General features: G+C 40.9%; 11 protein-coding genes across 13 annotated transcripts in view; 6 read left to right on the top strand and 5 right to left on the bottom strand.

Annotated features, from left to right (window-relative positions):
• Window positions 1-5962: 5962 nt before the first annotated feature.
• On the bottom strand, window positions 5963-9714 carry LOC126564944 (protein Wnt-2). Its single transcript, XM_050222072.1, has 8 exons — window positions 9653-9714; window positions 8380-8465; window positions 7421-7575; window positions 7293-7355; window positions 7055-7194; window positions 6748-6882; window positions 6404-6594; window positions 5963-6330 (listed from the first exon to the last, which is right to left on the bottom strand). Exons 2-8 carry the CDS (start codon window positions 8430-8432, stop codon window positions 6012-6014), a joined length of 1056 nt encoding a protein of 351 aa, XP_050078029.1. The 5' UTR covers window positions 8433-8465; window positions 9653-9714; the 3' UTR covers window positions 5963-6011.
• Window positions 9715-11359: 1645 nt separating this feature from the next.
• Window positions 11360-14366, bottom strand: LOC126560685 (DNA mismatch repair protein spellchecker 1). Its single transcript, XM_050216642.1, has 5 exons — window positions 14301-14366; window positions 13700-14230; window positions 13363-13634; window positions 11624-13265; window positions 11360-11547 (listed from the first exon to the last, which is right to left on the bottom strand). The coding sequence occupies exons 1-5, from the start codon at window positions 14364-14366 to the stop codon at window positions 11365-11367; spliced, it is 2694 nt and encodes an 897-aa protein (XP_050072599.1). The 3' UTR covers window positions 11360-11364.
• A 1973-nt stretch (window positions 14367-16339) lies between these two features.
• Window positions 16340-20260, top strand: LOC126560686 (gamma-aminobutyric acid type B receptor subunit 1). The gene is made up of 15 exons (XM_050216643.1): window positions 16340-16357; window positions 16415-16654; window positions 16735-16869; window positions 16935-17105; window positions 17316-17532; window positions 17612-17777; window positions 17848-18097; window positions 18177-18326; window positions 18394-18536; window positions 18608-18731; window positions 18814-18930; window positions 19009-19216; window positions 19564-19820; window positions 19892-20029; window positions 20111-20260. The coding sequence occupies exons 1-15, from the start codon at window positions 16340-16342 to the stop codon at window positions 20258-20260; spliced, it is 2484 nt and encodes an 827-aa protein (XP_050072600.1).
• A 2405-nt stretch (window positions 20261-22665) lies between these two features.
• Window positions 22666-24685, top strand: LOC126564736 (protein yellow). The gene is made up of 4 exons (XM_050221833.1): window positions 22666-22904; window positions 23485-23591; window positions 23661-23917; window positions 24008-24685. Exons 1-4 carry the CDS (start codon window positions 22666-22668, stop codon window positions 24683-24685), a joined length of 1281 nt encoding a protein of 426 aa, XP_050077790.1.
• A 10345-nt stretch (window positions 24686-35030) lies between these two features.
• On the top strand, window positions 35031-37137 carry LOC126564932 (segmentation protein even-skipped). Its single transcript, XM_050222059.1, has 3 exons — window positions 35031-35159; window positions 35526-35728; window positions 36392-37137. The coding sequence occupies exons 1-3, from the start codon at window positions 35033-35035 to the stop codon at window positions 37130-37132; spliced, it is 1071 nt and encodes a 356-aa protein (XP_050078016.1). The 5' UTR covers window positions 35031-35032; the 3' UTR covers window positions 37133-37137.
• Window positions 37138-57283: 20146 nt separating this feature from the next.
• LOC126561225 (dihydrofolate reductase) lies at window positions 57284-57962 on the top strand. Its single transcript, XM_050217173.1, has 2 exons — window positions 57284-57415; window positions 57485-57962. The coding sequence occupies exons 1-2, from the start codon at window positions 57333-57335 to the stop codon at window positions 57960-57962; spliced, it is 561 nt and encodes a 186-aa protein (XP_050073130.1). The 5' UTR covers window positions 57284-57332.
• LOC126561226 (succinate dehydrogenase assembly factor 3, mitochondrial) lies at window positions 57779-58541 on the bottom strand. Its single transcript, XM_050217174.1, has 4 exons — window positions 58453-58541; window positions 58270-58379; window positions 57989-58160; window positions 57779-57900 (listed from the first exon to the last, which is right to left on the bottom strand). The coding sequence occupies exons 1-3, from the start codon at window positions 58508-58510 to the stop codon at window positions 58005-58007; spliced, it is 324 nt and encodes a 107-aa protein (XP_050073131.1). The 5' UTR covers window positions 58511-58541; the 3' UTR covers window positions 57779-57900; window positions 57989-58004.
• A 629-nt stretch (window positions 58542-59170) lies between these two features.
• On the top strand, window positions 59171-63170 carry LOC126562361 (pyruvate dehydrogenase (acetyl-transferring) kinase, mitochondrial). 3 transcript variants are annotated; one of them, XM_050218835.1, is made up of 8 exons: window positions 59171-59374; window positions 59976-60183; window positions 60281-60471; window positions 60579-60740; window positions 60816-61112; window positions 61201-61310; window positions 61393-61491; window positions 63096-63170. In XM_050218835.1, exons 1-8 carry the CDS (start codon window positions 59272-59274, stop codon window positions 63168-63170), a joined length of 1245 nt encoding a protein of 414 aa, XP_050074792.1. In that variant the 5' UTR covers window positions 59171-59271. The 3 variants fall into 3 exon arrangements, with proteins under 3 accessions (XP_050074792.1, XP_050074794.1, XP_050074793.1); XM_050218837.1 differs by lacking the exon at window positions 63096-63170 and adding an exon at window positions 62159-62318; XM_050218836.1 differs by lacking the exon at window positions 63096-63170 and having other exon boundaries at window positions 61393-61544.
• Window positions 62208-68751, bottom strand: part of LOC126561313 (protein unc-79 homolog) — a 49395-nt gene continuing 42851 nt past the window's right edge. The window contains exon 20 of the mRNA XM_050217383.1: window positions 62208-62326. Coding sequence (XP_050073340.1) covers window positions 62227-62326 — 100 coding nt within the window. The 3' untranslated portion in view covers window positions 62208-62226. The remainder of the gene's footprint in view (window positions 62327-68751) is intronic.
• On the bottom strand, window positions 64194-67234 carry LOC126563588 (myotubularin-related protein 10-B). Its single transcript, XM_050220234.1, has 9 exons — window positions 67108-67234; window positions 66947-66998; window positions 66734-66882; window positions 66508-66660; window positions 66247-66371; window positions 65936-66170; window positions 65592-65822; window positions 64766-65482; window positions 64194-64618 (listed from the first exon to the last, which is right to left on the bottom strand). The coding sequence occupies exons 1-9, from the start codon at window positions 67168-67170 to the stop codon at window positions 64199-64201; spliced, it is 2145 nt and encodes a 714-aa protein (XP_050076191.1). The 5' UTR covers window positions 67171-67234; the 3' UTR covers window positions 64194-64198.
• The window catches only part of LOC126561814 (PP2C-like domain-containing protein CG9801), a 2425-nt gene continuing 2308 nt past the window's right edge, over window positions 68635-68751 (top strand). The window contains exon 1 of the mRNA XM_050218141.1: window positions 68635-68751. This exon is cut by the window's right edge and continues 102 nt beyond it. Coding sequence (XP_050074098.1) covers window positions 68720-68751 — 32 coding nt within the window. The 5' untranslated portion in view covers window positions 68635-68719.

Consider the following 68751-nt stretch of genomic DNA (forward strand, 5'->3'; position numbering starts at 1 on the left):
GATTGGCGCCGTTATCTCCACATGACCAGACCGCCCCCAACAGTCAACTATTACCGTGGAAAAAAGAAGATATCATTGACATGTGTTGCTTGATAATGTTGTGGGACAAATTATAACTATTTGAAATCATGTGTTTACGTTATTGTATGTCTTCTTTTTCTTGGCTTAACGACCTCTAAGGTCATGCTGGCCATCGAAATGGGTTTCTAGACTGCCGATACCACGTAGTTCGGTTAGTCATTCCTCACACTACGGGGGGACGGACGGTCCGGATGGGATTCGAACCCCGGTCCTGTCGTTTGAAGACCGGCGCCGCTGTCGCCTACACTACTGGGCCGCCCTGTTGTATGTCATGTAGCATGATTACAAAATGCTTAAATTGACTTAAGCTGTCATATGTTAAGCTAACCATACATTTGGGACAAAATTTTCCAAATATCTAATCTCTTGTTTATTTCATCATTTGTTATTTTAACAAGGATACCGTTTGATAGGCAACATACACATAACTACGTGCTTATACAATTGAATATACCAAACCAAAAATATCAAACAAATCCTTCTCTGTACAGTCATTAAAACAATTAGATTGAATTATATCAAACAAGCTCAAAGATTCGATTTTATGGTGCAACCCAATTGATTATCTTCATCAGGTTTCAAATTAGGTAGCCCGATTGATTGTTCAATTGCATCTGTGTCAATTATAAATGAGAATCGAAATGATTGCTCATTAGCGTGCAAACTGGGCACCATGAGTAAGAAATTGTAAGATTTTATTCAGCTGAAAGAAATGTGTTAAGTGCCGTACAACTATCCAACGATTGTTAATCAATTTTGCTAACTTTAGCACTTACATGATGTCAAAAAAATGGATTTTTTAATATCAAAATAGCAAGCATTGCTTAGACTGCCGCAATGATCTGTTTTTAAGAGGAGCTGTACGTAGTATCTCAATGTATGAAGAAAAAAAAAACGTATGTAAGGTAGTGTAAAGAAAAAAAAAGTGTCCTATTAAGGACCTCTTGCTCTCGTTAAATCTATCATACACAGTCTCATACATAAGCACGCAGGCGCCTACACAATTTAGCTCGCAGCAGGTTGTATGAATGGAGCACATAAGACTATCTTGTCCATGCTCTCATTGCTAAGGCAGGTAAAGGCCCAGCAATGAATGAGCCATGAATTTGACGATGGTCCAAAGCCAAACGGCACACTATAAGAATCAGCATAGTATACGCTGAGCATGCTAATGGATGGACCACGGCTCCAACGGTCCGGCACGTTTATTTTTAAAAAATCTTGCAATATTGATCCTCTACTGCCAAGGCGCCTGACGTGCCTTTTATGTGGCGTGTTCAATTGTAGCCTGACATGCTCCAAGGAAGGACTGGTCACGAAACAAGGAGCATAAAATGTAGTGGAAAAGAAGAGAATGCTGAGAAGAGCATAAAACTCAAGATTTAGAAAAACTTAAGCGCTCATAAGGGATTGTGGCGAAGAGCCAGATGAAGCTAGAATGCGACTCCAATACCGGGAGAAAGAGCGAAATAGTTAAAAATATTAGGAGAGAAATTGATGGTGAGTGAGACAGTTCCGGAGAGGAGTTTGTGGAGAATTTATGTTTTCTATACAGTGCCCTCAAATGAACAGAAATAATATCATTGAGCTCGCATTCTAAAAATAACAACCATACCATTTGATAAAATTGGTACATACAAAAGGGGGGAAAGCATGCTTACATATAACTGCAAAGGAAGTTTTTCACACTTTCGGGATGATAGAAAACTTTCTGTCCCTCTTCTGCTCTCGCCTTAAGCGCGTGCGAGATGTGTTATTTTTAATAAAAGCTTTTTTCTTTTCTCTATTGAACCGCAAGGATGTGGCTGGTAAGCTGGTAACCTTGCTCGAAATTATGATGACGACAAGGATGATGGTGATGATGGTACTGACAATTTCGATGACGGAGGTGAGGTGGCGAACTTCGTGTAGTACAAAATGAACACCATTGCAATAGAACACACCTCAAAATTACGTAGAAATAAACCACTTTGTTCGGGGAAAGTTACACCGTAGCGCAGCAGGAAGCAGTATTGGAACACAGCTGAATGCACCCAGCAGTAAGTTGTTGGAAATTAGCACGGCCCTCTATCAACACTTCATCCCATTGAATGGCAGTCGGTAGCCAGTATTATTCACTTCTGCATAACTTTATCTGCTCCGTTTGCTTCATTCAAACACTTGCACCGAAATTGCTTGTCAATTGTGTAGCAAAACGAAAGTATGATATGAGCCAGGGTGATGCTCAGCGATTTGTGGCGAGGAGAGAAGAATTATACCATCCAACGACATGCTTATTCTGCTAACATTTTTGGCCTGTTACGCTCCACAAACACCATCACCGCGTGGCGTATTCGATAGTCGAAAATCATGGATTTTGTATACGCTATATTCAACGCACTGTACTGCACATATCATGAACACCACTAGCACAAGGACCCGCACACAGCTTTTCTCCAAAACGGTAACTTTCTTTCGTCACTGGCTAAACTAATGACCGTATCACTGAGCTTGAGCGTACGTAGAACAAATATGGAGTATTCGCTCGCACATGCCGCAACAGAAAACGTATCATATTTTGCTAGCCCGCAGTTGCTCCAGCACAAACCACTACGATACAGCGAGCTGTGAAACAAAAGGGCTTTTTTAATTTGCCTACACCCGTGAACACAACCCGATATACCGTTGTTCAAGCCCGTTTACTCGACCACCCAAAATCTTTGGCTTCGCGCTACAAAACTGGCAAGAAAAGAATCAATGAAAAAGCGCTGTTCGTTGCAATCTGCGGTGCGCATGCTCTTTTGCTAGTGGCTTGCACAAATATTGGTGCGATGGCCGTTTGGCATCAACGTATATCAAACATATCGGCGAGCTTCTGACACAAACAGCCTGTTACAAGCTTCGCAGCGATAACTATAGATAGACTTTGCTTTGGAGTAGTACTGGTGCATTAGCTTTGCATCGGTTCGCAATATTGGTGAACTTTTCTTTCTTGGTGGCGGTTTAGCAGCAAGAGATCTTTTATCACGTGTGCTAGCTTACGCTCGAAAAAAAAAACGCTTCAACGTCATATTACGCACAAAACACTGTTATTGATTTTTAACGCATTAATTTACCCATCGTATCAATGAAGCGAAGCTCAACTATGAAAATTGTTGCGAACGAACGGTGGTATGGTAAATGCTAATAAAATAATAACCAAGCGCCTCCACCACACTATGGTCTTTGGTTGAATGAATCCATTCCAAGAAGGTTAAATTCTTGAGATAATGTCAAATTAGAATGTTAAAATTACAAAATCAAAGAATAATTTAATGAACAGATTGAATAATGAGTACTGAAACATGTCCCAATATCAAGGGAGTATCGATTTTGTAGCAAATTTCTCTTAGGTCGTTATCATTTAAATTTTTGAAAGCTTGTCAATCGGTAGTTCAACAAATAATTGCCAATTGAAAGGTTAAGTTGGTCGTTACTCGAATTCTGAAGTCTTAAAGTTTAAAAAAAATGGCAGAAACTCGCATTGGATTCGAATACTATGTTAATAATGTAAATTAAAAGTTTATGCATAACGATCATGCCATTTTAAACGTAATTAGTATTCAAATGTCCTAATACCTATGCGAAAGCGGACTCCTTTCTATGCAGCACGTAATCACCAACCGATTTGTCGCAGCTGCAGCTTGGATCCTGGAAATAAATAGACTGTTACCTTGAACGCTCTCTCCGGGGAACTGGTCGTTAGTAGCTTTACCCACTTAATACAGACTAAATATAAAAATTTCCGCCATATCTTTGCAGGCTCCGTTCAACAGGACTCCTAGTGCCATAAAAACTTCTTAATCATATTTCCATCTTCTCTTCTGAAGCAATAGCCATCATACTAGCCGCCGTCGAAGGACTACAGACCATCCAACCGAATTTAATTTTCACCGACAGTGCCAGTGTTCTGGATTCCTGGTCATTCCGGAATCAACGGCAACGAGAAAGCTGACCGCCAACAGAGGTCGACTTCGTCCAGCAGAATCCGCGTCGATCCGCTTTATCAACACCATAACCTTCCAACACTGGAGGTGTTCCTCCTGACACAACCACAGAACTCAGCAAGAAACTCCGCCCCATCAAGCACAACACCGCTTCATGGGAAGTTATCGAATTTAGTCACCATCAACGAGTCCTATTCCGCCTTCGGATAGGACATACACGCTTGACATACACGCTCCTACTACTGTGTTCGAAAAGTAAGGAGACTTTGTATGTCAAATTTCACGCACCAAAAGAAACCCCTTGTTTTTATTTTTCGTTTGTCAATATGTGTGTTTTTGACAGTTCTGCCACGTTTCAAATCACATCAACCCGGCTAGGAGTGACAATTTGTTTTCGGAGCTGCGTTAAATGTTTTTGTCCATATTGATCATGTCCAAGTTTGTGGAGCAGCGCGCATGTATCAAATGTTGTTTGCGCAATGAAATAAACGCTGCGGAAACATTGTGGATGTTACAAAAAGCCTTTGGGGAAGAATCTATGTCGAAGAAAAATGTGTACAAATAGTACAGTGATTTCAAGAATGGCCGTGAGAAGGTCGAAGACGAGGACCGTCCGGGGAGATTATCAACCTCGACCGACGAAGCCCACGTCGTCCAAATCAAGGATTTGGCGGTCAACAATCGTCGGTTGATGATACGAGACCTTTCGGAAAGTGTTGGGATTTCCAAAGCCTCGGTCAACTCCATCCTGAAAGATGTCTTGGGGTTGAAGCGGGTGAAGTCTCGCCTGGTGCCGAAATGCTGGAACCCGGGCTGCAAAACGATGCTGGCAGTCTACGCTGGAATGCTGAAATTGATTATAACTGGCGACGAAACGTGGATTTACGCATATGAACCGGAAACAACGGACCAGTCCAGCGAGTACCGTTCCCCGAACGAGCCGAAGCCCAAGAAGTCGCGCCAAAGCTGGTCGAAAATTAAGGTGATGTTGACGGTATCGTTTGATTCAAAACGTGTGGGGTGGTTCACAAAAAAATCCTTCCGAAGGGCCAAATGGTGGACAAAAAGAAGTATCTAAGCGTAATGCGGCGATTGCAGACCTCCATCCGGCGAAAGCGGCTGGATTTGTGGAAAAACAACAGCTGGTTTTTGCACAACGATAATGCGCCCTCCCTTACGACCATCATTTTGAGGGAGTTTTTTGCCACACCTGGCTTTCATATTGTTCCACAAACGCCGTATTTGCTGGCTATTCAACAAGCTAAAACGGCCGCTTTGGGGACACCATTTTGAAACTATCGAGGAGATAGAAGCCGCAGCGACGGTGGAACTAAAGGACATCCCAGCATCCGCGTTTTCCACCTGCTTCGAAGAGTGGGGATTACTTCGAAGGGTATGACCTTCATTTGGCCTTATAAAAAAAAAAACATTTTATCTTTAACAAATCCAGCCCTCCACTCTTCAGCTTCTGTGGCGTTTACATCACTATTCGCCACACCCTCACCGGATACATGGATACACGACCCACCGTTTACGTGGCAATCCTATCAGCCGACAAACTGCATCAGGATCTTCTTATTAAATTTTTACGCATCAGCAATTTATATAGAGAAATTTGAGCAAAAGTTTTAATAATTTTAACTAGCCATAATCGTTTATGGCTATAGTTTTAATAATAGCCACTTAGTATTAACCACTTTTACTTTACTCACTATATACAGTAAAGAGGCAAATGTAGCCTCAAGGACTAAAATGCTCTATAAATAAACCACAAAAAAAGCTATAATATCTGAAAGTACCAGTCTATGGTACAAATTGTGCAATTTGCACAATTAATTAATTTAAAAAAATCGCTAAAATTACAGACTCTTTTTACTTCTCCATGTTTTCGGATTTCTGTACACATAGGTATGGGATTTCAGTATTGGAAAACTGTAATTTTATTTCATCTTTGCTAATACTAAATTATTTACAAGTGTACTCTTCCTTTCGCTCGGAGCAAACATCGCACGTAACAGTGCAACACCATTTGAATTTACAGTTGCACTGCCATGTCCGGTCGATCTGATGCGTATTATAGCCTCGACCACAGCACAGTAGGTCACAGCGATCCATGGAAGTGGAAGTACGGTTGCAATTTCTGTCTGTTGTGCCCAGAACACCGATACTGATATTACGCTCACAATAATTTGGCGATGGCTCCAGATAGACTAATTCCGTTCTCTTTGGAATTTGATTATCATTCAGAATTTTTCCACTGTTTTGTTGCAGTTTGTTGCCCTTCCTGTCAAAGATATGCGAACATAAGAGGACATACTATGAGCACAGTTCCGGCGGGTGGAAAAGCAACTGCTTACCGTTTCAGCACGAGTTGAAGTTGATTATTGCGTAGGTTGATTCCGTGTACTAACTTGGCTTTACGATATTTTTTCATCATAGTGCTACCAACAACATGAAAGGAAGGCAGACTTTTCCAGCATGTTTTCATGGCACAGGATCCACTTACGCCGTGGCATTTGCATTCAGTTCGTAAAAGAAGCTTCACTATCTTAAAAAAAAAGAAGAAAACAAAAGCAAATTGGAAAATATTACAGCCCTTGCTCACACCTGTTTCACACTGGTTCACACTAATCCAAAATGCACTGGCATATGGACATGAAATGTAATGTGCATAATCGAACCATTGCAAGATGCTGTTTACCTTTCTTCCGACACGGTTGTTGTGCAGGTTCATGAGACTGCGATTATCGTTTTCTATTTCACGGGCATCGAGAAACTTTTTTGCAAACCGCATACCATAGCCAATGTCCACGGAACAACCTCCCCATTTCCAGTTCTACTAAAAGAATATGTAAACATGAAAGGGAGAAAATACAAAATAAGAGTGATAAAATCTATGAGCAACGATAAATAAGATGGAATAATGAAAAATATGATTGTGATTGCTTTATTATTTAAATTTAACATAAAAAAAACGTAAAAAGAGGTAAACTGCGAGTTGCACTCACTTCAGACTCGCTGGAAGAAAAACTTTTTTGCTTCGTGTCACAACCACACGTTGTTATGTTTCCTTTAGCGCATGCTGCAGTTATGGAGTATACTGCCCCAGCGCTTGTTATACCATAAGTGTATGCAGCCTCTTTTGAACCTAGCAGGTAAAAGAAAGCAAATTTTACATTTAAGCAATTAGTTTTATTATTTAGTTTTTTTTATTTCACAACAAATTGAACAAAATTCATGGCTTACCTATCACTATTATCTGTCCGAGCATATCATTATTCCATACGTGAGTGCAGTTCCATCGATGACCTGACAATGAGCAATGTATAAACAGTGAAAATAGTTGAACAGTGTATTATTAAGAAAATCCTTACCGTAAAACTGTTTTTGACATTCATTTGCCCCTAACAATTGACCCGATGCTAAAGATACAACAGCATCGGAGGATTCTGTGCATATTTGACGCTGGGTTTGTGTGAGTCCTGGTATACGCGAGCAAAGCACCGACGACACGAAACATTTAGCAGCCCTGTACAAACAAACATACGTAGTGATCAAATTATGTTTAATGTATTTTAATGTGGTTCAAAGCGCAAGTTACATCGAGGTTACGAATGGGTTGACACATATTCCAAACAGTTTACATTTTATCTTCTTAATGTTTTTTTATTAATTTTGGTCAAAGTTAACGCTATAGAGTGTTGAAGACACTTTAAGATGGCAAGAGCCTCGCTTACTATCAAGGGACACAACGATTGTTTATTCCTGTTCCGTTCTGATGCATGTGTATCGGATAAAGTCGGCTTCATCGCTGCGGCATGGCCATATTCCGACAGTGATGCCAATATTTATAGTCAATAATGCGGTGGTAGTGTGTACTTCACTAGGGAGGTTTTGAAAAACAGAAATGAAGTCTCTTATTCATACTAAGATGCTCCCAGCTACGTATCTTCTTTCGTATTGGCCTATCGTTTAGTAAACGCGACTTAACCAAGCGTGAGTTTCTCTCGCACCTGAAAGCGCTTGAACGATAGCTGATTAATTAATAACGAAAACATTTTTTTTTTCAAGTCGTATTATATCGATCACCGATTATGTCCACAAGAAGATAGTAATGTAGTAAGAAAATGATCGAAAATGGAGTCTTATGCTCTGCAAAATTTCGCTCACAGAAATGTCGCGTATCATCACACAGAACTCAATCCTGCGATCAGGTTAATGTACAGGCTGTATTTATCGGTCTCTTGTTCCGTAGCTAGTGATGAACAAACCGAAAAGGCTGTACCAAATCATAGCTTAACTATGCATTAACTTTATACAAAGATTAACTTACCTTAATTTGAAGATGGTGAGAATAACAAACAGCGCCGCTGCAACGTTTCTCATTTTATCCTATTGTTTGTAATAACATTTTATGGCCTTGCTAAAAGTAAGGCAGAAGAACAGCGATCTTTACAGTTTAACGATGTTCAAATCCTACTTCACAAGCTTCATTGGCACCGCTTTAGTATAAGGAACTAAAAAATTTCACTCAATCATTTATAGCACCTTCACATCACTGCGATAACATATTTTATATAACACATTTACCAGTCACCAGCCAAGCACTGAGATAGCACAACAAGATCACCGCACTGTTATAGCAAAACAAAAGTTAGCAACCATGCTACTTATGTATGCGCTGCACATATTACACACAAAGTAATATCACGTATTAGACCAAGTTATTCACCATACTGTTTGCCGATAATTGCCAAATAGCAAACGAATTAACACACACGGACTCACGCACACAACTATAGACTGCACCAGCAGCTAGTCAAAGCGACGAACCCTTTTTTGGGATCAGGAAGCAAAAGAAAAAGATTGATTAGCAACAGTCGTAGCCCTCCACATGGCATTGAAATATTTGTATACTATACAGCCGTATGCCGGTAACTCATCGTTTACAACCAATTCGTCGGTTTTCAGTTCCCGCTGTTAATTAGCTTGTTTTCATCACCTAAAGCCAACTTCTGTCTGCTGACGAACGATTTCAAGCTTAACCTGCACATCTTGCAAACAACTACAACACTTGCAAATTGATCGTTGTATTCTAAAAGATCTGCTCACTTGTTCACAAATATCACTTGCATCAACGGTGTTATTTGATGGTCACTTTCATCATGATATTAGTAATGTTTCGGGCGACGAAAACAAGCTCTTCAGATTTAATAAAAAAAAAACAAAAGAAACTGGAACTTGGAACAATATCTCGTACGTGGAGCTAATATAGCGAGGGTTCACAGCGATTGACCAGTAACATTACACTAACACTTGGCTCACCACTACTGCACGACACTGTTGTAAAGCAGACTGGTTGCAAAAGATTGCCATACAACCCACCGTGTTCGCCTTTATTCGCAGCATCTAACATTCCCACAAAGAAAACGTACCAAATTATACACATATGCACGTTTACAAATGGCTTGACATATTTTTAGCACAACAACCTATTTGTATTAAAGTTGTTCCTATTGTATCGATCACACCCATCCAATAACTTGCTTTAATACGACTTATTATGTTTTATTCTCTCTATTTTTTAACACTTGTGTCCCATACACATCGGTTATCTGCTTCATACGTTTTCGAAATTGCTGCTCCGGACGGCTTCGCGTACGCCGAATGACTGAAAACGACGAAAACTTTGCCGATGATCGCTGCAATGACGATAGCGACGAAAGCCAACCAATGAGTGCCTGCTTTAGCGTAAAGATGAATCTTGTTCGTTCGTAGGATTTCCGAAGGCAAAGAAAAAACTTGTTCTGCGACTGATTCAGCTCTCTCTATGCACGCGCAAGCATTAGCGCAGAAGGCACAGAGAATTGAACATAGCAAATCATCGAAGAAACGTGGAGCGGTATCGTGAGACGCGCCAGTACTGTTGTGTTGGACCGGGATAAAAATTAAGATATTTCGATCCACCCAAAAGGCTGACCGAATGCATGATGATGTGTTGTAAAATCATTTGGAGGTAATAAATTAAACTCTCACTTATGTTTCTTGTTAACCTAGACTAATGAGATATGTATTTTTTTTTACAAATAATTAATTGTAAAAAAAACTCTAATTACTGCATCTCCTACTAATGTTTCATCTAAAACGACGAGTAATTATAGGATATTTTTATGTATTTTTTAATTTTCCTTTTCATGAAATATTTTCTCAATATGAGATGTCCGGATGGATTCAATCTGTTTTTATTTACCGGATCGTCCCAACAGTTATTTAATATGGCAATCCTAAGAATTGCCATCTTAAATAACTTCTGCCTCTTTACTTAACGACCTACCAGGCCACCATCGTCATCGTCCATCGAAATACTTTCTAGATTTGTTGATACCACGTAGTTAAATAGTCAGTCCTCACTACGGACGAACGGCCTCTGCATGAGAGTTGAACCCCGGTCCTGCCGTGTAAAGACCGGCGCCGCTCTTACATTACTAATCACACTACTCATGATTGATACAATATCCCAAACTACCTTAACTTATGGATTGTTTTAATCACAAAGAACGGCACGGCACGGTTTTGCGACATGTCCATATTTTAGAACATGAAATTGTTTTCGTTCCTTATCATGATTATCGAAACATAATTGTTTTTGTTTTAGCAGCACAACCAGGCCATTGTCACTAAATAAAACAACTTTCTTCTTACTCTGTTTAAGCTGTAACCAGAGAAACTAGACGCACTTATGGTTTTTATCTGGGAGGTACGATGGATGCAACTAATAACATTTAAACTAACTACAAAAATTAGCAGTTCATGAGTAAATTTTCGGTATCGAAAAATTTGTGGTGGATCCATCTCTTCTTACTAATCATGTGATGTTTGTATGTCAAAATCTACATGCTAGTCTCTCTTTCATTTACTACTTGACCGCTCCCTGTGCCGTTTGTATGCATGGTTTTATCCATCCAAGAGATTGATCACATCTGCACATATTTCTTTGTTTTTGTATAACTTAAAAGGTGTGATACACCATCTAGCCAAATAGCATATTTAATTGTCTTTTAATTGCATACCTAACTTCCTTCACATCCTTTAACCATCTCACCAAAAACCTCCATTAGCTACACCATAAAGCAGCGATGTAAAATTACTTCGACTAAATTTGATAAAATGCTAAATTTATTCATGCATTGCGTCGTGTTTTTTTTATGTAATGACATGACAATTATTTACACTGTCTATGTCTGGTTTTCAATTATTCGTTTATTTTTATTCATATCGAGCATACACGCCATTCAACATCAAGTAATATTACATATATTTAATTCAACAAAGATCGCAGACTTTGCAAAGCATCCGAAGACAAAGAAAAAGTTTCACCGTCACAATCAAAGTTGTCGATCTGATCAAAGCAGGATTGTAGCACCTTCAACCCATCAGCATCGTTTTTATCCCTAAGTGATCCTCGATGGTCTTCGCATTCGTTGTAAAATTTTTGAGCAAGCTGTAAATAAATCATGGAAAACGAGACAATGAGTGCAAAAGATTTATGAAATTAGTAATTAGTTATTATTACTGACCTCAATGACACCGGGAGGAAAGTTGGCCAATTTGGCGACCTGTATTCCGAAGCTTTTCTCCATCACACCTGGCTTAACCTGGTACAATAATGTCATTCGCTCTCCGTCGACGATAGCTTCCATGTGACAGTTTTTAACATTCGGTACGTAGGTGGCAAGATCAGTTATTTCTTGGAAGTGTGTGGCAAAGAGGGTGAAACATTTGCTTTCTTTCGCTAACCACTCTGCAATAGACCATGCGATGCCGCAGCCCTCATACGTTGATGTTCCGCGCCCGAGCTCGTCAATGATAACAAGAGATTTTTCTGATGCTTTACGTATGATTCCGGCAGTTTCGGTCATTTCCACCATAAATGTGCTAAGCCCTTTCGTAAAATTATCATCCGCGCCGACACGGCCCAAGATGCAATCCACGATGGACATTTCTGCACTTTCGCACGCTACAAATGCACCGACGTGCGCCATCAATACTGCCACACCAACCGATCTTATGTAGGTGCTTTTACCACCCATATTAGGCCCAGTGATAATGTACATGGATACATCTTCGCCATCGAACAGAGCATCATTGGCAATAAAATTTACATCTGGCTGAAGTTCCAGGCAAGGGTGTCGAACTTGGGAAAGTTTCAACACACTTGGCCCATCCTTTTGCATTTTAGGTCGCACATAGGAGATTGGTGCAGTAGAAGCACTGACAGCAAAGCTTACCAAGCAATCCAGCTGCGCTATCTGGTTATTGAGCATCGCCCAAGGTTCTATGTAACCGATGGCCACACGTATCACCTCTGCAACTATTGTTTGCTGTTGTTCTTCATAAGCACTTTTCACTGTGGCAAACGATTCGCTGTAGTCATGCAGCTTAGTGGTTGTAAACCGTACACCTCCCTTGATGGCATCCAAAATGCGATAAGAATTGTTCTTCCGTATCAGCGTTTCATCTTTGAGCGTGATCCGGAAATGATATCCATGCTGGCTCACAGATTCCAACTTGATAGACGAGCCAGCCTCCAACCCGATATCCTTTGCCACCGAGGCAAGATGGCGTTTCATTTTCGAATGGATTTCATCCATTTCTCGTTGGCGTTCCTGCAGTTGACTGTCGAAATCAGATTTCACGAGATATTCACCTTGCTCGACCGCTTCCAAGTCTATAATTTGTTCAACCATTGCTTTGAACAACTTCAGATCAGCTAAGCTGTCCTTGATCGGGTTATATATGTTATTGAGCATGGCTACGTTCCCTGTATTATTCATATCCAGCATTTGGAGCATCCTAGGGATACGTAGTATCACCTGGTACAAACGGAAAATATCATGCAGTGAAGCTTTTCGACGCAACAGCCGCTTCAGCACGAACATTATGTCGGGCAACTTCTTCAGGTGATTGTCATGGAGTTCCGTGCGCACCATCGCATTATTGACAAAATACTCGACAATGTCGTGACGATCTTTAATCAGTTCATAATCCCGCAGTGGTTGTTTGATCCACTGTGCCATCAAACGATGGCCTTGCGGCGTACGACACCGATCAAGCACTCCAAGCACACTTTGCCAGCAGTATGTGCTTGATTTAATTGATGTGCCAGGTTTGGGAAACAGATTTAGAGCAGATACTGCTGCCGCATCCAGGTGAACGAAGCTATAGTAAATGGTTAGGTGGTAGAAAATACATCATTACTTTCTTCAGTAATGCACAACTAGATGAAATTGTGGCCGTATTGTTGCAGTTATCTTACCGGTTAGAATCAAGCGAACTCAGCTGAAATTGTCCGTGATTTGCAATTTCACTGGTAAGTTCAAGATAATTTACAGCCACAGCAAGCGCACTGATCGCCACAGCCTTTGACACCTCCGGAATGGTGTTTGCATTATGTTGCTGTCCTTCTCGGAAGCGAAGCAATTTGTTCAAACTCTCTATGATTTCAACTTTACCCATCATAAATTCCTTCGCCTTTCGAGGTGTGATGATTACATTATTTCTTTTCATTATTTGTTCGATGCGTTCATGCTATAGAGTGAGAAAAGAAAACAATTCAACTAAGGTTCGATCTCATGGCTTGTAAATTCTTTTACCTCTCCCGCAACGATGGAAAGCAGACACTCTTTGGGACTCAGCAGCACTACTAGAGCCTCCAGCTCAGTGTAGAAATCATCGTCGACGAATTCAATCACACCCATCCGCCTTTCATTCACGTCCACGAATCCTAATCCAATCATTCGTTGCTTCAACTCTTGGCGAACTTGTACAGCAATCAGTGCTGATCCGTTGACCATTTCGTTGTTGTTATTGAACAAGACATCTTCGAAGTGAGCCAGATTCCCTGGAGAACCTTTGTACTGGACTACCCACTCGTTCTCAAGTTTCTTTTTCGATGGTTTTGTATATACCTCTACACGATAGTTGCGCACAAGCAGCAGCTCTCGTATGAGCCCTTCGAAATTATTTTTACTTAGCGAAAGATATGGTAGCTGGTGATCATCAATCTCCATTATTTTTATCACGTTCGTAGACTTGAAAACTAGCTTTGCAACAAAGGTTGCATCTTCACCATGGCAGCTGTAATAATCCGACCGGTCAAATATTCGCACTGTTGTAGCTGGTTTCTGTAAGTGGTTACAAGAGACGCATCATTAATCGGTACAGTACAATTAAACTACGAAGCGGTTCACATACTTCTTGCAATGATTTGAAGAATTCGATGAATGCCCGCTGCTGTGGTTTGTCTGCAACGAAACACATTGTTAAACAAATGTACTATTATAACAGCGTTAAATTACAAACCTAAATTTAGACACTGTAAAGGCTTCAAATTCGACATGGTTCTACACTTGGAAATCACTATTTTTGCAATGAAGCTAGAACGAAACTAGAAACGAAAGCTTTGCGTTCCTTGATGCTTGCCAGGATTGCGGAAAACGCGCGAACGTTTTGTTTATGTGTGAGCTTGACAGTACCGTTCGTAGGTTATGCTGCTTAGTTCAAAAGTTTACAGAGCTGAAAGCATGGGGCATAATCTAAAACATCGAATTATAGTTACGAAATAGGCTCAGGTGCATAATGATTTTGAATATAGTTTGAGTATGTGTCCGGCAGTGTGGTAAAATTACACTGCACGCATAACGCTTTTTTATTGTTAAAGTTTTGCATTGAAATTATAATTAAAAGCTTAATATATTGTTAGCTTAACCGAGCATGCCCGGTATAAGACAAAAAAAAACAAATAATCACGACAAGAATTGGAAAGGGCTTAAGCAGTAGGTAGAAGGTAGAAAACAAACGCCAAAAACATTATAAAACATATGTTGAAGCGCGATTATCTTGCGAAAAAAGTAGGAACCATCGAAATAGAACATCGGGTAATAGAACAGATAATGGACCATTTTAAGGGACAGATTTCCCAAATTTTAATTTAAAGTTTGTACAGTGTTGGCACACGCTCAAAATTTATTAAAATCAACTAACATTCATATAACGAACTGTTTGTCCAACAATACTAGAACGTTAGTATGATTTTCGATTAGATTCTAAAAAACTTTTGCAATTACGCATACAGATACAAGGGGATCAACAGCGCATGCGTAACAATATGACATAAAAAATCGTCCAGAAACATTCTCCAAGAGTGTTCTGCTTGTAAAAAAGCCATAAGGATATTTGTGAAGCTTTTACCCAAGGTATATTTTTGGTTGAGTTCTAGGTTTTTGGTGAACAGCGTACAAAAGTGAGAAATGTTGGGGGGCCGCCCATATTGAAACATATTGTTCATACAAAAAGTTGCTGCTCCTACTGTTGTATGTAAAGACAATCATGTTAACAAGTGTATGGCGTACGGTTTTATTTTCCAAAGTGTATTGAAAGGCGTGTACCTAATGGAAATTACCATTGATACGGAAACATTGTAATGCAAATTCACATTACAAACACAAGATAGATAAATGCTCATTTAACGTTTGTTGTGAATGATGAGGAACCATCGAAAATACAAACAGTTCTGTCAAAGTAAAGTGTTTCTTGAAACATATTTTCCATGGAAGGGTTATGTAAAATGAATTGAAAGCTATCGTAGAGGCTACGCTCTGTAGTACAATCACTACAAAAAAATTTTAAGTACAAGCGATTCAACAGATTGTCGGTGCTGATTTGCAGCTGTCATAAACAAGTTTAACTTTAACTAAACCTGAGACTTTTGTAACATTATCACCTTGGATTGATCATATTTATCCTATACGCAAAAGTAAGACTTTGGAATACGGCCTGGTCGTGATTACGAAATTAAAATAAAAAAGTAAGACTTGAGAATATATCTTCCATGTATCTGGAGGTGAAGTATCTGATTATGCAGATTGAATAATTACATCACTGCCTGCGATAAGTGTTATGTACATTCTACACATGGTAGAGCAGTATAGAACATGAACAGAACAGAAGTGCAAATTGAGCTGGTGAAACCAACAAAAAAAAAAAGTATTTTGTTACTTGATTTCTTTCAAAAAAACACGATACATGCTATCAAATCCCGAATAGGCTTGAATAAGTATATAATTTAAATTTTACTTTTCAGGTACAAATTGGTATTAAATTCATTCGCCATATCATTTAAAATCATAGTCTACCGTCACTTAGCACCACAGTTAGTAAAATTTTTAAAATGAAAAACAACACTATAAAGCCTCACTTAGGATGGTTTAGCGAAATTTATAACGGTGTAAGTAATGTTGTACATAAAAGCAGTAAATTTTGTACAGCGTTAAAATAAAAGTAAAATCATTTATTATTATACTTTGCAGTTGGCCTGCTTCCTGCAATACCAAACAGTGTTCTACCTGGCGCTAACAGTCCTATTTATTGGCAGCGTGAATGGCGCAAACCAACTGCATATTGGTGGAATCTTTCCCATAGCAGGAAAGGGAGGTTGGCAGGGTGGACAAGCGTGCATGCCAGCCGCAAAGCTTGCACTTCAGGATGTGAATGAAAATCAGGACCTGTTACCAGGATTTAATCTTACTCTCCACAGTAATGATAGCGAGGTAAATCCATATCCATGTCAAATGTTTAATGTTAGTGTTGTTTAACTTTTGCTATTCTCTTGTTTTTTTTTTATGTGTAGTGTGAACCGGGTCTTGGAGCAAGCGTTATGTATAATTTATTGTACAATTCACCACAAAAGCTGATGCTATTAGCAGGATGTAGTACAGTATGTACGACGGTGGCAGAAGCTGCAAAAATGTGGAATTTAGTTGTGGTAAATAATTCCGTTATTGCTGTAATACCGGACACTAATTTATACCTGTTGCTGGTATATTTAAGCTATGCTACGGAGCTTCTAGTCCAGCTCTATCCGATCGCAGTCGTTTTCCCACTCTGTTCAGAACACATCCGTCTGCCACCGTACATAATCCTACGAGGATTAAGCTGATGCAAAAGTTTGGCTGGTCAAGGGTTGCAATCCTGCAACAGGCAGAGGAAGTTTTTATATCGGTATGTGAATAGTGTTTTACAAACTGAAAATATATTCACCTGCAATATCACTTATCACTGACGTACTATCTTGGAACATTAGTTCTTACAAGTACTCACATCTACTGATAGTACTAATACCGGATTTCATCTGGGAGAAATAGCAAAGTGGGGTCCACCTGTAAGGAGAGCATCTGATATGAGCTTTTTTATCATTTATTTTTTCTACAGACAGTAGAGGATTTAGAAACAAGATGTAAAGATGCGGGCATCGAAATAGTGACAAGACAATCATTTCTATCCGATCCTACGGATGCAGTGCGAAATTTACGACGGCAGGACGCTCGCATCATAGTGGGACTGTTTTATGTGGTGGCAGCACGCCGTGTACTATGTGAGATGTACAAACAGCAACTTTACGGAAGGGCTTATGTGTGGTTCTTCATCGGTGAGTTTCCGTTAATGTTTGAATGTCTGCAATCTGTTGCTGGTATCATCATCGTGAACCGAGTATTCTCCTCTCTTAGGATGGTACGAGGATAATTGGTACGAAGTGAACTTGAAGAACGAAAATATTTCATGCACAAAAGAACAAATGAAGATGGCTGCTGAAGGCCACCTAACAACTGAGGCGCTAATGTGGAATCAGAACAATCAGAAAACGATATCAGGGATGTCATCGGAGGATTTTCGGTAAAATGACAATGTGCATAAATCGCGAAACAAATTATAATTTTATCGTTTTTTTTTTGGGGTGTTTCAGGAAACGATTGAATGCTGCCTTGATGGACGAGGGATACGATATTACTCACAACCGCTATCCAGAAGGATACCAAGAAGCTCCACTCGCCTACGATGCAGTCTGGAGTGTGGCGTTAGCATTTAATAAGACGATGCAGAGACTAACGGAACAAAACTCGGGCAAAAATCTAAAAGACTTTACCTACACGGACAAGGAAATAGCGAACGCTATTTATGCCGCCATGAACTCGACCCAATTTCTGGGTGTATCGGTAAACAAATGCTACAGATATTGTAATAAGTATATGCTCGCCAGATAACATTTACAACAAAATTTCTACTTTTCAACAGGGCGTAGTTGCTTTCAGCTCGCAGGGCGATCGTATCGCATTAACTCAGATTGAACAAATGATTGATGGACAGTACTATAAGTTGGGATACTACGACACACAGGCCGATAATCTCACTTGGTTCAACAAGGAGAAGTGGGATGGAGAGAAGGTTAGTTAGAGCGCTTAAACAATCGCTCGCTTACGATCCTTATTGCTAACGTCTTTTTGCTTTGTAGGTCCCCCAAGATCGTACGATCGTGAGAAGAGTTTTGAGAACCGTTTCCTTGCCGCTGTTTATCTGTATGAGCACAATATCGAGTTTTGGCATATTAGTAGCAATAACGCTCATCATATTTAACATTTGGCATAGACATCGAAGGTAATATTGAACATTCAATCGTGAGTATAGAAAAAAAACGAACAAATTCACAAATTCGCTTCAACTTTCAGGGTTATTCAGTCGTCACATCCCGTTTGCAACACCATCATGCTTTTTGGAGTTATCATATGTCTCGTGTCCGTGATTTTGCTGGGTATTGATGGACAGTTCATAACAGCCGACAACTATCCAAAAGTATGCTTCAGATTCACTGATTAAGTGACGCAAAGCCATGATGTGATATTCATAACCATTACCATTTTTTCTTCGCCAACAGGTATGTCAGGCAAGGGCTTGGATTCTTTCAACTGGTTTTACCTTAGCCTATGGAGCCATGTTTAGCAAAGTATGGCGTGTGCATCGCTTTACAACGAAAACTAAAACGGATCCCAAGGTGTGTAGGCGTTACATATGTTTTACTGTGCGCATACGATTTACCCTCCCCTCTCATTTAACACTTTTTAATCTACAGAAAAAAGTGGAACCCTGGAAGTTGTACACAATGGTATCTGGTCTTTTGACGATTGACTTAGTAATACTGCTCACGTGGCAAATGCAGGATCCGCTACAACGAAGACTTGAAACATTTCCATTAGAGGATCCGATATCGTCTAACGATGATGTAAAAATACGACCAGAATTGGAGCACTGCGAAAGCCACAACAATTCCGTTTGGTTAGGTACAAGAAGAAATTATTAAACATGAATAACAATTACCAGATTTTTTGGTTGAACTTAAAACAACAGGGTACACTAAATTGTGCGGTTTATACGTCTTCACACGAAAGTGGTACAGCACCCACCATATTAGCTAAAAAAAAGGTTTTACTTATTTCATAGCATCTTTTGAATATTATTCCATTCGTTAGACCTTTTCATATTCATATTTTGCCTAGTAAGAGGTAACATTTACCCATACAGTTAATCATATGTTTACGTTTTGATAGCTGTTTTTTTTTTCGGTTTATAACTAAGGCAAGCTTCTAATTAACTTATCTTTCAAATATCTTCACATTCTTCCTTGTAGGAGTAATCTACGGCTTCAAGGGATTGATATTAGTGTTTGGACTTTTCTTGGCGTACGAGACACGCTCCATCAAAGTGAAGCAAATCAACGACTCCCGCTACGTTGGAATGAGTATTTACAATGTTGTCGTCCTATGCCTCATCACTGCTCCCGTTGCTATGGTGATAGCGTCGCAACAAGATGCGTCCTTTGCGTTTGTTGCGCTGGCGGTCATCTTTTGTTGTTTTCTAAGTATGCTATTAATATTCGTGCCGAAGGTAAGTTAGGGCAACAAGCACGTCGTAGCACATCATTAAATGAGAGCTTTATCGTTTATTAAACGCTGCAGGTAATAGAGGTCCTTCGCCATCCTAAGGATAAAGTCGAATCTAAGTTCAGCAACGATACCGGAATTTCTAAGGAGGACGAGGAACGCTATCAAAAATTGATTTCTGAAAATGATGATCTGCAAAAACTAATCGCTCAAGTAAGTTAAATCGTACATTGGTTACACAAAACGATCCTCGCAACTGCACTGTGGCTAACTGAATGTATTGTGGATTTCTAGAAAGAGGATAAAATACGATTGCTAAAACAACGACTCACGGAACGGGAAACGAAAACTACTGCTCAACCCTTTAATGAACCCTTAAACGGTAACACTGTTGGTGGCGTGCAGTTCAATCGATCATCTTCAACCGCTCTAGCTCAAAAGTAATGCTAATAATGCAGCAGTACCACCAAGAAAGCGAAATCGTTGATGTTGAACAATTGAAACAAATGGATTAATATAAATTTAAAGTAAAACAAATGCATATTAGGGAACGAAATGTATCGTATAGGGAAATTAAGTCCTTGCAGCAATTGCTTAGATCGTAGGAAATGTAATATGAACTACTGAAATCAATTTTCTGCTATGTAGGAGATACATGATGCGTAACGAAAGTAAAACTCCGAAAAGTGTATATTTTATCAAAACAACAACCACAAAAAGCGTTTTCATTTACTTCTCCGAACGCCGCTACATGTTGGATGCATGTTGTTTGATATTCCCACAGGCTATGACAAAATGGGGTTGGGAATGACATTCGACAGACCACGGAGACAACAATGTGGTGGTTTGTGGATCCCTTAAATGTTCACGCGCATCACATTAGTCCGTTCGTGAATCCCGGAAACGTGTACATGATTAAAATGTGGACAATCACATTCAGAACCGGTTTAAAATCTAAGTGTAAAATTAAATGCCGTTCGTGTGCAGGACTGACTATCTACCTAAGGGATAAATTAAATCAAGGAAACCACAAATGGCAGTCCTAGACCTAGACACATGGTAAACCAAAAAGACGGTTGAAGTACAAAATTCCGACATCTAATGTACAAGCGTCAAGCGTAAGAAATGGCCCAGATATGATTAATGTACACAAGTCGAAAGAAAATGAGTGACCCTTACCGTTGGTTCTTACAGAAGGTAATTTTAAGGTCCCTTAGAAGATCCAGTGATTTACGTAAGCAAATTGATTAACATGGTGTCCCTCACGTCCTTGACATTTTAATTCGCATTGCGAATGCGACAAGTAGCATGGAATGTGTGTTACATACCAATCAGCAACGCGAAACGAATGATGGCGTACCAAATTAGTGGTAGTGGCCGTTCAGTTTTCGTTTTATGTTGCGGTATCTTATTGTTAAGTTTACCTTACATTTCATATTCTTTTTAGTTAATTGAACAGTTGTTTCTACAAACGAGCAATAAATATTATAAGTATAAACGAGATGTACTATGCATGCTTTTGAATTACTAGAGTGCATTAGGTTCGCGCCAGAATCGCCATTACATCACCGATCCGGTAGTTTTGTCAGCTTTGTACAGAATTTTGTTGTTTGTCCATGTTCAACGAATCGTAACGTAACTGTAAACGTTCTGGGCCGTTGATACATGAATGCCATAGCGCTAGAATATAGAGCGTTGAAGGTAGTATTTGCAATACATTAATTGTTCACAGCACCGAAAACGTTTTCTCTGCCGCAGCACACTTCTTCTAATGGCTTTTTTTTTTTAGGAAATTAGGACAACATTCGGTATAGTACAGAACATTCACCGTGATTTTACAATTGATGAAAAAAGCACGCAAAATTTACGTAACCATGAGATGAAAGAAAGTTCATCGACTCAGGAACGATTGTCTGCAGTTGATTGATGGTTACCTTGCTCGCGCTACTGTCTAGGTAATAGGTTCCAAAAACCATCCCCAAGCTCTACACTACCATCGGCGCTGTGTACGTCTTTTTGGAGCACTAGAAATGAATGCCGGCTAGAGCAGAGATCAAGATCCGAAGATGATGTTCGAATTTAAACTACCTCCAATTTATTCTCCCATTTCCTTTCCCTTCCCTGGAGATTAGTCCGAGTGCTACAACAATTACCCTACACCGTCGATTGAACAAACATGAGCAAGACCAAAAGTACGTTCAAACGGAGAAGAAAAATGGTGGCTTACGCTTACCCAGATTATAATTTAGAAGATCGCGATCGTGATCGTTCGTCACGTAAAGACAAGTGATCTTATGCAATGCAAGAGGAACTATGCCACTGTGCACCTTCCACACCGGAGAAAACCTTCGGACAAGAACTACAAAAATAATTAAACGTTTAAGTTCGATTGACAACAGTTCGATTAACCCTAGAAAATACCGCATACAATCGGTAACGACTCCGATGGTAACATTTTGTTTCCAACTCTCGCTAAGCCCAGCGCTAGGTGGATCGGATGGAATCGATTTCGGCTTTAGTACACAAACGGCGAGCATGACTGGCGCAGATGAAGATCACAGGGTTGAGCGAGAGCGAAAAAAGCGAAAAGAGAAGAACACTGGGGGGAAAACACTGCGATGAAACAAAACCGGTACGCGTTAATATAGCACGATTTGTGGCCGGTTTTACGAGAGCCAGCCGATGGTTGCTGCGTTTGTAGGCAGGTAGGCTTTCTCGTATGCAAACACGCTGGTGCCATCAATTGGCGATTGTTCGCGTTTCAGGCTGGACGCATCGTGATCGCGCTCGTCTTTTGGGGGCCAGAATAAACGGTCGCTAGTGTGGTTGACAAACAAATAACCACCGCCATGAAGTACGGTTTAAATAGTTTAGTGTTTGCTGTTGCTATTGTTGGGGCGTTGCTGCTTCTGCCCAATGTGCATTGTGTGAAGCTTAAGGAAAAGTTCAAGTGGCGCGAAGTATCGTTCGCCTGGCCTTCAGAGGCTGCCAAGCAGGACGCATTGAGTTCCGGAAAATATATTGTCCACAATAATCTTCCCCTGGGCCTGGAGCGCTGGCGGGATAAACTGTTTATCACTGTTCCAAGGTAATCAGTAGTTCAGTGCATTCACTTACCAACGGTGGAGAACATAAGCTAGTGTTGATGAAAATGCAAGTTACAAGTCTCAACTGCGAACAACAATGTGAACAGTGAAGTTCCTCGTGAGTGAGAAAGGCCTCATGACCTCAGTACAATAGTACAAGAAAATAATACTATTTGGCAGTTGTATTTGCTTTTGTTCGCTTAAAATATAAACCCAACACTTCGTTACGGGATTCAGTGCAGCGCTACTGGCTCTAAGGCTCGAATTAAGTTGCATTATCTTTCGCCGTTCTTTTGCGAAACGAAAGGGGTTGTCCTTGAAAATAAGCCTAGTGACTGGTTTTCTGCAAGAAGTATTAAATGTCAACTGCTATTATACTTCCTTGTGCCAGGCAGTCCTGTGCCTTCTCGCAGCCAGACCTAACTGCTCAAGGTCATATTTACAAAAACATAGCACCCGGATTAACGCTACAAGTAGCGCATTAAAATAATTATTTTGTTTTATCTGCCATACCTAGAACTAGTTGTTATCCAAAACTTATTTTAGAAGATAGTATCTGCTCATGAAAATGCATACTTGTAGATGGAAATCTGGCGTCGCCGCATCACTGACATACGTTAACGTGTCTGATGGAATGAGTCCCGATTTGCACCCTTACCCAGGATGGGACGAAAATGAACTTCCTACAGGTAGTGTCTTTCTGTTTTGCATGTTGCGTACATTCTATTAAACTCAAGCATGGTTTTCTTTCATTTCAGAGCGCAATGGAGCATCAGATGAAGAAGGTTCAAAATATTTGAAAAATAATGCAACCATCATTTCTACATTTCGCGTCCGTGCTGACGAATGCGATCGCCTGTGGGTAATGGACACTGGACTGGCCGATATTCTTGGGGACGCTGTTCAATACGCGCCTCCTTCGCTTGTGCTCTTTGATTTGTACACGGACAAGCTTATTCGACGCCACTTTTTCAACAGCACACTGCTTAAGGAAGATTCATTCTTTGCGAATGTCGTAAGTAACTCCCACCGCAACGCCTCCGAGCAGTTTGATGATATGAACTCATTTCATTCACTGTTGTGCATGCCACACCTTCATTTGCAGATCGTTGATACCGAGCGTGGAGATTGCGACAATGCTCACGCTTACATTCCCGACCTGGGAAGCTACGCGGTGATAGTGTACTCTTTAGCAGAAGATCGATCGTGGCGCGTGAAGCATAACTTCTTCCATTTTGATCCACTCGCGGGCGATTACAACATCGGCGGAGTAAATTTCCAGTGGACGGATGGGGTGTTTGGTATGGCTGTGGGAAAACGCCTGCTTGACGGTACCAGGCCCGTGTATTTCCATGCTTTCTCTAGCACGAAGGAGTTTATGGTGTCAAACACGGTGCTGAAAAACGAATCGTACGCCCAAAGCCCCCAGGCATACTATGACTACAAATTATTGGGCGATCGTGGACCAAACTCGCAGTCTTCGGCCGAATTCTATGACTCCGAAACGGGTGTTATTTTCTACACGCAGGTTAATAAGGACGGTGTCGGCTGTTGGAATACGATAATGCCGCTAAATGCTGACACCCAAGGTCTGGTTGATTCAGACAGTGATGCGCTCGTGTTTCCGAACGATCTGAAAGTAGACAGCGAGGGAACACTGTGGGTACTCTCTGATCGATTGCCTATGTTTATTTTCACAAGTTTGGATGCCGATCAGTACAACTACCGTATTCTAGTAGGAGAAACGCGAGATATCATTAAAGGAACGCCGTGTGATAAGTGAACAGGCTACTATTTTGTTTCGTAATTTCATAAGAAAAACAAAACATGTAAAAGCTAAAAAAACAAGCAAACCTTTCTTTTTTCACTACAAACGATGCTTTTCACAAATAAACATTCCGACACCAATTTCCGTTTTAAGATACCTATATAAAAACATTAACAACAACTAATAATTATGTCAGCTCTAAATTTATTTCAGTCCACTACCAATGCGATGCCTGGGTTCGTTTTTTTTTCTTTTTTGTTTCGATGATCACCCGCTGTGAGCTATGCCTCTGCATTATATCACCAAAAAAGGGGTGCACCGGTTCCGTGCATATGTTGTGTATGTATGAGAAAAAAGGGAGAATGCTCTTTATGACGTCATAATCTGTGTGTGGCAAAGATGTAGAAATATTTACAATTGATTATGACGGTCCAATGCCGTATTGTCAGATGTAGAAATATTTCCACAAACAAATATGAAATTAAGCAGCAACAGAACTTTCATCGTTGAAAGGTTTCGAAATGAAAATGAAAGTTTTCTGGTTTCGTCTAGTCGTTCATCGATTATAAAATTCGATCATCGATCAAAAAATGGTGCCAGGAAGTATGCACGAAACACTCGATAGATGGCGCACCGTCGGAGCACGTTCACTCAACAAGCGGAAAATTCCTTGGGATATTTCATATTTGAGCGATTGTAGCGACCTCTAGTTTGTATTTCTGTGATTATTTCCCTTTTACATAATTTTGTTCTGCTTTCTCCTATCATAGGAAAATAACGAATTGAAAACGTTGATTTTTCCAATGTTTTCTTTAATACCTACCATTTGCGTGTGATTACTACTCCTTGAATATTCTTGTCGATTTTATTATCGGTTTGTTCTTTCACTGTACACTTTTGTTAGATTGTTATTCTTGTTATTTATGGTATTGTCAAAATCGGAAAGGTAATTATTTATATAACACATTACGTGTTCCGAAACTTTCCTATTTCACGTTGTAATCAACATTCCGAATTATCAAGTGAGTGACTTGCGGTTAGAAAGTTCTTTTATCTAGATTGTCTCTTCGATTGACAGTTATTGTAATCAAAATTGTCCTTTATTACCTTATTTTCCCTTTATTTTTGTATCAGTTTTGAGCAAAATTAACATGGATGTTTATACTTTAACCATCTGTGTGTGATTCTTCGTGCATATTATTTGTTTCAATGCATTGTACGCCACAAATTTCAAAGCGACGATACAAATGTTTTCACGGGCATCCAACGGAACTAATCTGATCGACGAGCTTTATTTTAGATGTGCCTTCCCCATTTGTAATTTAACCAGTATGAATTCTATCAACTAGAACAATATATTCAATATATATTTAAGCATAATCGCCTACACCACCGGTCACAAAGCAAACAAAAAAGGTAATAAAAACAGCGTTAGATACTCGGTTGTAGGCGCCAAAGGTGTTGGATGTGCCACACAATTATGCAGGGTATAAGTAAAATTGTACACATATTTTTAAAGCACGTGTTTTATGACTCTTTACAGCTTACTTGAACATCAGTTCCAGCATTTTCTTTTATTTTTTGCTTCACCTTCAAAAACAAGTTTTTGTTAGTTTTGTCAAGAACTGTACCATCACCACTTCTTCATCATCTTGCCTTAGCGATTTAACAGGTGTCCATCGACCGGGCCATCGACTTCTTGATACCACGTAGTTGGGAAGTCAGTTCTGAAAATGGTCCTGCCCTGTGAAGACCGGCGCCACAGTCGCTTCTACCACCAGGTCGCTCTCCATCATCGCGTCATAACTCTATTATTTTCAAAATTTGCATTTTCCACTGATTCATATAATCTGCTTTAAATCCACCTGATACAGCAAAAAACAAATCTAAAAGCAGGAATTTATTTTAGATTTTTTTTTATAATTGACAAAATTTTATCTATTAGACATGTACGATCAATAACTAATCAATTAAGTTGTGTTTTCAGTGTTTGTAGCAATACTGCACTGATACGGCTATGGTCCGATACCTCCTGAAGGTTAATATAAGATCTCCATAACCTACCCCGACTCAATACGTCCACGGCGTACAGAATGGTAACATATCTCTCCAAATATCTGAGCTTGGGTATACGGGGGCTGGTTGTCCCTTCTGTCCTGGCGTCCGAAGGGACATTAAGCAAGGATGCGTAGGCCCTCCAACGTGGCAGGGGGTTGGGAGAGAGGCCTTGCAAGCCACCTCTAGAAAACAACTACTGCAACGAAAGGGCAACAGACCCCCGCAACGAAAAAGGACTTACGATTGGAGACTCGGAACCTGGAATTGTAGATCCCTTACATCTGATGGAATCACCCGAATTCTATTAAATGAGGTTTAGGCCCGCGGCTTCGGGATAGTAGCACTTCAGGAGGTGCGCTGGAAGGGTACAATACTACGCCAGTACCGCAGCAACTGCACAATCTACCAAAGTGATGGAGAAACGAGTGAGCTCGGTACGGAGTTCATGGTGCTAGGTGCGATGCAACAACGGTTGATTGGATGGTGGCCAGTCAACGAACGAATGCCTACATGGCAAGTTCTTCACTCTGAGCATCATAAATGTGCACAGTCCGCGCCTTGCAAGCACCGATGACGAGAAGGAGCTCTTCTTTGTGCAGCTGGATAGGGAGAATGACCACTGCCCACAACAGGATGTGAAGATCGTCATCGGAGACCTTAATGCTCAGGTCGGACGGGAGGAGGCATATAAACCAACAATTGAAAGCTTCAGCGTTCACCAGCCGACAAACGACAACGGCCTCAGGCTTATCAATTTTGCCTCTTCCATGTGCTTGGAAGAGCATTCGCAGCACCTTTTTCCAGCACGCACCTCGGTTCAGCTACACCTGGAGATCACCACTAAAAACCTATTCGCAAATTGACCACGTTCTAATAGATGGAAGGCACTTCTCGGATATTATCGACGTGAAAACGTATAGAGGCGCAAAGTCGACTCGGTCCATTTCCTGGTAATGGTAGAGCTGCGCCAGAAACTCTCCGTGGTCAACAATCTGGGCTCAATCTGGGTCGGCTGAGGGAAGCTGATGTGGCAGAGGGGTATACGGCAGCGCTCGGGGAAGCACACTAGGACAACAACACAGCAATGCCCCTCGGAGACCACTAGCGTATAATGGAACGAGTCATCAGCACCGCAGCCAAACTGAAAATTGGCCACTTACCACGCAGACAGCAAAAGAAATGGTTCGACGAAGAGTGCATTCGTGTTTTATCCGAGAAGAATGCAGCACGCGCCCTCATGCTTCAGCATGAAACCCGTCAGAACGTGGAAAATTACAAAAGACTGTAGAGACAGCAAACCCTGCTCTTCCAGGACAAGAAGCGCCGTTTCGAAAAGTCAATGAAAAGTTGCTAGAGCTGCTCTCTCAGTAGGGGGAAGCCTGCTCGTTTTACAGGAGATTTAAAGAGGCACGGAGTGGATTTGCTCCCAAAAACCGCGATGTGCCGGGATGCAGACGGAAATCTCCTGACAGACGAACGGAAGGCGATCGAATGGTGGAGGTGCTACTTCGAAGGACACCTGAACGGAGCAGAGAGATAGGAGAGATTGGTGCAAGTAGCAGAACAAACCAACAGCAACAGCAACAACATCAGTGACAGCAATAGTGCAAAAGACGAAGTGCCATCTCTGGATGAGATTGCCAGCGCCATCAAGCAGCTTAAAAGCAACAAGGTTGCTGGTAGCGATGGACTGGCGGCCGAGCTCATCAAGATGGGGCCGGAGAGGCTTACCGTTGAAATGCACAAGTTGATCACGAGAATCTGGGAACCGGAAAAATTACCGGAGGAGTGGAAGTTAGGCGTCTTTCACCCAGTCAGTCCCAGTCAAGGGCGACAGACGGGAATGCTCGAACTATCGTGCCATTTTAGTTCTTAATGCCGCCTTTAAGACCCTGTCCCAGGTTTTGTTCTGCAGACTTGCCCCCCGTGCTACAGATTTCGTCGGCAGCTACCAAGTGGGGTTTGTTGGAGACAAATCCACCACTGACCAAATCTTCACTCTTCATCCTCCGGAAGTGCCGAGAACGCCAAATTCCTACGCACCACCTGTTTATCGACTTCAAGGCGGCCTACGATACCATAGATCGAAATGAGCTATGGTACAAAATGCAGCGGCACCACTTTCCTGGAAAGTTGATCCGGCTGTTAAAGGCCACCATGAATGAGGTGCAGTGCAAAGTGAGAATATCGAACATGTTGTCTGTTGTTGTGACTGTTGTATGTTGTAACTGACTCAAGGTCTATCTTCGGTCTATTGTTCAATATAGCGAAGCGCGGGGCTAGACAACGACATCCGTGGCACGAGTCTCTATTGGTCTCTTCAATTTCTTGACTTCTCGGATCACATTGATATCTTTGGCAAGACGGCAGTGAAGCTGGGTGTTAGTCGACGGCGAAAACCTCTCCGAAAGAGGTGGTAGAGGAGTTCTGCTATCTTGGACTGTCGTATCTTCGGATAACGATGTCAGCAACGAAACGTCGGAGACGCATTGTGCAGGAGAATCGTGCTTCTGCTGAGATCCAGAAGACTTCGAGACCGCACAAAACGTACGCATACTGATTCGCCCGGTGGTCCTATACGGCCACGAGTCTTGGACCATCCGAGCGGAGGATGCAGAAGCTCTTGGCGTGTTTGAGCGTCGCATCCTCCGTACCATCTTTGGCGGTTTGTTCGAGCATGGAGTGTGGAGGAGCAGGATGAACCACGATCTTGCTGAGCTATACGGAGAACCGGACTTCCTGACGGTGGAGAAGACCGGCAGGATACGTTGGCTGGGGTATGTTATGAGAATGCCGGACTCATGCCCCGCCAAGAAGGTATTCGTCAGTGACCCCCAGTTCGGCACGAGGCGTCCGAGAGCACAGCGAGTTCGTTGGCTGGTGAAGGGAGACCTGTCGAAGATCGGGTGCCTACATGGATGGGAAGCTGCAGCCAGGGATCGAGTTTCCTGAAGAGATCTATTGTTGACCGGGCCATGTCACGACGTCGTGGTCTTTAAAGGAGCAGGCCAACATGATGAAAAATCAATAGAATAGGGTCGTTCGATAACACTTACAGCGCAACTGAGGGTCAACTATAAATCGATAGTTACACACAGCTTAAGTGTTGGAAGCGTTAAGTGAAAAGTCAACAACCAACTTCACTTTACAGAAAGGCGAAAGAAAGTAGAAACTCACAGTTTGGAGCAATCAACTGGTTAAAAAGCTCATTATTTCATGTCCTTTTTCCTTTAAACTCCTACACACACAACGCACATGCTAAACTCAAATTGTACACCTTATATTGTCAAATATAATGTATAACTCTGCCTCATACTTTAGCATGCTAGCTGAACATTTCGTTCATTTCACTTTTCTTTACTGTTCTTGTTTGCCATTTTGTTTCATCGCAGTTCATCACTATTTCATTCATTTACGGCAGTGCAATAAAACGTCCCAGCACCTCAATTTGGTTGTGTTTATGGGATGAAAGGTTATAAAGCAAGCAAATCAGTAGTGCTTCAAGCTGATCGATGTACATTGAACTATTGGGCTTCAACAACGCCAAACAAGAAAGGAATAACGCAAGGTCAACATTCAACATTTTTTTCACTTTATAACATCTATTTCATTTACAATCGAATGCAATGCAATACCAATTAGTTTTCGAACCTCGTTTGGCTCTGTTCGATTTAGCAGATCATGCCTTTTTGTCGCCAAATATTATCCTTTTTTTGTTTTTTGTTTTTATGTTCATTACCTGCGTGATAACATGGGAGTTTTCATGTCAATTCTTATTAAATGGTTTACAGTAAGTGGAACAGAAAAAAAATCATTTCCTTTGATTTAATTCTTCGTCTTCCTCGGAAAAGGTAAAGAATGGCTAGTTAAACAATAACCAAATTTGCAGCTAACAATCGCAGCATCCGGAACGTTGATACGACACCGTATACCAAAGCAAAGAATTTAAGAATATTTATTTCAATTACGTGAGGTTTCGGTATAAAAGCGTGATGAGCGGTAACCGGGATCTCTTTAGTTCAAAACAATGCTATTAATAATGCACGGAACGATTCACACGTTTGACACATTCGTACCTTGCCCTTCCCGTGCTGAAGTGAAAGACTTTCTTCCATCGGCCGATGCTGCTGCTGCTGCTGCCAGTAATCAAATTTAGGAAACCTGTACCAATGCCCACTCCCCCGTTCTGAAGGTGTTTACATGCAAAATAAGAAGAAAAAAAAGACAGCCATTGCTAGTGTGTTCTAGGGTAGAATACGCTCAATGGCGGTGTTTCATCTTGCCGTAAAACAGCAGCACGCTAGCAACAGCTAGGTATTGTTTGAGGTGTTCCATGTTTGTCTCGGAGCTAGCCAGTGCGCATGCGTACCAAAAAATAAAAGAATCTTGTATGTACTAGCGACCAAACATGGGGTTTTCTTTCAACCGATGGCGGGAGAATGCAAAAAGGCTACTAAACTTGGAATTCTCATGAACCGAATGCCATCGCCAGAGCATCGTTTTACGCACCAAACAAAACTTTTCGTCATAATCTTCGGAGACGCGTGGCCTAAAATTATTCTACCCCCACGCTACAACCACCACGACCAACGATAAGGTATGCGTCGTTTTGGTTTTGTTTGCCTTTGTGCGTTTGTTTTTCGTTTTTTCGGTTTTTTCACTACCCTGTACTACGCTGCTTCGACAACATAAACACCATTTAGGATGTCGTTCATATGCTGCGGGAGTGAAACATCATTAAGTCTGGTTTGGTAGCTACAATTTTTCTGCGTCTGATCGATATTAATTTTGCGTTTTATCGCCCATATTTTAGGATGTTGGTTGGGGCTGCTTGCGCTTTTCATATTTTATGACTTTTTTTTTCTTTTTTTTTTTTCGGGAGCCTAACCGCGGTGAAGAGTGTTATTTTTATTCTCAATGATTTCGTTTTCGTTCTAAAGTTGTAAGCATTTTCAGCTTCCCGCAATATAGCTGTCATAGCTCATAAGCGCAGAACGATTTATTAGTAGATCATTTTCCTTCGTTCGTTCATTCGTTAGAATCATGGGCAGAGAAGTAAAGAGTAGAGCGCGTATATAACCTAACGTAAGAACGTCAACGTCGGTTAACAACGATTGAAAATGGCTTTCTCGGCAGTGGGCGGTACTGCGAAGATAATGCTGCCTATGGTCCTATAGAAAACTGTAGAATTATTTTCAAACGGCCCTATCATAATTGAGATGAAGTATAATTGCGTACATCATCGGATAATCGTCGGAGTCATTGGTATCATTCGATGGTTCACATCTCTTCGATAACGAACGGTCAACGAAAAGTCCTTACTACTGGTGCTGTTGCCTCTGCTGATTGTTTTTGTATGTTTACACACCACTGTTGGTGTTTATTGTGCTTTTCTCCATGGAGTCTTGCTGTGACACCGCAAGGGACCACTGCAAATGGTGCGTAGTTTGGTCGCTCCGTTTTGTCTCAAAAGAGTCTGCGAAACGAATTGCAGTACTGCCGGTTTCCTGCCGTTTCCTGGTCGCCGTCACAGAAGGATGGTTGACATGCATTGCTGAAACTTTCGGTAGCCATATAACTTAATTTTCATGCGGGTTCTAGGGACTAAGCACCTACTGAGCATAACGAAATCTTATTAACACCATGAACACCGAACAAGCAACCGAACGTCCCGGGAGGCGAACAAAGAGAGGGGCACCAAAGTCGGTTTTGCTTTACAGGCTATCGTTTCGAAACGATAGCGGTTGTGGAGGCGGTTATTGGAACTAATTAAGCTGTATAAACATAAAAATATCATCCCAATCTTTTCCGACAAGGTCGTTGCCGATTGAAATTTAACTACACTTCTGGTTTTTACCGTTGGCGTTTTGTGCCCTTGCCGTGTTCGATATCGTTTATACAACGCACAATGAATTGCAGCAATTTCGGCTCGGTATTTGGCAAAATGGTTACCCAAAATTTTACTGTTCCCATACCTTCTGAAACGCCTGCGAGCTGTACAGTGTCGATGGTTGGCAGAGAGATTGTTATTGTTTTACATACCCTACCATCAAAACATACACAGATTAAGCCTTTGCCCGGCCGTTGGAAAGCGGAGCGGAGAGCCTTCAATAATTTCTTCGTTCCCTGAACAAACCAAATGCTATCCAAGTTTTCTTTGCGAGAATAGATTAACCATTTTAACTCGTCACTTCTGCCAGTTTAAGGACCACACTACGAAACGGTATTTGATTGAAGGTAGTATGATCATCCTCTCGAGCACATTAGCAACTGCAATAGCATCGTCACCGCTTCAGTATTGTTTTTCCTAGCCAAATAATATATAAATTTGTTTTTCCCACCGGTAACATTGTACAAATATTACTAACACTTAAAGTAACATCATACATCAATATGATCTTACTGTTTCGCACACTCAAATGGTGTTTAATTCATCAAACAGCTAGTTTGCCAATTTGCGCGATATTCGCGCTCTATACTGTTGCGACTCATTGCAATAACCCATCATAAAACAAAAGGTTTCTAACCTTTAAGAGAATATCTATACCCGTAACTTGTATGGGTTGCAGTTGGGGGCAAAGAGGCAAATTCTCTAATGACGCTTTTAAATTGTTTCCCTTACAGTGCTCGGTTGCATTGCACGGCCTACTCGATACCCAAGCAGCATCATCCGATTTGACCTGCTAGTGAAGGAAGGATGGTGGGCCGAGACCAATAAAATTACATATTTGTTTTAGCTATTGTTGGCCGATAATCGAAAGCATCCAATTCCCAAACTAATGGGCGTTGTTGGATACTCCCTGTATTTGTTTTTCTCATTCTCGACCCTATGGTGATATCGGCACTACCTACTTCGTTGTACGGTTTCTAGCAGGCCCTAGCAGGCGTGGGGTAAGCTTTGAAGCGTTACTATATGTATTACCTCGGTTGGTAATTATGCACGAGCTTTAAGCTTTGTTTGTTTAGCGAATCGGTACCTACCGTACCTGGGAGCGGCATAGAATGAAACAATACTGTTACTAGTTCTGCACCATGTAACCGTTTTATATCAATTTCCTTTTCGTAATAATGTTCGATTATACAGCGCATAAACGCCATCATCAACCATGCTCGAAAACTTACCCAAAATCATAAATTTTGCCAATATTTTGCCAGCGAGCGAACACACAGCGAGCGCTCCCCGCCACTACCTTCGCCACGCACATAGGACACTGCTGCAGGACGATTATACAACACGATGATTTTGCCGAAAACACGGGCAACGCGGCCATCCGTGGGTTGCGGAAAATCTCCGGTCCGCGCATCGTATAATGCTTATGTACCTATGTTCGTTATCTGTATTTAACTTCTCAACAGCTCCCATTCTCCACCAACACGGAGCCAACTCGGCAACGCTGCGGGATGCGGTAGCGGTACGATGTGTTTATGTACTGCCGCCACCTACATACATAGGGGCTGGCTATGTCTTCGTTATTAATTTTGCAAACGTATCAAATTATTCGAGCATTCAAACGATTATATCCTATAAAAGCGAGCGCTCTGGACAGTGCTGATAAAGGTGGTTTTGTTATAGGGCATGTGGCGGAGCCCGGTACATAGTACATGGTATCATACAGTAATAATCGCAAAAGGATCATAATCCTTGCGGAAAACAATCTTATATTACATCATATTCGTTGTGTTTTCTCTACCGGCGAGGGGGGGCGCTGATTCTCCTGGACGCGATAATCGATTCTTCAACTGGTTCAAACATTTTTCATTCAGTTTTAGAGAATTATCACAACATTAAATTGCTTGTTGTATGTTCGATCAAGCACTTTTCATGCGATTCCCGTAAGTAATGTTTGAAGCGTACTTTTTCAATTTTTCTTTGTTTCGTTCATTCGCTAACGAGTCACCGTCGTTGGCTCCGCCTACTTATTGTCGGCTGCACGCTTGAGCACCGTGCGATGGAAAGGGACAACTGATGCAGCTTCGTTCGTTAGGTTCTACCGGTACATATAAACACATATAAAGTGAGTTGCTTTTTTCTACACAGCATCAGTTTAGCAAAGATTGTCGGCCGTTGCGTGTTGAGTTGAGGTGGACGAAATTATCACACTTTTACGGGTGCAACGATCGAGCAGGTGGCTAGCTTGTGAGCCGTGATGTGTTGAGCTTTATGAACCATTGAACGGTGTAATACAAAACAATTCGCCATTCGATAAATGTGACAGTGTTGTGTGAGACAGTGACTGCGAATTTCGAACGGCGAACAGCTTTAACAGTCAAGTGTAACAGTGCCAAACGGATATTTAGTGCAAAATGCAAGGCTTTCGCAACTACGGCATGGATGCGCTGCAGCATCGCGAATCAAGCGTAGGATTAGCTGTCGATCTAATGGCACATCAGTACAGCGCAAAGGCGTCTCCTCCATTATCTCCACTAAGCGGTAAGAATCAAGCCCAACCACTTCCGGTCACACAGTCATTAGCTTTACAAACTAGCCGAAATGAATTGCCCAGAAGATCAAAGTGGTAGCTAAGTGGATGTTGCTAAACAGCAAGCTATTAAGCTGCGGAAGTACTTTGGAGCATGTGTAAAAACACAAAAAGTCTATATACATCATTCCAAAGAGCCTCCGTTGCAGCCTGGCAACAAGAGCGGAACCACTTGAACCTTGATGAGTAAAGTCACACGGATGCAACTGCCTTCGAGCTCATCTGCTTTCTGTTCGTCTAGTGTTTCCGGCTGGCTGTGTGTGCGTTCGCTTTGTGTGCTAAAAATGCTAAACTCGCCCTGTTTTGCTTCCTCTCAGATTGCCACAGTCCACCCTCTTCCGAGCATGGAGGCAACAGCCAGCAACCGCCCCTGGATCCATCTGTCCGGCGGTACCGGACCGCTTTTACTCGAGATCAGCTGGCCCGACTCGAAAAGGAGTTTTACAAGGAAAACTACGTCTCGCGACCGCGTCGCTGTGAACTGGCCGCACAGCTTAATCTGCCCGAGTCCACCATCAAGGTTAGTATCTTTTTCCCAGGCTAGGACGAATGCGGGTCGCGATACATTAGTTGTATCGAGCAATTATCGTATATAACGATTATAAAATTAATATAATTATCACCTGCCTTTGTGGTGATGCCGCCCGTTCGCGCCATTGTCGGCCCATAGGACCAGCAAAAGTCAATAAAATCGCACGATCCTTTCATCGGTGGCTTTGCTGATGATCACCAACATTATGATTATGACGGATACATCCACCAGCGGGGGATCTCAGTGAAATCAGAAACGAAAATATAGTTGTTTGGATTGGAACGATCGGTAGCACATTCTTTCACATCTTTCCATCTCTCCTTCTTCCATTTGGCGTGGGGGCAATTTTACTGCCTGACTTTTATTGTAGTGTCGGTGACTACTGAAAATAAATAATTGAGCCCATTGTTACTACCGCGTGCTTTCGAGAGGGTTAGATAAAGGTGATAAAGGAGAAGCTTTACAACCCATAAGGTGCTAATTGTGTCTGCGGTACAAACTTTCTGCTTAAATTCCATTTCGAGTTCAACCGTGCCTTAAATGCTGATGATTCACGATTTGCGCTGTTTTGCGCCTTTATTGAACCGTGTAACTCAACCACTGTAGCCAAAGCTAATGGATCGTTTCTCTGTTTGTTTCTTATGTTCCCAGGTGTGGTTCCAAAATCGCCGCATGAAGGACAAGCGGCAACGGATAGCGGTTGCATGGCCGTATGCTGCCGTATACTCGGATCCGGCATTTGCCGCCTCGATCCTGCAGGCTGCAGCCAACTCAGTCGGCATGCCGTACGGCTATCCGCCGGCACCGATGCTTACCCAGATGCCCGTCATTCCACCGCCGGTAGTGCCGGGTGCGAACAGTATGCCAGCAAGTGCCCATGCCTTTACCGCTTACGGCTACCCACGCTACACACCGTATCCGCTCCCGCAGCGCACAACCGCTACCACTCTGCCCGGAGGCCCCGGCACCGGACCGACGGCTCCCGGAGTGTATCAAGCGGCGAACTCCATGCTGGTCACCGGCACAATGCCACCATCGCCCTATGCACCACTCAGCATTCCGAAGGCTCAAACACCTCCACAGGACACCACGGTCGGCAGTGCACAGCACCATCTTCACCACCAACAAGGCCGAAGCCCTGTTGCATCGCCACATTCGGCACTGTCGCTAAGTCCCGTATCCGTTTCAAAGTTTGACACTTCCGCCTCGACCTCGAACTCGAGCAACGCCAGTGTCAGCCCGGTAAAGTCACTTAACGGTTCGACGAAAGGACTTTTGCTAGCTGCCGCCGCCGCTGCAGTCGTCAACCAGTCGGTAAGCCCGCAGACAACCTTGATTCATGTGACGCCGGAAAAACCGAAACTGTTCAAGCCTTACAAGTCCGAAGTGTAATCAAATCGGGGAAGCGATCGAACCGCTTCAACTTGTTGATGTGATGTGTAGCCCATGGATTTCGCGTTTGTATCAAACGCACGGCAGATGTGCATAGAATGACATATTATGTACACTGTATAATGAAGCATTTAGTTGGGGGCCTACGGTAGGGATGTGAAACTGTTCTGTTGTTTTAATAATTTATTTACCACTTATTGTAAGAATACATGACAAAAGGACGTAAATTAAACGCGTTGTAGATACTGTAAAGTTTAGCCTAATACCACTGTTTTAGGAAATTTTTTGAACATGTCTGGTCGATCGATGTCGACATTACGGCGGAGAGCCGTCGTACTAAATCATAAAAAATCGGTCGGTCGATCTGCTACGCATTAGTAAAAACAACAATAAATACGAAAAATGTAAAACCTTTTTATAATGAAAATTTTGTAAAGTGTTGTCGCTTTTATTCTTCTATTGATTGATTTATTTCTTACTCTGGTCAGGGTTCAGCGACCTATTACGTCCAGTCGTAAGTAAGCGTGAGTATTATTTTTATTCTAATATCAATGTAATTAATGAGCACATTAAGTAATTGGTTTGTTTAATTTGATACTTATGTTTCGCTGTACGTATATGTTTTCTTAATTATTTTTATTTTTATTTGTTTATTTCTTACCATTGCAGTATTGCCTTTTTGGGGTGCTTGACTATTTTTGCCGGTAGTTGAGTTGAGCTGGAAAAAGAGAAAATAGTTCAAAAATGTATAATTTTGTTTCTGCCGGATTTTTTTTACGTTCAACCCTTACACAGGCTTGAGAATGGCCCAACTATCTTCCGGATATTTGTACTTCAATGATAATTGACGATACGGTGATTACGATGGTTTAATCCCAATCGTCAACAATTTAATTGATCATGAGCTGCTTCTTGTTCGCGCCGGTCACCGAATAGCTTTCTTCTTCTTCTTCTTTTTGCCTTAACGACCTTCTAAGATGACGCCGGCCATCTAATTGCTTACTAACTAGATTTGCTGATAACCAAGTAGTTCGATAGTCAGCTCTCACACGGGGGGGGGGGGGGGGGGGGGCACTGCCGTCCGGGAAGCCCTGTTTTGAACCGCCATTATCTCCTTTTATAGAGATCCATCCCGAGAAAGTCAATAAAGTATCAATAAAGAAGAACAAACTTGTATTAGCTATTAGGTATTAGGTGCCCAAATAAATAACGGCCGTTTTTTTCATAAGTTTATTTTTACTTGTAGCATTTTTATTTATAGAAATTGGGTCAATCAAAGTATTGGCCATTATTATTTATTACCCGGCAAAGGCCACCTTTCGGGTAAATCGCGGATTCTTTTTCGGAAATTTTTTTTCGAAAACGTTTTTCGACGCAATCCAGTTATCCAACCAATTCTGGATCTGTTCGTAGGAAGAGAACTGCCGGCCAGCCAATCCATGTGCCATGGACCGGAACAAATGGAAATCCGATGGTGCCAGATCCGGTGAATACGGCAAGTGTGGTAAAACATCCCATTTGTGGGTATTCAGGGAGTTTTTCACAGGTTGTGTAACATGTGACCGAGCATTGTCATGCAGCAGAATAACTGTGTCGTGGCGTTATGAGTATTCTGGTCTTATGTCACGCAGTGCCCGGCTTAAACTCATCGATTGTTTCCGGTAGCGTTCACCAGTGATTGTTTCTCCCTGGAGCTGGGATGATGTTGGGGTATGACCGGAGGATCCCCATGATATTTCGCGCTTAGGATTGCTGAACAAAATCCATTTTTCGTCTCCCGTCACGATTCTGTGCAGGAACCTCTTTCTGTTGTGCCGCTGGACCAGCAATTCACACATGAAGAGACTGCGTTCAATGTCCCGCGGCTTCAACTCGTCTGATATCCATTTCCATCCATTTATCCACTCATCAGAGTCCAGCCGTGATGACCCTGACGAGTTACACCAAGCACGGCTCTTCTTGCGTTTGGCAGTAATTTTCCTCCAGTAAAGCCGTCGATTCTTCGCCGGCGAACCTTTTGGGCCTTCCTTCACGTTGAGCATCCTCCACCGCGAAATCACCGCTTCAAAAGCGTCGAAACCAATCCCGACACCTTGTTTCGCTTAGAGCAGCACCGCCGTAAACACTCGAAAGCTCTCGATGCGCTTCGGCTGCCGTTTTCTTCGCTCGAAACAAAACCAGCAACACCTCCCGCATATGGCGCTTATCCGGCTCTAAATTCGACATTTTCAAGAACTAGGAACTTTTACTCGCACGAAATAATCACTAATCTGTTTACGCAGTTTGATTTTGTCATTCCCGAGCTTGATTTATGACGTTTGTTAAAGTCTAAATCGCGCCACAGTCCACAGTGGTCCCATCGATATCAGAACGGCCGTTATTTATTTGCGGACTTAATAAATGAATGAAAGTTATTAGAATCGGTCAATCGAGAGGTGAATGTGGTTTCATTTGATGCGCTGTGCTGGAAAGTACTCTACTCTAAGTAAATTTTTTTTAGAATCAAACCAAAACACCTAGCGAACCGCACTTTGACCTCCGACAGTATACTTTATTGGTATATGTTCAAAATTTCCTAATTCTTGTTTCACCCAATTTTCTCATAGCAGACTACATCCAAAATTATTCCATATTAGACTCCATATTGGACTAAAACGACTGGGACATATACATTAATAATGTGGTTTATTGACCGACGGACTACTCGATAGCGTAAAAGTATGTACAAATAAAGTAATAGATCTGACAACGACGCACGTAGGACATTTATATTTTTCACAAACACTAACTTGGACATGCCAGGTTCGAACGCATCACAAACATCATTAAAATCACATCACGGGAGAACGGGGTAACGGATCGGAAGACCCGAAAGCTGTGTGCCGATCATCCACACAGCCGAGCCGAGCACGGGACATTCAACGTGGCCATTTAGCAGCCCCGCCTCGAACACTCGCCTGAACTCGGCTGAATCCCAAGCAGCAGGCACCTGGTCCGGTAGTCATGGTGATTGCCCCAAGAACGCAGAGCAAAGCGAGAAAACTTTCGCTGAATGCTACCAAACGACGTAAGCGTACTCAAGCACCGAACAAACAAGGGAATATACAACGCCTTCGCGCAGAATGGGTCACGGAGTTCGCGGCTGGCAACGTATTCGATCTGGTCCTTAAAGGATATCCTGGAGTCTAGCAGGACAAAGAAGACCTTTACGCATTCCGTACGTGCAAGAGCATGGTCGTCAACAACGCTACACTTCGCCTCACAGAGTACTAACGCGTTACGTTTGCACCACGAATTAAACAGCACGAGCTGCAGGATAGCGAATCGTACGAAACAATTTTGCATCAACAGCGTAAAAAAGGATGGCTGTTAGCTGGTAGAATCTGTAAGATCTCATTGATGTAGATGTTGAACAGCAGTAGCCCGAGGTTGCTTCCTTGCGGCACGCCGGAAGCCGCCAGTATGGTTCACGAGAGAAAGTCGCCTATCCGTACCGAGTAAGAGCGATCGAAGAGGTACGATCTTATCCATCCCAAAAACGAGGTTTTCTTGTTCATAGTTCATAGCAGCCATCTTTCTCTCTATCTTTTGTATTTGTTTATCATGCTACTACTAAATATGACACATTGATTTTTTTAAAGTGGGTTTTTAACCCACAGTATCTAATGACTAACATAGTTACATACACCTGAGCATCAATATTCTAACTGTAAATCAATACTACCAGACATAACATAACTTCTAAATTTTCCAGAGCATTGAAACAGTGCAAAGCTGCCCGATGTAGCAAAGGCAATTTTACGGCAATTAACCCTTTTATTTCTCGAAGAATTCAATTAATCTCATGAACTGTATAATTAAATATACCACATCCACTGGTAAGCTGGTGTTGATTGCGCATGTAAACAAGGAATTTATATTCGAAGGGGTGCAACAGAACCTTCCTAAGTTCGGCACCCGAAACAAAAGGATTGCTCTGTTCGCTCATTCAAATCGCGCTGAATGCACCTTATACAACTGGTTAACCAACGAAGGGTTTGTGTTGCGCCCGGGATCGGCTAGCAGCTAGTGATTCTCCCTATGGGAAAAGCCATTGTCAGTTGTTAACAAGTGAGCAATTTACACCCCACGCTTCGCTTCATTGGGGATTCATCCCAGCGTGTTAAACCTTTAACATATGTTTATGTTCCTTAAGGCTTTCATCATGATACAGGCAACGTGTTTTGTTTATTGTAGCGTCACAGAAAAGTATGGCAAAACATTCAGATTTTATTTCAAATGTAGACAGGTTTTGACGTGCACAGGTGGACAAAAATATCAATTTTCGCATTAATACAAACTATGATAATATAACGACGCAAGCCGTTATACTTAAAATACATATCAAAATACAGACTGAAGCGAATCGGTAGATATCAACAATGATTTGCTTACAGCTGTCAGTAGTTATTTGAACTGCAGACGTTTACTGCAAGCAGATCATTCTAATGACAAAACAATTAAACTGCTATAGCCCAAATTTCTTTACGGTTTCGGTATGTTTCGAAAGTTGTTAGATGCAATGGAATGATATTTATTGTTCGAATAATCAATAGCGTTAGTGCTGTTCTTCGTTTTCTCACACGTTTCACGTTCACTCTTCGCATTTGCGAGGACGTCCCAATATGGTACAATCAATCTGATTCCCGACGGTTCCAAAACGCTGTCCTTAAAAACAGTTCAATCTTTTTCCACTTAGTAAGCACTCAAAACAGATGCGTTAATTGGTTTACATTTAAAACCACCGGATTATTGTGCACGGGACGGAAGGAAGCTCTCAATATTCATTCCACCACGTATATATTGGTCATTACCGTTTGCTTACGATTATTCATCGGTTATATTTAGCGCCCACTCAAACCAAAACAACATTGTCGCATTGAGAATCTGGGAAGCTTCCGCCAAAGGGGGCGTTAAGGGTTCTAATTCGTTCACGGATTTTTCTTTACGCTGGAACTGTGGAGGAAATATAAAACATACCGCATCAAAGCAACATACATCACACACGTTGGTGGCAATCCAATCCAGGGCTTCTCGGTCAGTGTGTATGTGTGTGGGTGCATGTTTGTGCGCAAAGAAAAGATATCTTCTACGTTCTCTCAAAAGAGGCTACCGCTCAATGCCGCGTCTAATTTTCACTGATACATACTAAAGACGCTTTTAAAAAATCCCCCGAATCGTTGAGAAGAAAATACCCTCGTGCGTACCGTATTTCACGGTTTCTCTGGGTTTTTCTACACTTCGCACAGTACGTATAAGATGCGTGGTAGGAGGATGGAGAGTCATTTCGTTTTTTTTTTTAATGCCACAGAGAGAGTTTGTTTGTTTTACAAAGTTTTACAACAGAAATTATTCAACCCAAGAAGAGTGCGTTGGGTGGGGTGGATCGTAGAGTATGGAAAGTAATTGTAATCTGTTATTGGTATGATACAAACGGTTTATTGTAGCAATTGTTGTCTCGTTTTAACAGATTTTGTGAAACAAATATCCACCGCAGGTTTAACGTTACGTTAACAATTAGAAAATACGCGCAAGAAAAATGTTTACGTGTATGTTGCTTTCATACGAATAACAACTCGCCAATTATGGTACATTGTACCGAAAATTTTGCAGTATATCACCAGCTCCCACGGTAATAGGGATGTCAAACCAAAATGGTACCTTTCTGTCCTGAAAGCTGAGGGGGAGACCAAATAAAAACCAACCCGCCCAAAGAGGAAGCATCAGAAAGAAGAGAAAGAAAACATATACACACACACACACACACGCACACAAACGACGATGAACGTGGAAACCAGCCACACACAAAAAACCCCCGACATGATTCTCCAACCGATTCGAGGGGAGATGCGATGATGGCGCTGGAACGATCGTTTATGTATATAAGCGATAGCAGAAACGGTAGCGATGCTATTATTTATCCCAGAAAGAGCAGCGCTGCGCTTATGTGATAGGGGAGTAGTCATATACTCATATACTACGTTTCGTTGTCTTCCATGAACAAATGGGTAATATGGATGGGTAGAATCTGTCTATTGGCCTCAGTTGGTAATCACATCCTTGCCTTGAAATCTTACTCATTCTGACATCGTTTCAGGCCCCTGGCACCGAGTTAGAAATAACGAATATATTAAGCAGGCATCATGTGATGAATTTATTGACTCGATTACAGACACACAATTTATTACACTTTTTCCGTGTTGTTGGCTTTGCGCTCAAGCCGGTCAACGGTAGCCGAAGGGAAAACCCTGCGGCATCGGTTTGATGCAGGTAGGAGTCTCAAGAAATACAACCGACAAACATCTTGTTATTTCAAAATTGAACCATTTTTTGGGTACTATTTTACTAACATTTAGTTATTGAATGCTTATTGACGTTTTTTGCGACGAAGAACTTTTTGTCGTCAATTTAAAATCTAATCTCTGGCAAGTAGTAATTCGGCAAAGCTTTTACAGTTTTTTACAAATTATCTTAATATGTCGATTTTATTAAATAAAAAATATAGCTTTTTTCGCTTAATCATAATATTTATTGATAGGTTGAAGCATTTTTAAGTATTATTTTACCCTTAGAGAACTTTAACATTGTCTTATAATACAAAAAGGATGAATTTTTAATCGTTCCTTTTACTTTCCCTTTTGTGAAACTTTTGCGAAAGCTGGTTGTGTTTTCTTCGAGCGAAAATCGAAAACAGTTAGTGTGGCAAATTTGTTGTCAGGCACGAACATAGTGCTATCATTACAATGGCCGGCGAGATGTAGTTACTGATTGTATCATAAAACGACACAACTGTTCTCCATTAGCATAATGCTCATCGTTATATGTTAATAATTTTTATTTTAAAGTTCTTAGTATGTTGGAAACAGAGATCCGTTTTTTCCTAACTGTGTAGATAACGATTCTAAAACCGAAAGCTTCGTCCGCGTCAAGCGGCAAACCCGTCCACCCGCCTTGCTGTGTCTACCAACTGTTGCGATGATGTATTAAAATTTGCAATTCTTAATCGAACGAGTGCTGATCATACTCTAATAAGCGAGATGCTATTGCACATAACAATATGATCTGACATCCGTTAGCTGAAAGCACAACAGAACATGAATGAATTCATTATGCGTACAGCAGCTCGTTTGAAATCATTTTCAAAGCAGGACTGCTATACCCGTTTTGCATTTATGCTCTTCTCGACCACACCCGACACGACTTGTATCTTTTTGTGTCGGTTTAATGTGAATAGTATGTTCTTGGCAGAACGCCCCAACGTACCGCTGTTCATAATTATTTGAAAATGCATATCGTTTAAATGCGCGAAACGATTAAACGGCTACAACACAGGATGATTGGTACACTGTTATATGCAGAACGTTTTTCTTGTGCTTTAAAAGAAACGAGTCTTCCATAATTGCCCCAATAACCAAAGTAACCCATGGAAGTGATGTTGAATCAAATCAAATGTTGTTTTAAATCGTTGCAAATGTTAAAGAATGTTGAAACAAATTGGAAGCAATCCTACACAATCGAATTATCCAAGCAGCTACGTTTCCTTGCATAAGTTCACCATCGAACGTTATCAAATCTCTATAAATTATGCTACGATCGTACACTACCCATTTTGTCTCCGAAAATGGTACTGGTGCAGGACACGCGGCTGGTAGGTATGTTTATTGTGAATGATAATAAGATATGATAAACATGTTGTCAACTGCCAACGTCCTTCGATTTAGCTCCGTGATGTGTACCAAAAGATAAAAGCGCTATGTATTTTGTTTCTTTTCTCTTCTTTTCTCCTCCAATCGTAGGAAATTATCATCGTATGATGTTCAATGTTCGTGCGTATGTTTTCATGACCCTAAATTACCTTGGCAAATTGAGCATCATTGCACGCGCGCGCGCGCTCGCACACACACACACACACACACACACACACACACACACACACACACACACACACACACACACACACACACACACACACACACACACACACACACACACACAAACGATGAACCCCTTCTGCTGCCATCACGCACAATGCAGCAAATCATGTCCTTAATCGGGAAAATCAAAACATATTTTCATTGCAAGCGGTCATGCTGAGCACCCATGTTTAATCCAACACGATTTTCACACTGTTGCGACCCTAAACCACACACACACGGATGCAGCGAAGCGAAGTGCGGCAATACAAATATTTCCAAAGCAGTTGGTGTCGGTTTCCTCCGCGTGTTTATAAATAATTAATTTCATGGCTTAACTAGTTATAAATGACTGCTACATTGCAACGAATCAATTACACGCATACCGAACCGGATGAAATTAGAAACGACAACTATCCTTCCTTCCTGGCTTACCAACCATCCTGAGCGCCAGAGACTATGCAGAGAAAAGGCACAGTCCCCCGCTGTACGCGTTGGGAATTGGCGTTGATCATTTCGATCACCATGGGTAGCTGTGCTGAAGGCGTCACCAGCAACTGAAGGCAAGAGGGTGAGAATAATCATGCCTCTGTTTAATGCTGACCAAAGGCTAAAGCTTTAGGGAACAAACGAAAAAAAAAAAAAACATATTCACAATCCCTACCATATTGTCACTCAATCGACAATCCCAGACGAAGAACCAGACGACTGTTAGCAAACTGAGCACAGGTTGTGAATAAATAAAAACAGCCATTTATAATGCGATTTGTTTATTATTTTACAATTGAGATTCACTTGACTCGCTGCTTCGTAATGTGCTTCGTAGCCCGTGAAAAGGGTCCGATTATGCGGAAACGATGTTTACGATGGGGTGTGAACGGATGATTTTCTGTTCCGTTTTTTTTACCCATTACAGGAATTAGACAAACATAGGACATTGGACTTTGAGGGGATTTTTTTGTGTTTGTTTTCGTTTAATATTTTATTTTGAGTGTTGATTTTGTTAGCGTGCAAACCGTAGAGTACCCTTTTTAATGCACGGTCATTTTACACATGCTTCTTGAGCAATTTTACACATTTTTACAGATGCAAATAAAGAATCAATAACGTTATCAATTACACCATAAGACATCAACCATTCCATTCAATCCAAATGCTTCGGTCTAAAAGTAGAAAATAAATAAACTAAGCTTAAAAAATGGACGACTAAAAACATGGTTTGGAATTATTCGCAAAACCCACAAACACACACACACAAATACTTCAACTACTTTAGAAAAGAATAGAGAGAAGAAAAAAAAGAAGCATTTGTAAAGATTTTTAAACGATTATTGCACATTTCGATGCTTACAGACTATTATAAAATTCAATCATTGATCGTAAATGAATGAATATTTAGAATGGTTCGTTCCGTTTCTGTTTTGAAGTTGAAGTTTTGCACATTTTCCCCCACATCATTTCACCTTCCTTTTTATACACCAAAAGAATCTGCTCCCATCATGGTATATTGCCCGTTATAAACCAATAACACAATCAGTCGTTCAAGCATAACAACGGTTATGAGTCTACATCGGCATTTCTGCTTTAATGTCGACCTTCTCACACCCGAGACACCAGGAAGCTTCAACTATGGAAAAATATTTCAAAAACTGTAAGTGGTAAAACCAACCCGGTACAATATCTTTCTTCGGAACCACACACAAAATGTACGAGCAACAAATGTCCAAAACAATATGCGTATTGTGCTTAACACTAATAAAGTTGAAGTTATGATATTCTTAGTAATATAATGCATTGCAAAGCAATAAACAGCACATCATGAGAGGGAATTGGGATGATGGGTGAAGGACACTTTTTTTTTTAAACAGTATAAACTTTATGCGTACTGTGTGGCTTTACTTGCATTCATACAAGCTTCGCATTAAAATCGGCTACTTCGATGGGTTCAGTTCAGACAAACGGAAAATCAATAAGGATTAAATTATATTACTTCATTTGTTTCTTATAGTTTATAGAACAAATATTCGCTTTATTTTATGTCTTTCATAGTAAAAGCATAAATATCCGTACAGTATAAATGCCTTCAATGTTCAACAACGGCTGCCGCTAGGATCGTAGGGTAGCATACGTGCATAATCATGTATCAGGAAAAAGTGAAAAATCTTTCTTTCGCACGGCACTAAAAACCTATTATAACCCTATCTAACCCTACCACCGGATCTGGATGGATAACATTTCTCAAATAAAAAAAAAAAAAGAAGAAAGCGCAAAGGTTATAAATACAGACTAAAGTTGATTTCCCAGCGGAGGACTGGAAAATGTAAAAGCTTCATGTCACATGAACTCATCGCTCGCATCCAAGCACATAAGGGCACAACGCTTCGATGCTTCAAGGAAAGCGATGAATAAAACAAAAACATGCTCACGTACTCGATGGCTACCAACCTATCCACCCAGCACAATACGGTGTTCCAAACCGTGGCTAGATCTAACGCTCAGCAGCCGAAATCTCGTCACATTTGCTGCCCTGATTGGGGATGGTTACGAAATTCGAATAGGACATTTGGAGCTCCTAGTCCGTGGTAAGGCACAAATGTGCTACAACTGCCTCTGAAGGGTTTAGAAGTCGGTAATGTTGGGCCAAGAGCGAAAGAGGTACCTCAATCGCTTCGCTCAGCTTATTGTTCGCACTCCCGCACAGCCCGCACTGGAAGAAAGAGGTGTAGATTTTGTTTCGATTAAAGTATTTATTGTACAGCGCTGTTGTCGTAATGTATGCCAAGAGGCAGGTGTTTGAGCTAAATAATTAATATGTTAAGCGCTAAGGCTAGTGGTTAGTAAAAACTTACAAACTAATCAACAACCTAAAAACGAATCAAGCTTACTTACTTACTTATCAGGCGCTAAAACCGCTTTGCGGTGTTGGCCTGCCCCAGCAGAATCCGGAACAACTCACGGTCCAGCGCCGTCATCCGTCAATCCGTTATCCCGGCCGTGATGGCGGATGAGTGTGGACGACCTAAAAGGACCTTCTGAGCTGGGTCGTCTGGTGCCGTGCGTATAACATGGCCAGCCCTTCGGAGCCTGGCGAGCCTAATTCGCTGCACGACGGTGAGGTCGTCATAAAGTTCGTACAGCTCGTCATTGAGTATCTTCCTCTCGAACGCGGCTAAGAGGGCTTCGTCTGTATTGGACTGGGCCCATGTCACAGAGGCGTATGTGAGTACTGGGACAGTCCCAGCTTAGACCGTCGCGACAGGATTTTTTGAGGTGAGATGTTTCCTCAGGCTGCAATCAAACTACTTTACAAAATAACTTATCATCTAAATACTAGGTTGTTCGCCAGTCGGTGCGTTGAGGCTGCTGCTGAGGCTTGCAGCCGGTTGATGATGTTTTCTGCTAAAGAGATGTAGCTCCGCACGGAGCGCTACAGAAAAGGAGCAATTCAGCGATGTGCTCCGTGGAGCGAAATTTCGCACCACACGGAGCGCTCGCTTATGACTAAATCTGCCAACTAAGGCACTACTAAGGCCAATTTGCATTGACATATCCCTCAGTACCCAAGCACAACAAAATAGGTAAAGTCGTTGCAAGAATGGGGCTAAAATGGGGCCCTACTTTTGCCACGATAATTGCCCCGTAGTCAGAAACGGATGGGGCAATTTTGTTTACCACAAATTATGACGTCACAAAATTTTTGACGTCAGAAGATGTGCAAAAAAATTGATTTGTGTATGCTGTTTTTTTCTCTTTCGCACTGCTTGTTCGTTCTTCCATGCTTTTTGCTCTGTTTCTCTTATGGATCAAGGTAGCTGCTTTTGAGCCTGTGTGTAGAGGAGAGATTGAAATATGCAGTACTGTTTTTTCTGGATATCTAGAGGTGAGCAGGAGAAGTGAGAATTGAACTGTAGAGAGAAGAGATTGAAATATGCAGTACTGTTTTTTCTGGATATCTAGAGGTGAGCAGGAGAAGTGAGAATTGAACTGTGATTATTAGTGTATAATGCATATTTACCATATGATTTGCTGCGGCGGTGATGCGATGGTCCTTTTTAGTCGTGATAATCTAGTGTGGATCGGAGTAGGTTTTGTTTTACATGCGCTATATAGGATCGCAAGTTAAAGAAAATGTGTTTTTTGTGTACATTCTTGTATTTGTATTTGGTAAATGCAAAACTAGCAAACTATAATGAATATCATTGTTGAGTTTCAATGATCCATGGTTTTGTTAAGAATCGTCGTGGTGGACCGTGTTGTAATGCATCGCCTTTATTCATTATCATCTTTTACTATTTAAGCAAAATGCCGCTGGACAAAGAAACAGATGATATGACGTTTTCATCTGAGTACAACCAATTTGTCAAGGATCGATCGAAAGGTAGCATTCAAATTGCATTTTGTATGGTTTAAACAGCTTTTTATAAATATATTGAAATATTGTGCGTTAGCTACTGACACTGGAAAGGAAAATACTGTTCCAATTGCAAAAGGTATGTTAACGTGGGAAAAATTGTATTAACTACTTTGTTAGTACTAAAGTCCGTCGAAGGATTCCGATTTGTCCACAGAAAAGTTTTAGCGGTTAAAGGAACTTTAACGTTGGCTTTTTTAAAAAGCTTTCAAATTATGTTTATGGAGCTATGCGACGCGTTGGTGGAAAGCGCGCAGTAACGAATTCCATCAACTATTGACATTTTATCGATAATTTGATTGAACGTATCGTCAGTGTTGATTTCATTCTCATCTCACAGGAAGAACAGCAATCGATGTAGTCAGCCAATTCGACATATTCTTCTTCGGTCTGGTTCATATTTGGTACTGGACTTTGTTCTGGGGTTGGCGATGTGCGCTGCATTTCATGGTTTAAATTGCTCGTGGCTATATTTTGGGTATGTTGTAAATAATAATATAACAATAACACTACGATGTAATCGAACTTTATATTCGTTAAACTTGTGTAATAAAGTCAACTAACATGGTTGGCTTGGTCCTGCATCCTGATTATCCTTTCCCGTAGGTTCCAGCGCCATATACTTTGCAGCTTGGCGATAAAACATGCCAGATTTGCGCAGACGTTTTAAGTCAGCCATTACAAAAACGGTAACAACACTTTCAAATAACACTATTTTACAAAGATCTCTCAGCTGGACCAACACCCAAGAAATAAACACCTATTAAAACTGAACTGAACAACTAAATACTTTGTGAGATAATGATTTTTCCTGTATTTAAAAAATATATGTTTCTTCTAATATCAAAGAGTTACAAACTTCATGGCACCAGCATATTTTTTTCGCTTTCACTTACTCCGCCGTCTGGCGTGATTTCAGACGGTTACGCGTTTAAAGGTACGAGGCGTGTATGTATGCGTTTGTGTGTGAGGTATAGCAGTGCAAGCAAGGGAAAACACCCGGCGTATACACACATGTATCGATACCTTTCAGAACAAAAATTTACTCCGTCTATACTGTCCGTGAGTGCGAGAGGAATGACATACGAGTTTGAGCGAAATGTAAAACCAATGCATCGATACGATCTAGACACAACATCGATATCGTTGGCAAACAAACATTGCTCGGCCTATCTCGTCTGTAAGTGCGAATGAAACAGTTATACGAGTGTGAACGAAACACAGAATCGTACGGTTACGGCAAATCCAAAACCTCATGACGTCACAGAATACTCGTACATAAGTGTAAACAAGTGAGCTAGACGATTTAGAGCAAGACACACGCTGTTTTGCCCCGTTCGTTTTGGTTGGGTAAGGCCAATTTGCATTGACATATCCGTCAGTAGTGGTTATTAACTCAATTTTGTCAATAGGGAGCGCACCGTATCGTGCGAAATTTCCCCACCTTTGTGTAGCGTTCCATGTTGTGCGAAATTCCGCTTCTCAGAGCGCATCGCAAAATCGCTCCTGTTTGCAGCGCTCTGTGCGGAGCTACCTCAAATGTACGGGAAACTTTCGAGAGCGAGAGCGTTGCGCTCCGCTCTTGGAAAAGAGCTACTTGACCCAACACTAGATGTCGGTGTTTGCAAAGCGTATCTGCAGTCTGACATAGAATCCGTGCATACCATAAATCATCTATTGCTTCCTATAGTGTGTATTATTTCACAAACGTACATCGATTCATTCGCAAAACGCAAAACCACTTTCGTTCATTAAATCTGTCTGCCAGTGATTTGTTTTACTTTTTTAAAAAGGAAATCGACAAAATAAGCGATCTATGTTCCCCAACAAATACGTACTACATTATACAGGACGTACAGGAACACCCTACGTGTACCATCATCTGATTGGATCACGCATAATTCGTTCGTAATTGTTTCCGATCAAATTAAACGCTACATAAACGAGCTTCACATAACCGTGCACTCGGAATGTGGTTGAGAAATTATTACAGCCAAATGAAAAGCAATGAAAATGTACTAAACACCACACCGCTAGCGTCGTCACCAAGCTGTCCAGTTTAAGCGATTGTACGTACCATCTGCCCGCAACGCGGGGCACACAGTACACGTGGTGACAAAAGATTTTCGCCCTGCTAATTGCTATTGGGAACGGTGGCGTAGGTGGGAAATTTACAGCTTTTACAGCTAAATTGCTGCCATGCAAGGCTGCAGACCGGATGCAGTAAGGCTGGGGTTCGCAACCGATTTATCAAAAAACCAACAGCGGGAACAAATGAAGTGCGTTGGACGTGGTGGTTCGGTTCGGGAATAATTTCAAATCACCCAATCGTAGTTCAATAATTGCCTCGTAGGACATTTAGCTCCCCATCAGATGGTTATCTACCGGCTTCCAGGTTCTGTTGTTTGAAGCAACTGATTGACCACAACGACCCAATTACGTTAAATAAACGGTATATCCCTGCACAATCGCCTATCTCGTACAGCCGTATACTGATGGTGAGGTGGCTGTGGTTACCACATACGATCATTGTCTATGGAAAACAAGCGATAATCGTGAATTTGCAAGCACGAAGAAGAAGTGGCGATTCAAACAGGCACTTTTAAATTTGCCACAACCCTCCGCTGTCTGTTGAATGCCATCTTAGCCGTTAAAGCAGCAGCCCAACGACGAGGTCTTAATTTAACCAACAAGCAACTGAATGATAATTGCTCGTTGAAAAACGTGGTCAACGAAGATAGAACAAGCAGTACCGTTGGCCGAAAGTAACGAAGATTTAAAAGAATCTCTCAATTAATAATTATTTACAAATACAAAGCAATATTGTTCTTCAAGGTTGAGGATTGCTTTTAATAAGGATAAGGACTGGGTTTCAAATCCCAACCGGACCGTCCCCCCGTAGTGAGGACTGACTATCCAGCTACGTAGTATCGGCAAGCCTAGTAAGCCATTCGATGGCCGGCGTCACCTGACGGTCGTTAGGCCAAGAAGAAGATTACACTATCGGAGGATCGAGCATCGTCCGAAGTTATAATAAATAAATCTTTTGTTGTTGTATTCAGAAAACATGTTTCCAGCTTTAATTTGCTATGCAAGCACGTCCCTTTTGTATGTAGCCAACCGTTATCGGTGTGGTAAGCGCATATTTATATTTGGCAAAAAAAATTTGTCACACACTGGCGGGTTTTGATTTGAAAGTGGACGATAAAAGTCAAGTGTGGTCCTTGTAGTTAGGACAGTTTTTCTCGTCAATTCTTTCAGCCTACCTTCGTCCGATTGGGTTTTGAGATGTGAGAAACCCGGAGGGCACTGTTTGCCGCGCGGGTGGGAAATCATAAATTAGCACATATTTACCAATGCTGACGCTCGGTTTGATTACAGCTACCACTGCTGAGGAAATCTCTGCGGGCTATGACAAATTAGTGTCCTTAAAGACTGCTTTATTCATCAAGCTTTATGTGGTGTTGTTAGCAAAACCTTGCTTGCACACAATCCCATGGTCTCCTGTCAATTATCTTTTATTTGCTGGGTTGGGCTATGCTTCCTTTACGAGCATGATTCTTTTGCCAGGGCCAGGTCTTTGTTTGGTTGTTTAAGCCGAAAACGGGAGGGGCAAAAGGCAAAATACTCAAAAAGAATCTCTTCATCCTTGCAAGGAAGCGAATCGATCTACCTGTCGGAGGGACATTCCCGAATTCCAAAAGTTGGTTCTTTCGTCAGCTCTTGCTTGAAACTCTCAAGCAAATTTGCCTCTTTCGGTGCGTTCATTACCACGAAACAAAGTACCTTCAAGCTGTGCTGGATCGTCGGATTCTTCACTAATGGCTTCATGGTTTAACGTGTTGTCATAAAACATAGAATTAAGCCAGCGGGTGATCTTAGCTTTTCCAAAACCACATTTATTGCTACCGCACAGCAATGCTGTGCTATTTGTGTGAGACTTCTTGTATTATTGCAAGCTTTTCTGCTTTTCAGACGCACAATTCAACTATTTCGCATTGCGTTCGTTCCTATATTCAATACAACAATTCATATTAATGTTTCAACTAACATCTAGATAATGACAATGACGCACGAAATGTGCGAAATGATTACTAAACATTATGTCTGTCTTTCGTTTGAAAAATAGACCGAAAAATTATCTTCAAAAAGTATGTACTTTGTTATAATGATAGGGTTTCCTGTTTGAGATTTTTTACATGTGGTTGGCACACCAGGGATTTTTTGTGTTGTTTTCAACCATCAGTAAGGTAATTTTTCCTGTATCGCCATCGAGCCATCACAGCCAATCGATAAGTTGTTCTTATTAAGTTATATCATTTGTATTACTTTGCCTTCATGTGTATTGGGAGAAACGTTTCGTTTACGTGCAATCGATTAAAGCGATTTGTTTTTCCTTCTTTCCTTTCTTTGTCCAGGTAAAACAAATCGAAACCATTCAAATCGTTGAAAACCCCATACATAAGAAATGAATGCTGAAGAAGAAACACATTTATTGTATAGCTTTATGTACTGTTCCGATAAATTACTATTTTTATTCTTGTTTTTACAGTGATATTTAGACAACACGGCGGTAAACCGTCTCATTAAAATATAAATAAAAATAAAAAAAAGATTTGCTATAGTAGACTCGTATACTCTATTTTACCTATATATCTTTTATATAATTGCCATACCCGTATTGCTTACAACTAACTTACAAATCAGATAAGACTCACATTGGTTGCGAAGCTTTTCCTTCTACAAACCGTGATAGACCGATGGATGGATATTAAAACTTATAGAAAAATTTACAAAACCAAGTCGTTGCTTTTCGACAATATAGCGGCAAGTCATAATAATATGATATAAATAAAAAATAAATAAGTTGTTGTTTTAGAATGTTTAAAAAAATGTATGTCATGATGTCATAAAGTGCGACCCGGTTTATGATTCATATGGTTTTTATTTCATTTGATAATCGATCGGTAAAATAATACGTTTTTCTTGATTAATATGTTTCAAATGTTCTGTATTCTCATATATTTTTCTAGTAACGGTTAATCCATCTAAATGTTTTTTTTTTTCTCTAGTTGGTCAAACTGTCTTCTTTAACTGTACCTTTTAGCTGGGATGGGATGGGATTTGAACTCTGTCCTCTATTTCCTTTCCTCTCCGATCTGATTCTATGACGCCCGCATTTTTGCTGTATTTAGGGTTTTAATTATGTTTTATTTGGAAAATATGCAGTGACCGGCAATAAAATAAGACCACTCGCTATTGCATATCAGGTAAAAATGATGATTGTGAAGCCATTTTCCAACGTGATTGACCACATTTTTTTTAAATTAGTTAGAATATTTTGAAAGAACTTGAGCATAATTCAAAAAATCATTAAAAAGATTTTTAAATCTCTTTTTCCATTCTGATGAAAACATGGCCGTGGCACAATAAGATCATCTTCACTAGATAAACCCACGTAGTTGGCTAGTCAGTCTTCTCTACGGGGGGACGGTGCGGTTGGGATTTGAACTCCTGTCCTGCCGTTTGAAGATCGGCGCTGCTGTTCCCTACACCAACGGACCAAAGCCTCTTAAGATCATAAAAAAAACCAATTAATCAATTTTGAAATTCAAACAAAAAATTCTCTATAGGTTTGGGCAGATCCCTTTTCCAACGCTAGAATTGATTTTATTTTTGTACTAGATTTCCCTACTTTCCTACAGGACACGCTGTTTGTAAAGTGTAAATGGGACTCGCGCTAGCACTCTCCAATTTAAGCTGATATTTGTTCTCTATCCCTAATTCCCTTCCGATCTTCGAGGAACAATAACCCAAAAAGGTAGTAGTAATAAAATAAATACACGAATAATCCAAAATCTAAACCGTTCTGATTTACAGAAAACCTTAGGCTTCTATTTCTGGCTTCCTTGACCTAAATTACTAGTAGTTGTATGGTCAGGCTTGCGTGCGGGGAAACGTTTCCGGATGGGATTCGACATCGGTTCCTTCGTGTGAGGACTTACCATCAAACTTCGTGGTATCAGCATTTACAATCAACAGGGTAAGATGAAACACTGCAACAAAGTAACAATTCATATTTTTTGTATTAATTTTTTAATTAAATGAATGAAAGCATAAAAATGTCAAACATGACATCAAATTTCGTAATCGATTTGGATTTGTTCGAATTGGTTCGACCATTTCGCACGAATTATGGCCTTTGGACGGCCGAAAAAGCCATCGCATGCTGCTCGATAGCGGCTCTGCGGTATTTTGGTCCATACCCAGCGAAGCGCTTGCTTGAACTGATCGATCAACATATGGTATTTTTTAGTTCCAACCTTACTTTACAAAATACCCCAGGCACAATAATCCAACCGATTGGCATTTGGTGATTTTGGTGGCCATTCTGCGGAGTAAATGAAACGAGGAACCATTTCGTAACCATTCTTGGGCGGCGCTTGCTGAGTGCGATGGTGCTGAGTCCTGTCGGAATGTCCAAAGTCTGCGGCCAAAATGTTTGCGTGCCCAGGGCTTCAGAGTTCGCTCCAAAACTTTTTCACGATAGATTTGCACGAGATTTATTTTGATCCCACTGTCGATGAATACGCCGGTTTATGTCGGTGAGTGACCTTCGGTAGTTATGGCGGCCCACACCATCACCATGGCCGGCTTTTGAGTTCTGGTGGCCAACCGTGGTTGAAAATTTTCATCTGACCTCTCTGGCAAGTAAACACGATCGTTTTGTTTGTTCACAAACTGCTGGATAACAAATGGTTTCCTATCAGAGAAAACCAAATTCGGTAATTCACCACTTTCAGCCAACTATTACTAAGCTCCTGAGAGTCTAACTTTTTTTGTGCATCGGTAAGATCTTCCACTTTTTGGAACTTCAAAGGATTTAGTCCAAGCTCATTTTCCAATATTTGCCGAATGGCATATTGCGATAGGTTAAGCTCACGAGCCATTTGTCGGCCACTGCGAGGCGAGTTTCGTTCAAGCCACTTCTTTACTTTTCGAACCATATCTGGCAATATTGCTGTTTTTTTTTTATTCGCTTCCTTGACGTCGGGCTACGCTACCAGTATCACGGTAACGAGCGATGGTACGAGACACAAATAGTTTATTAACATTTAGATGCTGGGGGGCTCTAACGACAGCCACTTGGGGTTTTCCAGTCAAATATAAAGCAATTACGCTGTCACGCTTGAGCTCCATCACGAATAATTGATCTTCTGATTAATCCAACAATAAATGCTCTGGCACGCTTGCATACAATATACTAAGCTGTCACTGGAAGAAATTGTCAGACGAGTAGTTCAGAAAAAACATCCCCTGATCCTGAAGTCGACGTAACCTGAAATCGATAAGCCAAGAAGCAGAAGATGCCAACAAATCATTCACCATAACGAGCCTTTAGAATTTGATGCAGTTGTGGAAACGAACACAAATACAAAGCAAAATGTTATTCTAACGTTACTGAACTGTTATTCTAATCAACGTGAAATCAACAAAAAAAAGGATTCCATCATTACATGAAAATATTTGAATTAATTTTAATATTCTCAATAATGCATTCAATAACAAAACGTTCAAAACAATTTTATTGTTTATCTTTTCGGCTCATTTGTGCTGTTCATCTTCTTTTTTCTACAAGTGTGTATGCAACGGCACAAATTTAAATTTAAATTAACATTCAACTTCTCGATCACAACTGTCATCGGTTGTTCTCTCTTTATAGCAAGCTGTCAAAGCGATAAACCTGTTGATATTACAAACAGGCACGAGACCTTCAACCATCGCGATCTTCATTACTGAAACTAAATTAAACCCAGCTCTAATCTGCCGTCCTGCTATGGCTAAAAAATTCAGCTGTATTGTAGCAGTTTGTGAGAATCGGGGTATTGGAATCAACGGAGATTTACCATGGAAGCTAAAGTAAGTTGATCCCATTTGTTAGTTACACTTTGGCACCTAATACATTCTCCATGGATCATTCCCCTGTAGGCAAGAACTGAAGTACTTTTCTCGAACAACGAAAAAAGTGGAAGATGCTAGCAAACGAAATGCAGTGATTATGGGAAGAAAAACTTATTTTGGCGTGCCAGAGAGCAAGAGGCCATTGCCTGATCGATTAAACATCGTATTAACGCGCAATGCCTCTTCGCATGCCTTTCCCCCGGACGTGCTTGTATGCGGCAGCCTTCAAGAAGCATTGCTCAAGCTTGATACGACGAGCTACGGCAAGGATATTGAAAACATTTGGGTAGTTGGAGGCAACAGTGTGTACAAGGAAGCGATGGAATCCGATCGTTGCCATCGTGTGTATTTGACGGAAATCAAAAAGCAGTTCGAATGTGATGCATTCTTCCCAGAAATGCCTAAAACATTCGTGGTTGTGGACAATGATTCAGATATTCCGGCTGACGTCCAGGAAGAGAACGGAATCCAGTATGTGTACAAGATTTATGAGAACAAAAATTAACGGACAATTAACACAACAAAACTCACGTTCCAAAGTCATTTTTCATCGCTTCGCTTCTTGCAAAAGTTCGTACAGCTGTGCAATCTGTTCGTCGCGAAAGTGGTTTAGTTGACTTGGTGTTAAATCTTCTCCTATCATTCCAATCGGTCCAGGCTTTCCCCGCAAGCCTAATTGTTGTGCCAGATTAATCGCATATCCCTAGTAGAGTTATAAAAATGTATCAGCATGTATCATCAATGTCGGGAATGTATATAATTATGCTTTATGGAAACGTGAAAATATAAAATGCTAACAAGCATCAACTTACTGCCCATTCGCTCATAAACTTCTGACTTTCTGTTGGTGAGCAATTTTTATGTCGTTTAAACTCGTCTTTGACGTAGTTATTGCCAAGTTCCTGCAGCGACTCCGGTAAGCCTGATGCATAGAATCCAATGCCAATGTAATATCAATAATGTTATCTCTTTCGGTCAATAAATAGGATACTTACCGCGATGTAAACGAAGTATAGTTTTGTACAAAACTCTGACTTTTTGTACGTGGTTCATTTTTTATCCAAATCTTGCGGTTTCAATACCGTGTTTTGTATACTGTCAGAATTACGTAAACACTGCCAGTGTTGCCAATACGATCTAATTTTTCATACTCGACCAAGGTAATTGCATGTACATGTTTCAACCCTGTTGATAAAATTGATTTAATAATCACTATTAAGGCTCTTTTCAATACAAGTTTGCTTTAGTTGGTGGATTTCTATCGATTTTGTTACCAGAGAAAACCTGTTCTGCTATAAACCAATTACATTATCTCCAAATCTGGGTTTTAATCTTTTCGAACGCTGGAAATTGTTCTATCAATCCTTAACCAACTCATTTTAACCTTTATGAAATATGGAAATAAAATAGGAAACAAGCATGATTCTAAAATCGAACATCTTTCTGCTACCCAAATGTCAGTTGGTAAATGTCAAAACCAATCACAGTTGACAACCTCTTAGCAAACGGCAAAACATCCAATATCAACACATATCGTGCAATATCGGTAAACATTGAACCAGTTATTAAACTATCAAAGAAAAGTATATCAGATGTATTACAGCTATTATCAACAGCGACAGCGACAACTTATCACCCGGCCTGCATCGTTGTGTGCGTGTTAACTGCAGTGGTTCTTGCAATCGAACAGTAGTGAATCTCGCATGGACCTACGCCTCTTGACTCTGAATCTAGTCAGATGAGTTCGTAGCTGCACAGTGTTCTATCAGTGACCTTGTGAGACACCGAAGTTTACGAACACCCGCGCCGTGAAAATGAAGCTTTTCCCTGTGCGGCTGTCCAACATCAATAAGATGTTGGATTTTTACTCCCAGTTTAATCCATCACCTTTGAGCATTAAGCAATTTATCGATTTTGGTAAGTATTTCATGATTTGGTTTAGTTCGGGCATTTGTCTTGCATGTATCGTTTACTATGAATAGCCATATAGAACGATCTTCAGCTGTGCGGGGTGGCAATTGACGCACACAATATAGATTTGTAGTGACCGGTTCTATAAAGGGTCAACACCTGCATATAGGAAATATGCTGAAATATGTCTGATAATGATCATATTAGTATTTACTACTTAACAAAACACATAAACAGTGATGTAATTGATGTGTGAATGAAAATAATGAAAACTGTAAAGGAGATGCATGTAATGTAATACATTGCTACACTCGTTGGAGCGTTCATTACGGTACGGCACTTTGTTGCTAAGCCATCTCAAATATTCCCCTGTGGCTGTCACCTCCCTGCTCGTACATACTCTTCGCCTTGACTCTTCATCATCAGGGCAAAGATGACTTTGATGGACGCGATTGACGCACGCCAGTCGGAATATGTATAGTTTGTTTTCTGTCTTCGTTCTGATAGAAAAAACGCCATAATGTTTACTAAAGATAGCATCCAAAATGCTTCGTTCCAGACTTATTTTTAACAAGACAAAATTTCTTCCCATTTTGTTTTCCTGCAGGGCTAAATGCATGTCCCCGAAAGTCTTTTGTTTTTCTCCGTAAAGAGCTACCTGTTCGGTTGGCAAATATTATGAAAGAAATCACGCTGCTACCCGAAAGCCTGTTGCGAATGCCCTCGGTCGGTCTCGTTAGTGCATGGTACGTGAAAAGCTTCGAGGAAGTGCTTGCATTCGAAAAAACTGACCCAACGGAAACAAATCTAGAGAAGTACTGGCATTTTTATACGCGTAAATGAAGCGTAATATACACATCCTCCTTCGTGTGATCTGTTTTTGCTTTTTATCCCTTTCGCATCGCAACACAGATTCTGCAAATCGCTCATCCAGATTCGCGACCGTCACTCCGATGTAGTGCAAACAATGGCACAAGGCATACTGGAACTGAAGGAAAGTCGTGATGGAGCAATTGAACCGTCGACTGAACTCTCGATTCAGTACTTTCTGGATCGTTTGTACATGTCCCGTATCAGTATAAGAATGCTCATCAATCAGCACAGTAAGTGGCAGCGATATGCAAATTAGAAACCGGGCAATCTGTTTCTCTAACGGCGTGAGGGTCAGTGAACAATGTTTACAAGTGTTATGTTGTTGCTCTCATTTCAGCTATACTGTTTGGAGAAATACCCCAAACTGGGCGCCATATCGGCAGTATAGATCCTTTATGCGATCCTCATATGGTTGTACGGGATGCTTACGAAAATGCACGTTTTCTGTGTGATCAGTACTATCTCGCTAGTCCCGAACTCGAAGTCATTGAGCATAACGGTAGGGTGACGCTCAGCTGTTTGATGTTGTTACTTTTGCACTAAAATGGGTTTTTATTCTTTTCATTTACGACAGAGATTGACAAAGGTAATCCTATAAAAATTGTCTACGTACCGTCCCATCTGTATCACATGCTATTCGAGCTGTTCAAGAACTCGATGCGTGCTGTCATGGAACATCACGGTACAGAGAACGATGTCCCTCCGCTTAAAGTTACCATCGTGAAGGGCAAGGAGGATATCTGCGTTAAGATGTCCGATCAAGGCGGCGGTATTCCACGGTCACAGGTGGATCAACTGTTCAAGTACATGTACAGTACTGCGCCGCAACCACCGAAATCGAAAACAGATTTACCTTTAGTTCCGTTGGCTGGTATGACATAAATAACCCCGATCTGTCCTCACAAGCGGATAAGTTTAAGCTTTTTTTTTTGTACTTTTGTTTTAACAAATAACCATAGGATACGGATACGGGTTGCCCATCTCTAGATTGTATGCTAGATACTTTCATGGCGATTTGGTTCTGTTCTCCTGCGAAGGATACGGTTCCGATGCAATAATTTATCTGAAGGTATGTATCCTCGACACATCTTCATTATGTACACGTCATTCATGGTGCATGGTTTAATTCTATTTTATTTTCTCTACCACAGGCATTTTCAGATGAAGCGAACGAGTTGCTCCCAATATTTAATAAAACCAGCACGCGATTCTACAAAGCAACCGTGCCAACCGGCGACTGGTCTAATCAGGTAAAGGGCAAAAAAACCAAACCTATAGTCATATAATTTCTCCAACTGTGTCAGCTATCTCGATTTTGCTCGCCATTTTGAATGACTTGATCTATACAATTTTGGAAATGTTTTGGAAGCTTGTTTTTGGCCAACCCGATTGATGTTGAATGATATTGGGTTGTAAAACACAAATGAGTAGAAACCGAAGTTGTCGAATATTGCAGATGATTATATAAGGCTCTATATCACGTCCAACCAGGATGAGAATCCGGGCTGGTTCGATCCTCCCAAAAGCTGTACTTTCTACATATTACAGTCACAAAAGCATTCATAATATATATATAAACAGAGACAATATCTATATAGTATCCACTTCACAGACCTTAGCAATATACGCAACAAGAAAGAGAGAGAGAGAGAGAGAGAGAAAACAATATTTTTAAAAGCCTTATTTACAAAGATGATTGGACTCTGCAGTTCAATATCAAGTTCTAATAGAACATCTAGGTTACCAATGCAATTTAATGTAAAAACGGTAGGACACATATGATTTAAAATAGGGTTATAGTAGTATTGTAGGTAGGTGTAATGTTGTTTATGTTGTGCCGTTATAGTTTGGATACATGTTCCTTCCTCTTATCCTTTATTGTTACGGAGTATTCCGCTTTCTTTTCTATTCTACTAGGGAAAAAACTTTACCAACAGGTTGTTGTAGCACTTGTGCTAACAACGACCATGGTAGGATAATGATGTTTAGAGCTCAAGTGACAGAACGATGGATCTCAACTGATCGTCGCCCTTTATTTGCCTCAATTTGATGAAAGCTATTCTTCCCTGCTTGCTTCTACTACTGCTACTACTACTGCTACTGCTAATAGGCGTCAACCTACTATAACAATGTTTCGACAGCCTTCTGTTATTGCTTTTTAGTTACTTGTTGATATTAGGAAACACCACTTTAATGTTTCGTTATCCGGTTTTTGTATGTATTTTAGTTTATTTGTTTGTAATGATGATGAAAAATTATGAAAAATATAAATGTTTATAATTACTATATTCTTGTACTTGCCGTGTTTTCATTCACGTTTCAGTAGCAGATTGCTTCGAATACTGTTTTTTTTTAAATTTTGTTTTTCGTCTGTCGTATCGTTTTAGCTAGTTCTAGCTGAAAAATTTTGTTTATCCGAAAATGTTTCTTTCTGTTACGGTATTTTCCTCTCCTTGTTGTTTTATTTGTAATTGGTTCAAATAAAATTTGTTATTCAATCCCAAGCAATTTCACACAGCACTAGAGTTTTGTTTTCAGCATGCACTTGAAACAGAAACCGATCCAACTATAGACGAATGACTTTTTACTACCGAAGGAGTCAATAAACAACCAAACAACGTGTATATAACTTCAAAGTGTCTCTTGGAGCGAAGTATAAGACAAACTTGTTCAAATTCAAATTTATGTATAAGTGTACCGATTGAATGATCTCTTTATAACGTAAAGGGGATCAGCATTTACATGCATAGAGTAGAACGTTCAATTTGTCAGTAATTTTATGTATTGTCCTTTAAAAATATTTTTCTAATGGAATCGGCATATTTTCAAGCGATGTGTTAATGTTATTTTACAGAATTCTGATATGAACTCTAAGCAAATGAATGCTCAAACAAGGCGCGCTGGCTCGCTCGGAACGAATACATCCTGATCTCTCTCACCGTCCGAGGAAGCTGAAGGCGATGGCACAGGGCAAAAATAACTGAAAACCTGGTACGAACTGGAGGACATCTATGAACGAATGAATATAGGTTTCCATTAAACTTTGAAATATATTCAAATGTTATAATTTTTATTGTTTTATATTAAAGCTTTGATTATCATTGTTTTACAGAATATTATATATTTAAAGTAACACCATTAGGCCGAATAATGGAAATTGCCGCCGTCTCAGATTAACGAACAAGACGGACATTTCGTAGATTATTACAGTTTTTTTTTTATTTCCCTCAAGACAACGATAAAGTCCGCTACACAGCTTAGTTACCCCACATTACAGGGTTTTCACCGGTATTATTGACACATTCAGCACGATATAGAATCGTTCGAGCATACTATTGACTCGTTCGGCGCGCTATTGACGTCTTCGGATGATTGTATTGATTTAATCGGCAGTGCTATTGACAACCCTTGGTTGACACATTTTTCTCTCGCTGTCAATGTATATAATTTTTTACCCGTGATATTTACATACAGCCAAAATAAAAGTGTCATCGATTGGAGCGCCGGTATATTGTTATTTTGCAAGTGGCAACTTTTTACTGAATCCCAGGAACAGCAGGAGAAAAATGTGCCAACCAAGGGTTGTCAATAGCACTGCCGATCAAATCAATACAATCATCCGAAGACGTCAATAGCGCGCCGAACGAGTCGAACGATTCTATAACGCGCTGAATGTGTCAATAAAACCAGTGGAAACCCTGTATCTTGTTTCGTATTACAGGTTGCATAAAGTTAGGCTTATTAAAGCTATTAGTAATGTAATAAAATATTTATTTCTAGTAATATTAGTTCCGAGGTAAACGTAATAAAAATAACCATTTCATAACTAATCCTGCTCCTAACAATTCTTGGCTGGTGGTTTCTATTCCTTCTTCAATACTCTTCAATAGCATTTATGTTGGGTCTCCAGCTATTCATATCAGCGAGACCATGTTCGTAGTAGCTCCCTAGCTTTGCTCAGTCGTTTAACGAAGACGTTTCATACATTGAATCGTGCGAAAAGTTTATATCATTGCTCGCTATCAACAGTTCCGTGCATACCGCTTGTGCTGTCGGCACTATACTAGAAAATGGAAAAAATGAACCGATCACGAAAGACGCATCGGACGCCGCGTCTGGATCGCGCGTTTGTATTATCATTGTTGATAAGATTTGCTCCAGCACATCAACATGCTCACTAGATGCATCTGGTGTTACAGATTGGCCGAGCTTTTGACGTAGTTTGTAGATATTATTTGCAAGCAATCGGTTCAGCAGATCGGTTTGGGCAATGCCACCGTGTTTAACCTCCAGATGTGGTATCCAACGAAAATAACACTGCTGCCACAGCTCGATATCACGCAAGCAACATTGCGGTTCCAGGAATCGTTCATCGTTCTGCGCGGAGAAAGAAAATGTTGATATAATAAAAAAATGACAACATTGAAACAAAAATCTGAACTTCTAACCATTTGTCTCGTTAAGGTGACAAATTTTACCATTTTTTTAAAGACCGCTGTGTTCTTTAACTGATAAAATACTTGCCTTCAGTAACTGAAGCTTATCGGCCCCATTCAGCACCGAATGCCCATTCGACTCATCCCCTTGTCGCGTACCAAACAAAGAACTGGCGATCGGAATCTGCGTGCTGGACGGACTACTATTAGTGCTGTAGTGAGCGAAGTGCTGCCACTTCGCTCGATACAGCGGATTGGTAAACAATGCGAGATCCTTAGTGTCGAACTGCTTTTCCCAATCCCAAACCGGTCGCAGCACGACATGTTCGGCGTTCAGCGCCTGGTAACGTTCGGTTTCAGAGTTAAACTGAAACGTGTCAAAAATGGGAAGGAACAGTGAATCCCATACAGTGGTTAAGAAAACGTCAGAAAACTCGAAAGCTTCGGGAAACTGTTGCAGCAGTTGCCAGGTACAATCAAGAAACAGAAGAAACAGCGGACTGCGCTCAGTTATTTTGACCGTAGATACGTGCCCCAGCCGGTCACTAAATGGGTGCCCAAGGATGACCCACTCTTTTTGAATGAGGTTTTGAAAACCTTGTATCGTACGATAGCTACTATCCATCAGCAGTTGCACCAAGCTCGATATCACACAGCTCATATCCCGTCCATTGATTTCTTGCAGCACTACCGTTTGCCCCTCGCGTAATAATTTGGCGGCAATGTTCGAGTGTTTCAAGCAAAGCGAAACATACAGCAGCCAGTAACTTTTTTCCAACAGCGTATAGAATCGGCCGTCCTGTGCCTGAAATGGTACCAATTGTATTAGCCCGTTGCTGCTATTACCTCGTTAAATAAGTGCCATAACAAATTGATGCCAACGTCTCAATTTTTGTTGAGTTTGTTTTGCTCACCATAAATTGCTGATCGCTGTCGGGAGTACAGAGGTCGCGCAATTTGATGTAACTAAGATTGACATCCTGTATGCTAGGCAAAATTTTGTACAACTCCAGTAACCTCGGCTGTCTCTTTTGCGGATCGCAACGCCGTACGTGTTCCAGCAAAATGTTTTCTACCGTTGTGTTTGTAATATCTGGATTTAGCTCCGCTAGACGAACCAGGGCTGCATCATTAAAGCCCCAAACCTACAACACATATAATTTATGAATACATGAGACAAGTCTATATGATTGTTTATGGTCCTTTACTTTATAAGAATTTCCTAATTACTTATAAACATTAACGTTGAAACACTTACCCAAATAGCAGAACGATTATTACGAAAGCTTTTTGATATGTTGTCGTAGTCGATATCACTAAGATGCTTTGGGACCACGAAGTGCATAGGTAGGGAGCTGTTTGAGACTCGGCAATCTTTAGAATACACGCGCCATCCTCCAGTTGCATTACATCGTTCCAGCTCTTGGAACCAATCCAATTTCTTGTCATACATTTTTACACCCTCGCTCATAGGGCTGCGGTAGTACTTTTCCCTACAATGTATGGCGTGCGGTAAGACTTATGTAGTAATACAGTTTCTTCTATTGGCTAACACCGTCCTTTACTCACTTGAACCGGTACAAAAATGATAGATTATGTCGAGCGGGAAACGCAAACTTTACCAGTGCGTCAGCGATGTATTTGCCTTTCCCTATTTCCGACAGTTGGAATCCGAATGTAAATGTTTTGAAGTTCTAAAATAACGACAAATAAACAACGTATTTCAAGTGCTCGATACAGCATAATCTTCTCCTTCATCTTCAAATGAATGATGAAAGATGAAAAGAATGAACAAGATGAAAATCCTTCATCTTCCATTTGGTCACTTACTTTACACACGATCCGTATTTTGTCAATCTTGCTGCTGTTTTTAAACTGCGGACTAATAATTCTTTTCTTTTTATCAACGTACTGATAAATTCGGTCGATATTGGAAAGCGACACCTCGGACGAACCGAGAAATCGGTTACTCTGGAACGATAGCTGCGCATAGAGAAGGAGTAAAAAGGGAACAATCAGGTCAATATATCAACACTTGATTATACTTCACACTTGCCTGTTCGTCATCCATGTCCAATGATACGAAAGACAGCCGAAAGTTGGTGATCAGCAGTATTCCCGTTTTCTCACCAAACACCTTGCCATCTTTGAGGTAGGATGCAATGTACATGCAGACGTTATTAGCACGTGCAGCCTCTAGTTCTCCTGGAACGAGAAAACTTATGGTAAACCGACCATACTCGCACCAACCACTCAATGTTGCACACACCTGACAGCAGCTTTGGTTTATAGTCATCGTTGACAAAGTTTTCCTCCGGGACCTGTAATGGGAAGACCATGAGAAATATGATACGACCACCTATTTCCCAGAGGATAAGGAAAGAATGCACCATTTCGATGCACTTGGAAACTTGGTATGTCAGCACGCACCTGATTTACGTAGCTGGTAAAATTCTGTTTCGTCTTATTGCGTCCCTCGGACATTATTGGCATACAGCTAGTGTAGTGTTTCTATACATTAACTAGTTAATAGCACGCATCGAACGGGAAGCAGCGGAAACGGTCGCAGTACACACCACTTTTTTTTACAGAGTTCCGAAGCTTTACTGTTTCGGATTGATAAGCACAACTGATCAATACAATTCTGCGCGATGAATTTCCATCGATCAGCTCTGCCTTTACCAGTGGGACAGCAGACGAAACGTTGATAAAAAATGTGTAGAACAAGTTTTTGCGCAAGATAAACAACAGATGAGAAAACAAATTGTCGTTCATCTGACACGCCACAAAGTGAGACCTTTTTCACAGGGCAGGTTGGCGCATTACGACCACTTTGACGGTTGGGCACAATTTTCCATATTTTTATGTAAGTGCTCCCAGACAGCATGAGAATGCAACTGAGAAATTGAAAGTGCTAAAAATGACAACCGATCGTGTGTCAAATTTCGCAACAGCAGGTGTAGAAACTAGCCTGTGATAATTTTTGCAATGCTTGTTAAGCCAACAGATTTTTTCATTTTTTTCTTATTTTCAATCAATTGAATAAACTTTTAATTGAATGAAAAACAATTGAAGAAAGATAAAAATATTATGTTTCTCCTGTAATTATTATTTCCTCATACAACTGTTACTAAATTAACAAAACAAAATTCACAACACATTTTTCAGCTGCAGGTTGCCTTTTCTGCAAATGAAAAATTTGACACCAGCAGTGCTGCCAGTTCCACTCAAAATCGGTTGTCGTTTTTTGCACTTTCATATTTCAGTGGAGTCGATCGGTTTGTCAGTGTATGTGTGTGCAATCGTATACGCTGTGCCGTTGTGTTAAGCGAAAACGTGCATAGCATGATCAATATAATGCATAACATAATTCAATATGACCTATGCGCTAAAGCTATGATGAGCCCAAGTAGTCTCTTTACCCATTTTACTCTATTACGTATATACCTTGCATAGCACTATCGAACCCGCTGTTGTCAAACTCTCATTCAATATGGCCATGCGCCAAAGCTAAGAACCAATCTAGTCTCTTTACCGAATTTGTGCTGCATTCTCGGGCTGTGCGGGAGCACTCTGTCAGTTTTTGTTTTGATTTTTTTTTTCGTTCTATGTCGACATCCCCAATTGTCATAACAATACTTTTCAGCTGTGTGCTTTGGAAAAGTCAAAAAGAAAAAGCGTTTGCGTAGAACGAGGAAAATTGGAAAACACTCCAGAAAAAAAATAAATAAAAGGCGTATCTATTGCCAATCTGCGACAATCCTTCGGTGCTTGATATCTTGTGTTTCATTGTGGAGCACTTTGCCTTTATGTGTGATTGTTTTGGGTGTCGGAAAGTTTCTGCAAAGCTCAATCCAAACAAAGGAAGTTGGGTAATGGCGCATTGAAATTGTTTGGGTTGTTTTATGCCACTGTGGGGTTTTATCTACCATTCGTGTGTGCTACTGCAGTGTGTATCCGTGTTTTGCCATGAGTATACTGTACATTTTCTGATAAACACAGTGAATTTCTAGTTGCATTAAGTGAACAAACAAGGACAATCATGCCATCCTTTCGTCAGAAGGTCACGACTTA

Source organism: Anopheles maculipalpis, chromosome 3RL (genome assembly GCF_943734695.1).
Source record: "Anopheles maculipalpis chromosome 3RL, idAnoMacuDA_375_x, whole genome shotgun sequence".
NCBI lineage: Eukaryota > Metazoa > Arthropoda > Insecta > Diptera > Culicidae > Anopheles > Anopheles maculipalpis.

Coding starts and splice junctions, on each gene's coding strand:
- LOC126561225 (XM_050217173.1), top strand. CDS start 57,333: ATGGCTAAAAAATTCAGCTGTATTGTAGCAGTTTGTGAGAATCGGGGT. Junction 57,416..57,484: donor GATTTACCATGGAAGCTAAA/GTAAGTTGATCC, acceptor ATTCCCCTGTAG/GCAAGAACTGAAGTACTTTT.
- LOC126562361 (XM_050218835.1), top strand. CDS start 59,272: ATGAAGCTTTTCCCTGTGCGGCTGTCCAACATCAATAAGATGTTGGAT. Junction 60,184..60,280: donor ACGGAAACAAATCTAGAGAA/GTACTGGCATTT, acceptor ATCGCAACACAG/ATTCTGCAAATCGCTCATCC. Junction 61,113..61,200: donor ACCTTTAGTTCCGTTGGCTG/GTATGACATAAA, acceptor AAATAACCATAG/GATACGGATACGGGTTGCCC.
- LOC126564932 (XM_050222059.1), top strand. CDS start 35,033: ATGCAAGGCTTTCGCAACTACGGCATGGATGCGCTGCAGCATCGCGAA. Junction 35,160..35,525: donor TCCATTATCTCCACTAAGCG/GTAAGAATCAAG, acceptor GCTTCCTCTCAG/ATTGCCACAGTCCACCCTCT. Junction 35,729..36,391: donor TGCCCGAGTCCACCATCAAG/GTTAGTATCTTT, acceptor TTATGTTCCCAG/GTGTGGTTCCAAAATCGCCG.
- LOC126564736 (XM_050221833.1), top strand. CDS start 22,666: ATGAAGTACGGTTTAAATAGTTTAGTGTTTGCTGTTGCTATTGTTGGG. Junction 23,592..23,660: donor CGAAAATGAACTTCCTACAG/GTAGTGTCTTTC, acceptor CTTTCATTTCAG/AGCGCAATGGAGCATCAGAT. Junction 23,918..24,007: donor ATTCATTCTTTGCGAATGTC/GTAAGTAACTCC, acceptor CTTCATTTGCAG/ATCGTTGATACCGAGCGTGG.
- LOC126560685 (XM_050216642.1), bottom strand. CDS start 14,366: ATGTGTTTCGTTGCAGACAAACCACAGCAGCGGGCATTCATCGAATTC. Junction 13,635..13,699: donor TTTCCATCGTTGCGGGAGAG/GTAAAAGAATTT, acceptor CTCACTCTATAG/CATGAACGCATCGAACAAAT. Junction 13,266..13,362: donor AGTTCGCTTGATTCTAACCG/GTAAGATAACTG, acceptor CATTTACTATAG/CTTCGTTCACCTGGATGCGG.
- LOC126564944 (XM_050222072.1), bottom strand. CDS start 8,432: ATGAGAAACGTTGCAGCGGCGCTGTTTGTTATTCTCACCATCTTCAAA. Junction 7,195..7,292: donor CGGACAGATAATAGTGATAG/GTAAGCCATGAA, acceptor TTTACCTGCTAG/GTTCAAAAGAGGCTGCATAC. Junction 6,883..7,054: donor TTTCTTCCAGCGAGTCTGAA/GTGAGTGCAACT, acceptor TTCTTTTAGTAG/AACTGGAAATGGGGAGGTTG.
- LOC126563588 (XM_050220234.1), bottom strand. CDS start 67,170: ATGCCAATAATGTCCGAGGGACGCAATAAGACGAAACAGAATTTTACC. Junction 66,372..66,507: donor AAATACGGATCGTGTGTAAA/GTAAGTGACCAA, acceptor TCGTTATTTTAG/AACTTCAAAACATTTACATT. Junction 65,483..65,591: donor ACAGCGATCAGCAATTTATG/GTGAGCAAAACA, acceptor GTACCATTTCAG/GCACAGGACGGCCGATTCTA.
- LOC126561226 (XM_050217174.1), bottom strand. CDS start 58,510: ATGAACCACGTACAAAAAGTCAGAGTTTTGTACAAAACTATACTTCGT. Junction 58,380..58,452: donor TATACTTCGTTTACATCGCG/GTAAGTATCCTA, acceptor TCTATGCATCAG/GCTTACCGGAGTCGCTGCAG. Junction 58,161..58,269: donor AGTTTATGAGCGAATGGGCA/GTAAGTTGATGC, acceptor TAACTCTACTAG/GGATATGCGATTAATCTGGC.
- LOC126560686 (XM_050216643.1), top strand. Junction 16,655..16,734: donor TCCACAGTAATGATAGCGAG/GTAAATCCATAT, acceptor TTTTATGTGTAG/TGTGAACCGGGTCTTGGAGC. Junction 18,098..18,176: donor CCCAATTTCTGGGTGTATCG/GTAAACAAATGC, acceptor ACTTTTCAACAG/GGCGTAGTTGCTTTCAGCTC.